The sequence below is a fragment of the Mesocricetus auratus genome, unplaced genomic scaffold (assembly GCF_017639785.1).
Source record: "Mesocricetus auratus isolate SY011 unplaced genomic scaffold, BCM_Maur_2.0 Super-Scaffold_100014, whole genome shotgun sequence".
NCBI lineage: Eukaryota > Metazoa > Chordata > Mammalia > Rodentia > Cricetidae > Mesocricetus > Mesocricetus auratus.
The window spans coordinates 35,674,656-35,728,491 of NW_024429197.1; the positions used below are offsets into that span (position 1 = coordinate 35,674,656).

General features: G+C 40.9%; 1 protein-coding gene across 2 annotated transcripts; it reads left to right on the top strand.

The window, feature by feature from the left end:
* Window positions 1–640: 640 nt before the first annotated feature.
* Window positions 641–51,704, top strand: CUNH1orf141 (chromosome unknown C1orf141 homolog). Of its 2 annotated transcripts, XM_040757434.1 has the most exons (10): window positions 641–1,262; window positions 8,311–8,402; window positions 17,493–17,650; window positions 18,255–18,346; window positions 30,505–30,569; window positions 44,854–44,965; window positions 46,823–46,892; window positions 48,116–48,290; window positions 49,635–49,721; window positions 50,658–51,704. In XM_040757434.1, exons 2-10 carry the CDS (start codon window positions 8,328–8,330, stop codon window positions 51,213–51,215), a joined length of 1,392 nt encoding a protein of 463 aa, XP_040613368.1. In that variant the 5' UTR covers window positions 641–1,262; window positions 8,311–8,327; the 3' UTR covers window positions 51,216–51,704. The 2 variants fall into 2 exon arrangements, with proteins under 2 accessions (XP_040613368.1, XP_040613369.1); XM_040757435.1 differs by lacking the exon at window positions 17,493–17,650 and having other exon boundaries at window positions 643–1,262.
* Window positions 51,705–53,836: the final 2,132 nt, after the last annotated feature.

The window sequence follows — 53,836 nt, forward strand, 5'->3', positions numbered from 1 at the left end:
ATGACTCTCTTCAGGGGGAAGCAGTGTGAAGTATGGTAAGAGCACACAAAAGAAAGAGATGTCACCAAGACAGAGGGGAGGTCAAGGGAAGGGTCACAAATGAGGCTGAGATTAGACAGGCAGGCTTATGATCAGACACAGGTAGAGGGAAGAGCTAAGGGCAAGGACATGGCCGGGAATGGGTGGGACCTGTCTGAGAAAACATGAGGAAGCCTTGTGGGGGATAAGCCAGAAAGTCAGAGCCACATCTTGCATTGCTTTTTCTTGGGTATCATCTAAAAACCTGGAGACCCATTCCTCAGATAAGGTGGAGCAAGCCATGGTTTGTGGGCTAAATCTGGACCTTATCATTGTTCTATTAAAGACAGACTTATCAGATGGCATGTTGAATGATCAGCATTCCAAGGATGAGGAACACTGTTAGAGGTAGGCAATTCAGTGGGTTACATATCCTGCAATCACCTGGGGAGGGAAAACAGAAACCCAAAAGGTTAGAGGAGCGCAGTGGAGTCAAAGCAAGGATGAGAAGGGCCTTTCCTGTGTGTAAAACCAGCTCTGCTGCTCGTGGAGCAGTGTGACAGCTTTGAGAAGGGTTCTAGTCACAAAGGTCTGGAAGGTTGGCATTGTGACATGTAAGAACCCTATGTTCCAGAGGAAGCCACTGACCCCAAAGTGTAAGGGCCTGTGAGAATGTTAGTCAGACCTGTGAAGATTTTAGAAGCAAGCACATCTCTCCCGCCCCCGCTTATATCAGCAGAAAGAAATGTGGTGATGAAAACTACTGACCACAATACTACCGTCGGCTGCTGAGACTCCAGAGTGGAGACACGGGGATGCTGAACACGGTTTTCTTCCTCAGAAGTTACAGAGCATTCAAGGCCTGTGGGTCTTGTAACACAGACCTTTAGTTTCAGCTCCCAGAACTAAAACAATAAACAAGACTTTGATCTAAAATTCAGCATAATTCTGTGAGTCAGACAGGGACGGAAAGGAAGCAGGATCATGGGAAGTCGTCCTACAGAAGTCACGGAGTTGCTAAATAAGAAAAAACACTAAGTGGCTGTGACAGTCTTGTCACTTGCTGAGTTCTGAGAGAGTTGGTGTGAGTATAGCCGAAGGAAACAAGCAGACGGACGGACAAATGCAGGTCTTCGATGATTACACTGTGGCAAGAATAACAGAAGATGAGATGGTCTGCAGCAAGAGAAGACACTTGGTGTAGAGATTATAAAAAGGAATCCCACACACCTGCCATCTAACTAGTAAGTCTAACCTTACTTTATATCAAACAATTATCGCCCACCCATATCTGCACAATGAAAGTGTATAACAGCTCCATGGTTTCCATACTTTTAGTGTTTCAGCTTTTTACAGGTTACAGTCCATCACTGAGGAAAGTCGGGGCAGGACGCGAAGGGTGGGCTTGAACTAGAAACCAGGGAGGAACGCTGTTTCATGGCTTGCTCGGCTAGCTTTCTTTGATTTTTAATTTTGTATTTTAAATTTTATTTATTCTTTCAGTTTTCTGTGCATTTGTGTTCTGAATTTCGTGCCTCATCCCCTGGAACTGGAGTTAGACAGTTGTGAACTGTCATGTGGGTGCAGGGAATTGAACCTGGGTCCTCCTGAAGAGCAGTCAGTGCCCTTAACCACTGGGCCATCTCTCCAGCTCCCTGTATTGGCTTTTTAAATGGGCCACACAGAGAGGTTAAGCAACAAGCCCACTGTCACACAGCTTTCATGTGATGGCACTAAGCATTTAAGCTCAGTCAATCTGACTCCAGAGTCCATGTTCTTAGGCAGGTCATTGACGCCGTGGTACATTTGAGGTGGAGAGAAAGAAGGGTCTGTTCAGTTGCTTGGTCAGTTTGTTAGGTTTTGCTTGTTTCAGATGCTTTTTCTTCTTGGGAAATTTTATGCATGACTACTGCATTTACATAATTTCTACCTCCTTTCCCCTCCAACTCCTCCCCTGCCCCTCAACTCTCCCTGATGCAACTCTCCCTTAACATAATTAACTATTTTATTAGTACTGTTGTGTGTGTGTGCATGTGTGTGTGTGTGTGTGAGAGAGAGAGAGAGAGAGAGGGAGGGAGGGAAGGAGAGAGAGACAGGGAGGGAGGGAAGGAGGGAGGGAGGGGGGGAGAGGGAAGGAAAGGGAGGGAGAGGGAGAGAGAGAGAGAGAGAGAGAGAGAGAGAGAGAGAGAGAGAGAGAGAGAGTGCGCCTACTGAGTCTGTTTACTGCTGCTCATGTGTTTAGTGTTTGTTAAAAGTGCACAGAATATGGGCCCTGTTGTTTTCACTCTCCCTTCAGTTTAATTTTCTATCGGGTTTTTCTTTTTTTCAACTTGATGGATTGATCCAGACGAACCTCAAGAGGGTGTTGTCAAAGGCAAGAGCCTTGCTGGAGGCCAAAGGCAATCACAGCATTCACGGCTATCCGTTTTCTCCCTGGCAGCTAACCACTTACATTATGAGGGTATTAGAGACTCAGAGATGAATTAGATGTGATTCCTGCCTTCAAGAAGTGCATAGTTCAGAGGGGATAGCTACAAGGCTTTATTTTGCATGAAGACAGTTGCTATCCAAACTATGGTGCACAGGGACTACTTCCTATAGAGGTGTTGCTTGATGAAGAGAAATTAGGAATGGAGGGAGTGGAAGACTGTCCCTATAAACAGAGAATATTAAGAAGTAACAAGTAAAGAAAGATGAATGCACATGGGAAACCACAGATGTTCCTCGTGGCTGGGCAATCGAGTATTTGTAATCACATGATACTGAATTCAGAGGCCACACTATGAGCCTTGTATAATAGAGCAAGGAGTTCTGGTGTTGTTTATTGTGTTTTGAAGAGACTGAAGCTTTAAGTAGGAAGACAAACCATAGTTTCTTGAAAAAAAACAATACAAATATATGAAAAATAGAATTAATTCATCAAATATATAAAGGAAAATTTAAACTATTGCAGTAATCCAAGCAACAACTTATAGACTCCTAAACTGAGGTTATATGAGGTAAAACAGGAAGAGCTAAGAAGATACTTGGATGGGTCCTATGCCAGATAAAGTGATTGTGAGTATTTACACAAGAGGTAAGGGGCTTCTGCATTAAAGTGGGAACCAAATCCAGATTTGGGAAGACCTGCATCAGAATAACACTTAAAAATAGATAACTAGAGTTCATGAGTCAATAATCTATGCAGCACATCCCACACACCCCAGTAGATTCCTAGACTGGAGCCCCAGCAGCCACGTGCTTGCCTACTTTAGTTCCCAGGAGGAGAGTGAGAGGGTTCCTAATCTTCACCCTCTGAATTTTTACTTTGGAGGCCTGAGGGGACACTAAGAAATCTGTATCCACATTTTCAGCTCATTCTGTAGCATGGCTAAGAAGGAGAATTACTATGATGTCCCAGTGTGTGAGCCAGAAGCCTGAGAGATGCTAGTGTGGTCACATGGGTTGGAATAGAGTTGTGGTTGCAGAAAAGGAATGATGGAGGAAGTTTGCACTACTGGTGGGAAATATAGTAAGTCGGGCTGTATACACAGACTTACAACTCAGGAGAATTTGTTTGGACAAATATGACAGTAGATTAAGCCATGGATTCATAAGAGGTTGTCTTTGGAGAAATGTGCAGCAATGGGAAATATGATGTAGCCCTGGGGATATAAGTGTTTGAGGAGAGGCCTGAAGACATTGGTAAGGAATCTTACAGAGAGCGAAGAAGACTGATGATATGGAAACTGAGAGGGACAAGAATTTCTATAGCAAAGCATAATCAGTATTTACAAATTTATACAAGTTCAAATAGTGTAAAAGCAAGAACAAAGTATTCATCAGTTCATAAGACAGCGACCCTGAAAACCTAGGCACTGATTTAATTAGAAGCCAGATGATGGTAGATGGGGTACAAAGGAGATGTAGAAAATTAGAGCCCTGAAGTAGACTGGAGTTTAAAGAAACTTTGCAGTTAAGGAAATAGGAGACAGAAAATAATAGGTGTCGTCATGATCATCTTTCCCTGCTACAGCAGCACATTTATAAAATGAGGAGGCATGTTACACCTTACCATGCTGATTGTGACATTGAAGGCAGAGGGAACTAAAAGTAGGAGACACAGGACACCTCATGCTAAAGCAGTGCTTGTCAACCTTCCTAATGCCACAATCCTTTAATACAGTTCCTCATGATGTGGTGACCACAACCATAAAATTATCTCATTGCTGTTTCATACCTGTAATTTTGTAATCATTTGAATCATAATGTAATTTCTGACATGTGACTCCCCAAAGGGGTCATGAACCACAGGTTGAGAACTGCTGCTCTAAAGAGACCTTTAATTCCAGCACTCGGGAGGCAGAGACAAGTGGATCTCTGTGAGTTTGAGACCAGCCTGGTCTACAAAAGCTAGTTCCAGAACAGCTTCCAAAGCCACAGAGAAACCCTGTCTCAAAAAACCAAAAAACACAGGGGAATGCCTGGACCCTGCCCTGAGTGAAATGACAGACTCTAGATATCCCCTATGTGGAAGGAAGTGGGGATAGGGTGGGAGGCTGGGGGGGGGGGGGATGGTGGGAGGGTGCAGGAGGAGGGGAGGGAGAGGTAACTGGGATTGACATGAAGCAAGCTATTTAAAATTAAAATAATAAAAAAACATAAATGGAAAAAACAAAAAACAAATAGAAGATAGATAGATAGATAGATAGATAGATAGATAGATAGATAGGTAGATAGATAGAGAAGCCTGCTTTACTCCTTAGCTTAAGTAAGCAGCATATCTTGTGTTCTTGTGTGATCTGTACCTTTCTCATGCTGGGAAAACCATTCTCTTCAACGTGCTAATTCACCTTCCTATTTCTCACTGAGAATAGTCTGTCTCCACTAGAAGACGTTTTGACCTATGCACTTCAGTGATGAAAGCAGGAACCCAAATTCCATCCTTGCTTCTCAAATACAAAATGACCTGTTCTGACTCTAAAAGGAAAATCTGTAGTGTCCAGATGAACTATTTATCTCTTCCAAAATCTTTCCCTGCCTTCCTGCAGGAGACTCTCAAAGCTTACAGCATCCACAGTGTGCTGACACCTGGATCCAGACCTCTCTCTCCCACTTGTAGGAGCCTAAGCCTGTGTGGACAGGCACATGGCCCATGAGACCACCCTTTCCTGCCTTAGTAGCCATGAGCTTATATGGGTAAGGCCTGTCTGTCTGTCTGTGTCCCCATGGCCCAGAGTTTTCCAAGCACAAGTTCTTTGACACATCGGTACTTTGGTTTGGACATAGTCTCCTCTCTAAGGGCATCCTCCCTAAAAGTTCATGTATTGAAAACTTGGTCCCCAGTGTAGTGATATGAGAGGCACCGAGGTCACTGGGACCCTGCCACAGAGGGAGTTTGTAGAGCTCTCTTGGGGCAAGCTCAGTCTTACAATGGAGCAGACGTAAAAGAATAAAACTGAATCCTGACTTCCCTCTGGCTTTATGTCTGACATCATGGTTCTTGTACCTCCTGTCATCATCCTCATACCATTTGCCATAAGGTTTCACTCAGAGATGAACAAATGAAACGTCCAAATCTTAGACTTTAGCTCCAAAACTATGACCTAAATAGGTAATCTCTCTTTTTCATAAAGTATTCATTCTAAGGTATGAATCTAATAATAATAAAGAATCTAATATCTATTGGGTGGCCTGGAGTCCACCAAGAATGGTAACTAAAGGAAGCATCAACAATGCATACTCGGAAAGTATCTTTGCTTTTCATTATTAAATTATCTATATTCTTTTTATTTTATTTAAATTAGAAACAATCCTATTTTACGGATCAATCCCAGTTACCTCTCCCTCTCATCTTTCCATGCCCCCCACCAGCTCCCCATCCCATTCCCCTTCTGCTCCCCAAGGAGGGTGAGGCCTTCCATGGGGGATCATCAAAGTCTGTCACATTATTTGGGGCAGGGCCAAGATCCTCCCCTGTGTGTCTAGACTGAGAGAAACTCTCTGTGGGGAATGGGCTCCCAAAGTCTTGGAAAGTATGTTAAGGCAAGGCAGTATTTTCCACAAAAAGAGAGAATGTAAAGAGAAGAAATGGGGGTGTGTGAAGTGTCCAAGAGGAAATGGGAAGAATTAATTGCCTACTTAAAATACTCCCTCTTGTGTGAAACAGAGGCTCAACATTTAAGCCTCTGTTTGGGAGCTGGAGAGATGGTTCAGTCAATGGCAAGAACACTTGCTGTGTAAGCATGAGAACCTGAGTCCAAATCTCCAGACACACAAAAAGTCAAGCATGGTTGTTTTCACACTGTAGCTCCAGCACTGGGGCATGGGGAGAGATAGAGGATGACCAGGGCCGTGAGAGTTTCTGTCTCAAGGGAATAGTGCAGGACATGACGCAGGAGGATACTTAACATCCTCCTCCTTCGGCACTCATGTACATATTGTGCATACATCACACATATCTCACACACACACACACACACACACACACACACACACACACACACCAGTTATGCAAACTTAGGCCACCAGCTCAGCCACATCTTCAACATTTTTAGATCTTATCCCAACAAGATGACAGACATCCTTCCCACCCTCCTGGCTGCACTCAAAGTGTCTCAGCTCCTGTCCACTGTGCAGCCAGGTAAGTATCAGAGTCCACCCACACAGATGTGAAATGGAATATCAAAAGATCTGCATTTATCCTACTTGGTTTGTATAGAGATTTTACACACACACAAAGACAGATACACACACAGACACACACACACACACAGATGTACACACAGACACATACAGAAATACACAGACACACACACACTCGGGTGGGTATTCATACTTGGTACAATATTTGGCGAGGGAAACGGGTAGAAGAAAGTACATGAAGTACCAAGCAATGTGAATTCAAATCTTTGCCTTTCCGGCATGGCTGTCCCTTGTAATACTGACTGGAAAATGTCCAGTATAATACAGGAGAGATAGGGAAGAACCTTTTGGACTAGAGGGAAATTCAGTCTTGACACTGACCGGTGTTCTTTAAAAACACAGGTGAGCTCAGTACTTCCAGTGAGCCATGGTAATTTTTATAATTATGTGCCACCAGATCCCATTCAATTCACTGTTCAAAAACATGCAATCATTGGTCCAATTTTTAAAAAAAACATAAAAGAGAGTACTGGATTACTAATTCTGCATCCATTTTTTCCAATTTACTTGTTAAAATGTGTGTGTGTGTGTGTGTGTGTGTGTGTTAGCATGTTCACCTGTGTGTGGATGCATGTTGGGGCAGCACACCCGTGTGGACATATGTGTGGAGGCTGGAGATGGATGCCAGGAGCCATCAGCCTATTTCCTGAGAAAATTATCTTCCAGTCAAGACCAGACCTCACCAACAAGGCTACTCTCATTGGCCAGTTTGCTCTGGGAATAACCTATTTCACCTTCATGATTTATAATGACAGGTGGTTAGCCATATTTACCCAGCATTCACCTGGGATCTGGGGATCTGAACTCAGGTCCTCATGCTTGCTGGCAAGTTCTTCACCCACTGGGTCATTTCTCTGGCCGCCAGTACCCCTGTGTTCTTGCCTTAATTCTACCAGTAAGCATTAGTACTAAACTAATAAAGTCCTGTGTGACCTTCAGTTTACTCATCCAAAAATAGAAATTAATTGGACCAGATTTTGATGTCCATCCAGCTCATGTGCATTATTTGAACCCCAATGAGGATTTTCAGATTAGCTGCTTCTAGGTGTCTGCTAAGTGTTGTGCACCAATGAGTCAATTTAAGTTTAGTTAATTGTATGAAGCTGAGGCCTTTGCATGCTTTTCATTTAAGTTATATCATGAGGACTGGAGAGATGGCTCAGAGGTTAAAGACACTGACTGCTCTTCCAGAGGACCTGGGTTCAATTCCCAGCACCCATATGGCAGTTCACAACTGTCTGTAACTACAGTTTCAGGGAATCTGATACCCTCACACAGATATATATATACAGGCAAAGCATGAATGCACAAAGAACAGAATAAATAAACTATTAAAAATGAAAATATATCATGACAAAAGAGAACAGATGTTCAATCACTCAGCCTCACTTTCAATAGGAGCACATCTGGCTCTCATGTGACAAGCTTGAAGTTCTGGTTTTTTTTTCCTATTGAAATTATAATTCTGTGACTGCTTCTGTGATCAACAAAGCTCTGAAATATACCCAGAACAATAATAGAAATGGACTCTCTCTTTATGGCTAAATAACCATCACGTGTTTCTGTCTAAATTGAATTGTATGTTTCTTATTCCTCCCTTTCAAACAGGAATTGCTTGACACAGGATGATGGAAAAAATCCTGAAGAAGTTAGATGCCTTGGATGAGAGTGCAAGGATACTTGCAGCCATCAGAGCAAAGGTGTATGAAGTGGAAGCTAAGAACACTGTCCTCGTTAAAGAGTTAACATTTCAGATAAGATTTGTACTTTATAATGAATGATGTATTTATGTGACAAATTCGTTTATATCTTCATTTAAATGACTTTCAACTTTATAAGATCAACTGAAAGTCATTTATCTAAGTAGATAATAAGAAGACTTATTAAGTAATCAAGGACATAACTCAGTGGTAGAGAGCTGGCCTAGTATATTGGAGGCCCCAGTACCACAAAAAAGAACAGCAAAGATAAAAAATGAACCATACATTATCACTTCTAAGTAGCTGTTATGTGCTAGGTCATATATGTATCCAAACTGCTTTAAAAAGTACTGCCTCCCAAACAGTAAATCTGGCTACCCACAGTTGTTACCAATATGCTAAGTATATACAAAGTTATTTGTAGATACATGAAAAGCACCAAGTCCCACATCTAACTGCAAGCTATTTGGGATTGACAGCTGCTGGAAGAGGGAAAAATACGTTTTCTTCACTAGAATGACACCAAATAGAATAGTCACACTCCAGGGCAAGCCTCATGCTCAGGAGTAGTTGATCAACACAAATTGAACTGTATATTTATTTGTTTGTGTGTTTTGTCTTGGTTTAGGGTTTTTTCTTTGTTTATTTTAAGAAAGAAATCACATGGGGTGGGGGTCAGATCTGAGAGGAGCTAGATAGGAGAAAAGAATATGATCGAAATGTAGTGTAGAAAATTCTCAAAAAATAGATAAAACTTTCTAAAGGAAAAGTAACATTTGGCATTGTTATTGAATTAAGAATAATTGGACAAGGCTGGGTGATGGTAGCACACACCTTTAATCCCAGCACTGGGGAGGCAGAGGCAGGTGGATTTCTGTGAGTTTGAGGCCAGCCTGGTCTACAGAGCAAGTGCCAGGACAGCCTCCAAAGCCACAGAGAAACCCTGTCTCAGAAAAAAGAAAAAAAGAATAATTGGACTATATAGAAACAAAGTAAACTAAAATAGGCAGGACTCAGAATTCAAGGCAAAACAGTTGACAAAGATAATACTTCACAAATACTAGAGTTTTAGCATATATATGAGCAAATTGATTTCTGTTCCAAAGAAACATGTATACTATAGGTTCACAGCTGCCTACATCTCCAACAGCCATCCAGTAGGGAGGAAACCTGCAGCCTAGTTAGTCTGTTTGATTTCTCCATATCCTGCAGCCAATGTGTGTGACATCTCCACTGATATGGTCTTACCTAGCTCAGTTCTAATACAGACAATAGCCTTTTGTTTTAGGAGTCTTGGGAACCTCCATGGGCAATCACTCATAGGGAGGCAACCCACCATTTACAATGGGGTCATCCCCACTAATAGCCCTGTTGCTCTAGGAAGTGCCTTTTCAACTCACACTTCTTTCAAAATCTTCAACTGACACTTCTACTGTTCTTCCACAATGTTTTTTTTCTTTTCTTTTTTATTTAACTTTTTACACATGTTACTCTGAGTTCCCTCTCCCTCCCTTCCTCCCCCTAACCCCCAGTCCTCCCAGCACCCCACCCCACTCCATCCCCCCTCCACTCCCCAGGGAGGGTAAGGGCTTCTATGAGGGATTTTCAGAGTTTGTCATATCATCCTGGGCAGGGTGTAGGTCCTCCCCCATGTGTCCAGACTGAGAAAGCATACCTTCATGTGGAATGGGCTCCCAGAGTCTGTTTGTATGCCAGAAATAAATACTGCTCTAATCTCCAAGGACCCACAGATTGCCAAGGCCTCTTCTCTGACACCCAGGTTCAGGGCACAAGGCGGGGGTGGGAGGGCGGAGAGTGTCTGAATCAGTCCCATGCTGGCCTCTCAGTCATCAGTCTGGGTCCATGCATTACCTCTTGTTTAGGTCAGCTGCCTCTATGGGTTTCACCAGCCTGATCTTGATTCCTTTGCTCATCACTCCTCTTTGCAACTGGGTTCCAGGAGTTCAATTCCGTTTTTAGCTGTGGGTGTCTGCCTCTGCTTCCATCTGCCGCTGGATGAGGATTCTAGGATGGCATTTAGATCTGTGAAGATCTCACTAGTGCCAGATCAATCTCCTTCAACTTATAATGGTTCCCTCTATTATGGTATCTCTCATCCTTCTCTCTTCTATTCTTACCCTGGCTCAACCTTCCTGATCTCCCATGTCCTCCTCTCCCCTCCTCTTTTCCCTCTCTCTCCCATCTCCTTTGTCACCCCCCCAATCCAATTAGGATATCTCGTCCCATAACCCTTCTCCGAGTTTCCATGCATATCTCTCTTAGGGTCCTCCCTGCTTCCCATACTCTCTGGTGGTGGGATTGTAGGATGACGATGCCCTGCTCCATGTCTAAAATCCATGTATAAGTGAGTACATACCATGCTTGTCTTTTTGTGACTGGGTTATCTTACTCAGGCTGGTTTCTTCTAGTGCCATCCATTCGCCTTCAGATTTCAAGATTCCATTGTTTTTTTTTCTGCTGAGTAGTACTCCATTGTGTAAATGTATCACATTTTCTCTACCCACTCTTGAAGGGCATCTAGGTTGCTTCCAGGTTCTGGCTATTACAAATAATGCTGCTATGAACACAGTTGAACAGATGTCCTTATTGTTTGAATGTACATCTTTTAGGTATATACCTAAGAGTGGAATTGCCGAATCTTGTGGTAGACTGATTCCCATTTTCCTGAGGAATATCCATGCTGATCTCCAAAGTGGCTGCACAAGTTTACATTCCCACCAGCAGTGGAGAAGTGTTCCCCTTTCTCCACATCCTCTCCAGAATAAACTGTCACTAGTGTTTTTGATTTCAGCCATTCCAACAGGAGTCAGATGGTATCACAGAGTTGTTTTGATTTGCATTTCCCTGATTGCTAGGGATGTTGAGCACTTTCTCAAGTGTCTCTCAGTCATTTTAGACTCCTCTATTGAGAATTCTCTATTTAGTTCTGTACCCCACTTTTTAAAATTTTTTTTACATTTATTTATTTTTTTCTATTTTAAATTTTTTTAAATTTATTTTTCAGTTTACATTTAGATAAGAAACAAGGTTGCTTCACAAGTCAGTTCCAGGTCCCTCTCCCTTTCCCTCCCCTCCTCCCGTGCCCTCCCCCCAGCCCCCCACCATTATCCCCTCATTTCCCCAGGGAGGGTGAGGCCCTCCATGGGGGTGTCCATAGTCTGTCATTTCATATAGGGCAGGGCCTAGACCCTTCCCCAAGAGTTCAGGGTGAGACTGCACCTCACATTGTTGGATGGGAGTCCAAAGTCCGTGTGTATACTCGGGATGGGTACTGATCTGCTGCCCAAGGCTCAATAGATTACCTAGGCCTCCTCACTGACACTCACATTTAGGGTGTCTTGATCAGTCCCATGCTGGATTCCCAGGCTGATGCCTGGGATTCAAGAGTTAACCTTTGTCAGGTCAGCTGTTTCTGGGGGTTAAACCAGCCCAGTCTTAATCCCTTTGGTCATCAGTCCTCCCTCTCTGTTCCTGGCTTTCTTGAGTTCAGCTCAGTACTTAACCGAGGGAGTCTGCCTCTTCTTCGATGTTTCCCAGACTCTCTAGCCATGGGATTGTAGGCTGGCACTCCCCAGATCTATGTCTAAAATCCATATATAAGAGAGTACATGCCATGTTTCTCTTTTTGTGACTGGGTTACCTCACTCAGGATGGTTTCTTCTAGTGTCATCCATTTGCCTGTGAATCTCAGGATTCCATTGTTTTTTTCTGCTGAATAGTACTCCATTGTGTAAATGTACCACATTTTCTCTATCCACTCTTCGGTTGAGGGACATCTAGGTTGCCTCCAAGTTCTGGCTATTACAAATAATGCTGCTATGAACATAGTGGAACAGACATCTTTGTTGTATGAATGGGCATCTCTTGGATATATGCCTAAGAGTGGAGTTGCTGGGTCTTGTGGTAGGTTTATTCCCATTTTTCTGAGGAATCTCCATACTGATTTCCAAAGTGGCTGAACCAGTTGGCACTCCCACCAGCAATGGAGGAGTGTCCCCCTTTCACCACATCCTCTCTAGCATAAACTGTCATTGGTGTTTTTGATTTTAGCCATTCTGACATGAGTGAGATGGTATCTCAGAGTTGTTTTGATTTGCATTTCCCGGATGGCTAAGGATGTTGAGCACTTTCTCAAGTGCCTCTCAGCCATTTTAGACTCCTCTATTGAAAATCTCTATTTAGTTCTGCAGCCCACTTTTTTTTTCTGCAGTCCACTTTTTAATTGGGTCCTTTGATGTTTTGGAGACTTGCTTCTTGAGTTCTTTGTAAATTTTGGAGATCAACCCTCTGTCAGATGTGGGGTTAGTGAATATTTTTTCCCATTCTGTGGGCTGCCTTTTTGTCTTGCTGACTGTGTCCTTTGCCTTACAGAAGCTTCTCAGTTTCAGGAGGTCCCATTTATTAATTGTTGATCTCACTGTCTGTGCTACTGGTGTTATGTTCAGGAAGCTGTCTCCTGTACCAATTCGTTCAAGGGTACCACCCACTTTCTCTTCTAAGAGGTTCAGTGTGGCTAGATTTATGTTGAAGTCTTTGATCCATTTGGACTTAAGCTTTGTGCATGACCATAAACATGGATCAATCTGCATTCTTCTACATGCCAGCCTCCAGTTATGCCAGCACCATTTGTTGAAGATGCTTTCTTTATTCCATTGTATATTTTTAGCTTCTTTGTCAAAGATCAGATGTTCATAAGTGTGTGGGTTAATATCTGGGTTTTCAATTCGATTCCATTGGTATACCTGTCTATTTTTGTGCCAATACCAAGCTGTTTTCAGGACTATAGCTCTATAATACAGCTTGAGGTCAAAGATGGTGATGCCTCCGGACGTTGCCTTATTGAACAAGGTTGTTTTGGCTATCCTGGGTCTTTTGTTTTTCCATACAAAATTGATTATTGTTCTTTCAAGGTCTGTGAAGAATTGTGCTGGGATTTTAATGGGGATTGCATTGAATCTGTAGATTGCTTTTGGCAGGATTGCCATTTTTACTACATTGATCCTACCTATCCAAGAGCATGGGAGGTCTTTCCATTTTCTGAGGCTTCTTTAATTTCTTTCTTTAAAGATTCAAAGTTCTTGTGATACAGGTCTTTCACTTGTTTGGTTAGCGTTACCCCAAGGTATTTTATGTTGTTTGTGGCAACTGTAAAGGGTGATGTTTCTCTGATTTCTTTTTTAGCCCTTTTATCATCTGTATATAGTAGGGCTACTGATTTTCTTGAGTTGATCTTGTAGCCTGCCACTTTGCTGAAGGTGTTAATCAGCTGTAAGAGTTCCCTGGTAGAGTTCTTTGGGTCATTGATGTAAACTATCATATCATCTGCAAACAGTGAAAGTTTGACCTCTTCCTTCCCAATTTGTATCCCCTTGATCCCCCTTTGTTGTAGTATGGCAATGTTTAGAACTTCAAGTACCATGTTGAAAAGGTATGGTGAGAGTGAACAGCCTTGTTTTGTTCCTGATTTTAGAGGAATTGCGTTGAGTTTCTGTCCATTTAGTTTGATGTTGGCTGTTGGTTTACTGTATATAGCTTTTATTATGTTTAAGTATGTCCCTGTTATCCCAGATCTCTCCAAGACCTTTATCATGAAGCTGTACCCCAATTTTTAATTGGATCCTTTGGTATTCTGGAGACTTGCTTCTTGAGTTCTTTGCAAATTTTGGATATCAGCCCTCTGTCAGATATGGGGTTTGTGAATATATTTTTCCATTTTGTGGGCTGTCATTTTGTCTTGTTGACTGTGTCCTTTGCCTTGCAGAAGCTTCTCAGTTTCAGGAGGTCCCATTTATTGTCAATCTCAGTGTTTGTGCTACTGGTGTTATGTTCAGGAAGTGGTGTCCTGTACTAATTCGTTCAAGGGTACCACCCACTTTCTCTTCTAAGAGTTTCAGTGTGGCTGGATTCCACGATGTTTTTACAAATCTGTAAAACACTCAATGTATAATATATGTTATATATAATATGTAAATGCATTGTATAGTTAGAAACCTTTTTACACTCATTCCAACCAATTGTTAGTTAATCTTGGGATTTAAAAACAAAGGGGATTTTCTTTAAGTTGGCAAAGTTCAATATGACAAGATCCCATCACTTAAACCAATTTTTTCATCAAAGTGGCAACACTGAATACAGCAGTGCGGATGGAAATGCTGTAGATGAGGAAATACCTCATCTAACTTTCCCTGATCCACTGTCATCTTCTATGAGGCATCTGGCCTCTTCATACTGGGGTACTGCCACTGCTGTAGGTCCACTGTACATCTCCCCGCCCCCAATGGTCCCAGTGAAGCCTGATCACACTGATTTCCATGGAACATGGCCAAAAGCATATATGCATGGACCTGGCATTCCCATCTCTTGAGCTGGCTCCCTGGGTGAGGATGAAAAGCTCCAAGAAGGAACTAAGGCCTCATATCTCCATCAGCAGTACCTAACTAGTTAAGGAGCTATGGATTGAGGACACCATCTCCACTCCAGTGTACTTGCTTGCAGGGAAAAAATACAAACAACATATTCTCCAGGGAAAATAATCCCCTACCCCCAGGACAAAGGTCATTATTTCTGTTCCTACTTACCTCTCTCCATATCCATCTATTGCTGGCCATTGCCTCTGGAACTTTGGGGAGCTGTCATTAATTAAAGTATACTTATCTCCAGCATTCACTGAAATACACATGTTTTGCACATTAGTCAGGAACTAACAAATCTATAGATCAATATGGAGCCTGCAATCACCATTTGCCTTTACCTTGGGAACATCATCAGAGATTTCTTTCCGCCCCACCAAGGAGTTGAAGCAGAAATACCTTGTTCTTACCTCCCTGTTTTTTGCTCCTTTCACACTGATGAATTGCCATCCAGCCTTTAAAGCCTTCCAAAGACTCATAAGCACAGTATTTGGCTTTCTAGCAATCCTATCTCCCAGAAGGAACTCTGCTTGACACGGATCTTGCCACTTTTGCTTTCAAGTAACCTGGAGAAGTCCAATTATCTTTTTTCATCTTCTGGGCGTTTAAAAAATCTTCTGATTCCAACTTATCTGCCAGTGTAAGCCATTCAGATCTGGAGAGCGCTCCTTCCTCATAAATATTGCATCCCACTGTGGAGCTCAGCAAGGCCACTGAAGACCCAGTTCAGTGTTTGGTGCCCATTCCTACACAACTTTGTGGAATGGGCATCAAACACTGGCTCTAAAAGCTACATTTCCCTCAGTCCCATCCTCTGCTGCCTTCCAGTCCCTGATACATGGGAAACTGAGCTGACAATAACTGGACTTGTAAGTACCAATCATCAGCAACCTGTTTCCCTCTGATTTCCTCAGATCCTTCAGCCTTGGTTTAAGGAGGAATGGAGGAATGAGTAGTTCTATTACTCAGTTCCTCTGCTTTTTCTGCATGCAGACTCATCTACCCTTTGTTCTTTGATGTCAATGTTCAAGTAGTGAGAAACACTTCTCCCTATCTAGAAGATAATGAATATCTCCTGCTTGTCACAGTTTTCTACACTGTGCCTGTTAGGGTCCTATTTGCATACTGAGCCATGGGTTTTCTTTGAGTTAACACTCAGACCTGAGGGCTTTTTTCTGTCACTTCTATGTCACTCTCTTCTCACTCTCTAACCTTCTTCTAGGTCCCAACTTTGGTTTCCAGGAAGGGCTATCTGACAAATCTAGCTTCTACCTTCCTCTCACAGAGTCCTCCACACTGTGAGACATACCAGGTTAACACCTACATATCATCCTTTTATTTTCCATCCTTTCTACCAAATCAGAGGCTGGTGTTGAGGCTTGCATCCACATACATGCCTTTTTCCCATGGGAATTCCTTCCTTACATGGGTAAATTCACTCTGGGTGAGCAGAACCTTGGTTATATGCAAAGGCCACACAAGTGATGCCATAGCCTGCTTACCATCATATCCATGCCATTTACAGGGATTGTGATAAATTATCTGGTTCATTAGCCGGTTGGAAAGCATGTCCTCACTCATGTCATAGATTTCACTCATCCAAGAGTAATGTCATCACATTCCACATACAGGAAGATGATCAGCCTATGTATGATATCTTGCAAGGATGCTAAAGTCTCTGATGGCTCAATCCTAGTTGCATGTCTTAACACTCATAACAAGAAGCATGCAACTGACACTACAGAAAGGAAACACAGTATCTCACACCACACAAGGAAAGAAAGCCATGTTAAGATTGCATACAAAGGATGGATCAATGTCAGTAGCATGTATTATTGCCCATCACAGGGGGCATGTCGCTGCATTTCTCCAAGTAATACTTGATTGTTGGTCCCTATACACATGTGAATTATAAGACTTTTTCTGGAGAGAGACAAGCAAACATCCACTCACCACAGATGGAGCATGGACAACAGATCAAAAACTGGTGAAACAATCCGTTTATTGGGGTTACTGTGAGAGCATGCATAACTCAGAGGCAGCTATATCACCAAACAGCCTACCCCAGCATCAATGATAATTCATAAATGCCACATCGTTGAGTTCCCTTCCCAACTTGTATGTGGCTCCATGGAAGAGGCTCCTCTTCCCCAGCAGCTGGTGCAACTTCTATAACTTTAGAGGGTCATTGAAAATCTTGAAATTTCTCAACTTCCTAATTCTTATAAGTTTCATGAACTTCCTGTCTTATGACCATCCTTCCTCCCTCCAGGCAGGAAGTTTCAGTTCAGAGGAAATGAGTCTACAGCAATTTATAAAGGTCTCTCCTTAAATTCTAAATAATATTTAGGGTTAGAAGGGCTCCCGAATGGTTATCAGTGTGTTACCTTTATTAAGTAGATGGGGAAAGAGTCATATAAGTCACACAGTAAAGGTAAAAGAATCTTTTCAAGTTTAAATGGATAATGTTTCCACTCTCTAATTTTAAATCTTAAATATTTTCCATTATTCTCTTACACATGAATTCTCTCTATCTTTTTCTGTCTGTCTTTCTCTTTCTGTGTGTATATGTGTATATGAAGAGATTAATTTTTGTCCTTAATATATGGACTTTTGCCTTCGAAAGAGCGCTTATTTTCTCATTTTGGCTTCACTGCAGAAAACCGACAGTCATTTTGAACAAACAAAAAAGGCTTTGACTACGCCCCTGCTATCTGATCTTCATGTGGAATTTGGAGGCACAATTGCTCCATCTGCATTTAAGAGAGTAACAGGGATCATAGAAGATAAATCATGTGACCTTAATAAGTCAAAAATGTAACTATCATAACTCATCTGAAAGTTTGAAAGTGTTGTATTTGTCTTTGACTATCTGATAACCTAAGAAACTAAAACTAGCCCAGCATGATGGCACATGCCTTTAATCCCAGCACTCAGGAGGCAGAGGCAGGGGGATCTCTGAGCAGAGATTTAAGAGGGATTTTATTAGGAGAATTGACTCATGGGATTATGGAGACTAGGGAGCCCAGATAGGCCCTCTGATGGCTAGGATCCTTGGGAAGCTAGGAAATTATGTATTATGGCATCACATGAGTGTTGTCATCCTATCTGATGTGTGAACTGTCCCTGAGTCCATATTTCACCATTTTCCATTCAAATCTGTCACCCAAATGTGTTGGAACCAAGTTCTGATGTGTGTTCTTGTCAGCTTGTGAGTATTGGCACCTCATGTGCCCTGGTTCCTGTCCTAGGAGCAGGTTTGTCCTGTCCTCTCCACTTCAGGTTCCTTATCCAGTCAGTCTCAGTCTTCTGCCCTCAATCTGTAAAATGGACGTGTTTATCTTTCTCAAAATTTGTATCTTAAATCTGTTTTGTAAACTTTCTGGTTATTTTCATTCATAATAACTTTCATTTCTTCCAGGCATGTATCTTTTGAATATAAACCTGAACTGAAAAGTGCCTTTGAAGAGTCAGATTTACCTGGTCTTGCAACAAACAAAAAATATAAAGAAAGTAAGTCACTGGGTAATTCTGTATGTAATATACTCACTTCTCCTTTCACTTATTAATGAGTCCTATTAAATAGAAGTTTATTAATTACTTTCTTCTCCTTATTCCACTGTATAAACACACACACACACACACACACACACACACACACACACATACACATACACACTTAAATGTAATCTCACTTTATCACCCAAACTGGACTTGTACTCCTGGACTCAAGCAATGCCTCTGGATCATCTTTTCAGGTAACTGAGACTTCAGGCATATACCATCATACCTGGTTCACAAATACATTTTTATGAATATATTTTGATGTTTATATGGTTGATTCATTTCTTTTCCTGGGTAGACATGAAGACATAGCAATTACCCCAGACAGACAAGATACCAACAGACCAAGAAAAATTATTCCATCCAAGTCAAGTCTGATAAGCCAAACATCCATTCAGATTATTTCTATGAGTATACATGGGTGAGGGGTTACTTACAGGAGCATGGGTGATTCTTGACAGGGTACCAACAGAAAGTCCTTCCTCTAGCACATGCTGAAGAACCCTAACCCTCAGCCAACCTTCCCACCTTCTAGATTTGCTGGTACCCCTTCTTCCCAGGCCAAGTACACAGGGGCAAAAATCATGTGCTCCTAGGGCCGGGGTGATGGGAATAGAGACTGGAATCGCATGTGAGAGCCTAGTGACCTTCACCTCTCCTAGGAAGGAATGTTAGTAGCTTTTGTCACAGATGCTCATACATTGTCCTTATTTCCTTACGTACAGAAGGTCAGGTCATTCTTGAGTCACCTCAGCACTTGCTGAGCCATGATGGCCAATGGTCAAGTCACTCCTAGAGGAAATTGGACTATTTCTCTTTTTCTAGGACCTACTAGCTTCTCTTTTAGCTCAACCCTAAGACTTTCTTTGCAGCTAAGAAATAAAAGTCAAGTATGAATCACTTGTTTAATAGAATCATCATTACAGGATTAGAAATTTTAGGAATCTGTGGTCCCAGACAGACCCAGTGTTTTATAGATTTTCAGAGGAGTTTTGTATTATCTGCTACGTTTGTTTTTCTTTTCTTTTTTGTTTTGTTTTGTTTTTGTTTGTTTGTTTGTTTGTTGAGACAGGGTTTCTGTGTATTGTTCTGGAGACTGTCCTAGAACTAGCTCTGTAGACCAGGCTGGCCTCGAACTCAGAGAGATCCGCCTGCCTCTGCCTCTCGAGTGCTGGGATTGAAGGTGTGCGCCACCAACACCGGCCCTACTTTTGTTTTTCTATGTCATTGTCAACTTGGTGATTACACTGTTATCACCTTCCCTGACTGAGGCTTCTTGTCTACACCCTGCCCCACAATGCTTAATGTCTTGTTGTGCAATGTAAATTCTGGAAAAATGCTTTGAATGGCCTTTATTCTCTCCATTCCTGTGTAAACATCAGCCCACTTCCATCAGGACCCCTCCCTCACTTTCTGTCTAAAGTACACTGATCTGGATTAGCAGCAGCCCCAGTGTTACTAAATGCAAACAACACTTTTCATTTCCATTTTCTTCTATTTCTCCAGACTCAGCTAGTTGCTCATTTCCCTCCTTCTTCAAATCTTCAACTTTAAGCTTTTGGGACTGTTGATAACCAAGCACAGGTCTCATCAAAAGAAATAAAAAATAGTTCATTTTTTACTCAGATATGAGCCTAAGAACAAGGGTTCCAATTGCCCCACATAATATGTTCTAATTGGGGAAATGTACTTTTGAAGTTATCATAGTTAAGGCACAAAAGAAAGTCATAAACCAAGGTGTTTTCCAACCGCATTGGTGGGAACATTGACGTTACAGCCAAGTGGTGAACTCTCAGCTAGAGGTTTCACATGTTTTCTGATGACTTTCTTTCCTTTGGGGATGGTGGAATCTCATGATTGACTAAGTTAGCACATTTGGAAAAGATTTACCTGAGAGTCACAAGGATGTTTGGTCATACACAGACATGGGCAATGAATGGCTATTGAAAAATCTCACCAGAATACCAGGGACTGTGTGACTGTCAGTATAGCAATCAAAAAGCAGAATCTTGAAAGCTCGTTTTATGTAGAGAGCAAGCAATCTCGGAAACCACAGGAAATCTGCCTCAGGCTAGCTCCCACTAGTGTGTTGTCTAGGGAGCTGGTACAGAGTCAATTAATCATTTCAAAGTTTTGTCTTGAACTTCGGATTGGAAAGCCTGCCTAGTCCAAGAGATGCATGATGTCTGTACTTCTCTTCTTATCGCTCCCTGCACATTCCCATGATTATCAGCTCTCTCTGTGTAGTGAGGCGCTCCTGTACACCCAAAGCTCCCAGGCCTGCATTTTTCCTGAGTCACCATCCAGACTATCTCTACGTTAAAGGTTAACTCAGGGCAAACAGATGATATGAAGTACAAATGTGCTCTCATACTGCCAATTATGAAGTTTCCCTATCTGCCTCCTATTCTTTCCTACTGTTTTAATAACTCATGGCATCTGCAGCTGGGAATATCGTTGTTAGTTCAGCATCTTACCAGCAAGGGAGGCTGTATAAGTCATAGCACATTTACAACAGCAGGCAGATATGCAGAGGAATATGAGCAATGGGAAAAGCAGGAACGCTGCCCTGGAACCAAGAAGGCTCAGAAGCCAAAGGCACAAGATGTTAACACTAAGAATCCTCCTCTATTCTTTATGTCAAAGACAGTGTCATCAACTGCTTTAGCTTTTTGTTCAACCAACTAAGCCTTGCCTATCAGATTAAAACAGCATCCTTTAATATTCTTTATGGTTATCTCCAGTACTAAATGATCTACTGTAGTCCATTTTCTAAGGCTGCTTCCTTAACTTGACCTGATTTCTGTCCAATAGCCACAATAGGCTTTTACCATAGATCCAGCCAGATGCTCAACTTCTCTGTAAGAGTCCTGAAGTGGCTTCACAGATTGTTTATAGAGCTACACATCATCAAGAATGAGTGACCTATCAGTGTGCTTTATGCTCAAAAGTCAGTGTGTGGGAAATAGCAATCTTTTGCCTATTGAGTTAGTTACCTTTGCTGCTGCTGTGATAAAATATTCTGACAAAAACAACTTAAAAAGAAGGGTTTGTTTTGCCCCACAGTTCCAGGGTTCCAGTCAATCATGATGGAGAAGCTTAAGGCACTGAGTCATGTGTAGATGGGAACAGAGAGAGATGGACGCAAGCTCAGCTCCCTTTTCTCCACGTATGCAGTTCAGGATTTCTGTCCAGGGAAATGCCCATTCTTGGGTGGGTCTTCCCACCTCAGTTAAGCTCCTCTAGATAATTCCGTACAAATATGTCCATAGGCTTTTCTCCCATGGGAGTCTAGATCCTGTCAAATTGACAAGAGGTGTCAACCATCATACCTCTAAGTCTGGCAGGCCTTCTGGGACAGCTAGCCCATGAGTATTCCTAACTCCTGGTGCTCTTCATGGGCACAGAATAGTAGGCCATTTTTACAGGCTAGCAGGAGTCACTCCTCTAGTACCTTGGTTCATTGTGTATGTCTGGTGAAGGTGTTATTACACATCACAGTCTTTCCCCTCTGCCAGATTTCTAATAATCTATGAAGTCAATACACATTTTAACAAGAGAGACATGCTAATCTCAGGAAAACAGTCATGATAGGTCCATAGGTACAATTATTAGAACAGGTTTTAATATTTCTAATTATAATTTGATAGATTCTGGTATGTAAACACCCATGAAGCATGAAGAATCTGTCTTCTCAAAAGATATTTTTGTCAAGTATACTCATGTGCTTTCATCTCTGCTGTCCCCAGATTATGGAAAGGCTAGCCAATAGTGAGAATGCAAATGGTATTACTCTCTTAGAGTCCATTTCAGATCTCCTGTTCTTTTGGATGTCTGTTGGTCTTTGATGGCTTCTTCACCTTGTGTTGTAGATTGGAGGCTTAACTCCAGCAAGTTCCATGGCTATCAGTGTCACCAAGTCCACATCTCATTCAATATTCCAGAGAGCCTGTGTTTTCAACAGAACCTTGTCACCAAGGGCAGAATCTCTAACACATAAATCCATTCTAGATTAAAAACATGATTCTTGATTTCCCATTCCCAGTATCTTGCCTAGTCACCCATTTAAGCATGGTCTGGCATGGCCACTCATAAGCAATGCCATGAAGGCTCAAGTCAAGGGAAACTTAGGGAAGGAAGCTACTCTTACTCTCTTAGAGCAAGAGGTAGGACTTGGTCCCAGTGCAGCTGCATCATAGCACAATTCAAGATTGTCCTTTCTAAGACATGACTCATCCTTTCTACTTTATCTGAAGTTTGGGGCCACCAGGATATAAATCATCTCCATTTGGTTCATGTTTATTTGCCTTTTTGTTATCTCAAAAACAAAGGTAGGACAGTTGTAATTATTATGCATGCTCCTAAACCGTCCAAAATGATGGATAACCTCTCTCAGCAGGGCTTTGATAACTTCTGTTGCTTTATTGGTCTATTTGGGAGACACTTTAACATTGCTTTAAAAAGTATAAGCACAGGTCAGCATGTATTTCAACTCTCTTGGTTTTGGCTTTTGAAGAAAGTTGACTTGCCAGTCCTGGCATAGGTCTTGACCTTGGCTGTGTAAAATCTTTGTTTTGTCGAGGTCAGTCTGAGTTATTCTTAAGATAAATTATATATCCAGATAATGTTATGTTCTTCATATGACTTCAGATAACCCCACCCCTGCAACAGTTTATTGTAGTTCATCAGAGCATCTTTCCATAAATTGACTCATGTAATCACTTAACCATTGGTCCCACCAACTAGGCCAGAAGGAATATTGTTTCTTTCTCATTTCTTATCCAGTTGTCTTTCCCAGATTCAGTAAATCTCCAGTGTTCTTGTTAGCCTGACACAGTCTTATGAGAGAAGCTTCAGGTGAGAAATTGCTTAGATCAGATTGGTTTTTTGTGAGTATGTTGTATTGGCTTGATTACTCACTGATGCAGGAGGGTCTGGTCCACTGTAGGCAACATCACTCCTTAGGCGGATATCTGGTCCTCAGTAAAAGTCTATGAGCCAGTCATAGAGCAAGCCAATAAGATGAATTCTCCCGTGTTTTACTTGAGTTACTTCCCTGACTTTTTCAGTGATGGATGGCAACCTGGAAGTACAAGCCAAATAAATCGTTTCCCCCTCAAGTTGCATTTGGTCAGAGTAGTTTATCCTAGCAACAGAAATCAAACAGCCAATAGCCTTTTCTATGCCAGAAGCAGGCTACTGAGGCTCAGATTCAGACTCGTCAATCATGAGAATGTGTGTCATCAGGTGATGAGTTTTAACAGCTTCATAACTTCCATTGTCTGCCAGACAATGTCCTCTAGTGCAGTGGTTCTTAATCTGTGAGTCATGACCCCTTTGGGTTTGAATGACCCTTTCACAGAGGTTGCCCAAGACCATCAGAAAACACAGATATTTATTTACATTACGGTTCTTAATAGTAGCAAAATTACAATTGTGAAGTAGCAACGAAAATAATCTTGTGTTTGGGGGTCACCACAGCATGAGACATTAGACATGCTCCAGAGGAGCCTGTAGGTGGAACTGTTGGCCTTCTAGGAGAAAAAAAATTACCCATGCCTGCCTGCAGCTTAGTTAGAGATACCTCCTCCAAAGAGGAATTTGTAAGTCAAAACTCTGTCTCCAGCGATGCATGCTTATAATTCCAGTGCTTGAGAGGAAGAGACTGTAGGATTGAGAATGCAAAGCCAGCCTTAGCTGCAAGGCAAGTTTGAGGCTAGATTGGACTACATAAGACCCCATTTAAGAGAACACACACACACACACACACACACACACACACACACACACACACTGCCACCACCAGAACCCAGCCCTGTCTCCTATTGTACATTCCAGAGATTTTGGAACCACAGATGCTCAGGATAGCTTGCTGTCCTATGTCTGTGGGAGCTTTTGTGATTGGATGATTTATTACGGAATAACCAACCCTAACATCCACCAGCAAAGTCGAAGGCTGTCCCTGTCCCTTCTCTGTTAGTTTTACCTGAGACTCTGGGGGTAACTGTATTTGGCTGGCTGAGCCTTGAATCTCAGGCCTCCTCCATCTTCGTGAAACAAACAAATTTCCAGTGACCTATCTTCACATCAGGCATACTAATTTTCCTTTCATGGCCTTGCCTCCTTGACTTTGTATCCTGAGGCTTTGTGCTAAGAGGATGGTGACTGTCTACATCTTTAGCTGTACACAATTATCATATACTCTATGCGCAATGTCTGCCAGCTAATAGAATTTCATGTCAATACTCCTGTGTTTTGTAAATTCTTCTATCAAGCCCTCTGTGAAATATATGTTATAGTTACCATATTGCATCTCCAATGTGCTTGACTGCTCTGTTCTGAAAATGCATATGATTCTCATCAACCCTTTGCTATACCACTGAGCCAGGTTTAGATGCTTTTGTTTTGGTACCACTCTTCCTAAGGCTGCCTAGGATACATCTCTACTATCTCTCTATGTTAGAAAAATGAAATAGAGAAGCAGAAAGTCTCCAGAAACAGGCTGAGGATGCTTTATTCAAACAGCAAGGGACCACCAACCTTTCAACATGAGGAAGGCTGCATGTGCTTAGAGGGGCTGGGGGATGGGTGTATATATATACACACATACTTAGGTAGCTACCAGGAAGCTACCAGCTGGATTTTGTGGTTAGACTGGCAACTTGGACATATTGTTTCTGAGGTGAAGCTGAACAGTCAGGCAGGCAGGGGCTAAGGCGTTTTTTATGACTAGGGGCTATTATCCCATGTAGCCTGATTAAATTCCTCATGACCTTAGGTTATTAACCAAAACTCTAGATCTACTACTCTATCCTCAATAATATTGCAGTTATGCTCTGCCATGAGACCGTCGCATCAAAGTTAAGAGTTTCAGCTGGATGGTTCTAGTGTGTTTTCCCTACTTCTTCCCTACCCTTATGCAGTATAAGCCATCAGAAGGACAGTCATGAACAGAGCCCAAAGACTGCCAACCTAGAGACTAAATCAATCACTCTGACAGGGTCATGCCGACAGGATGGCCCCGTGTGATTCCAATTTAGAATATCTAGTGTGAAAAAGGAGGGCATGTGCCTAGTAGTCTTCAAGTCATTTTTTCCCATTATTCTCCATGTCAAGGTGGCAGGGGTGGGGTGGGGGTGTTGTTCCTCTTAGTAGGGATGAGTTGCATCCAATGAGAGTACCCTGCTGGGTTCAAGAAGAGGACACCACTCCAGACATACCCTAATTTTCTTTTCGGTGTTCCTTAGTTTCCTCTAGGTGTGGGCAAGCAGGTTCTGTGGCTACCACACTTGAGCTGAGGGTCTTATCCCAGCCAGTCTCACATCCCCTGCCTGCCCATTAGTGGCTGCTGCTGCTTCATCCTCCTGCTGGCTGTAGTTTTCTGTAACAACTTTGGCATTTCTATTTTTATCGATGACTTTTCTTCAGTCAAGATCAAATCCTGAGTGTGCATTACCACAAAATCCTGAACCCGAGAATCTCTCTCAACCTTCCCAATCCCTTGCAAAACACTTCTGAAATGGGTGTAAAATGCTTACATAATTTAGAGATCCATTCAATGAACATATTTACACGGAATCAAATGTGTAGAGTGGCCCAAATTATATTATGTTATATTAACTTATGCCACTTTTTTCTTTTCTATATAATCATAAGCAAAGTTGGAGTCATTTGCTAGAACAGACCTCCTCTCCTCTCCTCTTCTCTCCTCTCCTTTCCTCTCCTCCCCTCTCCTCTCTCCTCCCCTCTCCTCCCCTCCCCTCTCCTGTCCTCTCCTCTCCTCTCCTCTCCTCTCCTCTCCTCTCCTCCCCTCTCCTCTCCTCTCTCCTCTCTCCTCTTCTCTCTCTTCCCCTCTCCTCCCCTCCCCTCTCCAGTCTCCTCCCCTCTCTCCTCCCTCTCTCCTCCCTCTCCTCTCTCCTCCCTCTCCTCTTCTCCTCCCCTCTCCTCCCCTCTCTCCTCCCCTCTCCTGTCCTCTCCTCTCCCCCCCTCCTCTCTCCTCCCCTCTCCTGTCCTCTCCTCTCCTATCCTTGCCTCTTCCTCCTCCTCTCTCTCCTCTCTTCTTCCCCCTTACTTTTGGATAAGGATGTAAGTAAGCCTCCAGCCACTGCTCCAGTGCCACGCCTTCTGTCACATTCCCCATCATGATGGTCATGGACTCTAACTCTCTGAAACTGTAAGCCCCGAATGAACACTTTCTTTTATAGATTATTTTGGTCATGGTGTCTTATCACAGCAATTAAAAAAATCAACCAAGATGGCTATTTGCAATATGTTCATGCAGAATCCTTTATAAAATATGAAGTGCAAATGCTCTCTTAAATACTTCCACGTACCTCTAGCTGTCTCTCCTCAAAGGAATTAAAGTTAGCCCAAGATACTTCTGGCTCTGAATTCGCAATATTCCATCCCCCACACTTGAATTTCTAATGAGTCAGAGAGTTTAAAACTCTTTCACACAGGTGTAGCACTCTATTTCTGGGAGGTTTTGTTCATAGGCTCCATATCTCCTGTTTTCTTATTATCTAAGTGGTTCTCTGTCTCTTAAATGTCTGTTCTCACCCTTAAAATGTATTTGCTCAGATCTAATCCTGAGCCCGCTTCTTCTGCACCCTCTCCTTTGTAAAGCTTATGGTTTCAAATATCATAAAAGCAGTGCTGGTGAGAGCAGCTTGATGGGTAAGGGTACTTCCCACACAAACTTGGCAAGTTAAGCTTGATCTCTGGAATCTACATAAAGGTAAAAACAGAAAAATAACTCCATAAAGTTGTTTGCTGACCTCAATATGCATATAATGCCCCCCTCTCCCTGCTTTCCTTCTCCCTCTCCCCCTCCTCTCTCTCTTCAAATGTACCATAGAAATGCTATTACACTCTTTCCTTCCAACTTTAATACATAACAGAGTCTGAATATCACATACCTCTCTGATATCTCAGACAGACCTCACACAGGCATCTTGAATCCAATGCCTAGAGCAAGACGTATGACTAATTGCCTGCCCCCACCACACATGCTAACCATTCTTTCCCACCGTCTTCCTCCAGCATCCCCAACACAGCACACTGGACTGAAAAAGCAATGCAAATGTGAAAAATAAGAGTCACCCCTGGTTTTCTTTTCCCCCCATTCTCAAAACCCAGCGAGTCAGTATTTTCACCATTTCTGCTGCCATCTGGATCCTATCGCCTTTTACGTCTGCAAGTGCTAGCTTGCTTCCTGGCATGACTTCTTTGGTCCTCTCCACCTTCCCCATGACATGGAACAAAGATGCAAATAGCACTGAAGTCTTGCACAAGAGCTACCCTTTCTGATTTTAGCTGCTTCCCGTTGCTGTGCTAAAACACCACGACTGAAAGCAATTTGGGGACATGTGATGATTTGAACAGGAATACCCCCATAGCTCATGGCATTTACACTTGGACCCTAGCTGGGGCAGTGTTTGGGGGACGTTTAGGAGGTGCTGTCCTGTTGGAGGATGTATGTCACTAGAGGTGGGCTTTGAGAGTTTAAAGATGCACGCCATTCCCAATTTGTTCTTCCTGCTTCATGCTTGTGGTTCAAGATGTGAGCTTGGCTTCCTGATCTCGACACTGTGCCTATTGCTTATGGCCATACTTTGCTCAGCACCAGACATTCTTATTACTCTGGAACCGTAGCCCAAATAAACTTTTTCTCCTATGAGTTGCCTTGGTCTTGGTGTTTCATCACAGCAACACAAAAGTAACTAACGCATGAAGGAGCATGTCCATTTAGCTTGCCCTTCCATGTCTGTCACTGAGGAAAGTCAGGTCAGGAACTCAAGCAAGGGCCTGTGGCAGGGACTAAGGCAGCGGTCGTGGAAGAATGCTGCTTACTGGCTTATGTCTCACGCTCACAAAATTGTCAAAAGAATAAAATTTCTTAATAAAATACCTTGCATTTTTTTAGTCAGGAAAAATTACTTCATCCTAATATTTTAGTTATCTTCTAAAAGAGAGCTATTACTCTCTGCCTGGACTTCCGTTACAGCAGCAGAGGTTTCTTTGAGGGTCTTTGACAAGGTGGTTAGCCTCCCATTCGGAAGCCTCCTCACTGGTTTCTCACCACTATACTATGAAATGTGCTATCTCTGCGAAGACACTGGATGCTCTGAACTCTACCAGCTGATAGACATCATTCACTGTATCTTAAACAACTACCTCTTCACCGGCTTCCTTTCGACACAACTGGATTTCCTCTCTGCCTAAACATATTCACTTTTCATTCACTCTTTGGGGTTTTCTGTTTGTTTTCTGTTACCCATTAAAATATATGTGTCATTATTGAGTGATCCCAATTCAGGGCCTAGCATCAGGGCCTATTATACATCAATTGAATACATAACCAGACTCCATATTGTTTGATATATCTTATTATATTATTCAGTCCTCAAAGCATCTGCATATGATAATTACTAACTTTTGAAACTAACAGATGAGGCAGAAGAAAAGTCAAAGAGGTTAACTTTTCAAATACAATTTACAAAACTGGGTCTTGTTTGAATGCAGAGTTATCTAAAACCAAAGTTGGGATATTTGTCCATATACTTTGCTTGTATTAAGAAAATCCATTAAACAATAATGTAAATGAATAACATTCATAATTAGGAAAATGGAGATGCAGGCTGAAGAGAGTACTTCCCTTTTCCAAGGATTTATTAAAGACTATTTTACAGCTTAAAGATTATTTTGGTTGTGAGCCTAGCCTTTAACAGCTGAGCCATCTCTCCAGCCCTAAAGATTATTTTGAATGATATGTATGCTTCTATTTTATTTAGAAAGTCTTTTTCCAAGAAAATAAAATTGTACCATATAATAAATATTTGAAAATTATATTATATCATTTAAAACATCACTTTTAAAGGGAATGATTTCAGAGGTTGGCAGCATGGCTCAGTTGGTAAAGGTCAAGCCTGATGACCTGAGTGCAATTCCTGGGATCCACGTAGTGGAAGAAGACCACAGACTCCCACAGGTTGTCCTCTGATGTTCATGCATGCTCTGTGTCATGCATGTACCCATGCACATGCCTACATACAAAAATAAATAAATGTGATGAAACATTTAAGAGCAATTTTAGATCTTCTTGAGATCTAAATCTATTTTGGAATAGATTTCCCTCTACAAATGTAAAGTTGTTGCATAGGTAAGCAAATAGGATTATTAAAGCATATGTCTAATAATGTACTAGTAGGACAGGCAGTGGAAGGTGAACAGATATGTGAGAGAGATGGGTCAGGTCGAAAAATAGAGTGGTATGGACTCTGTGGAGAGAGGCAGAACGGGAGACTCCACAACGATGAGGACAAAACTGATGTGGGTGGCCTATATTGCAACCTGAGACCATAGTGATGTCCATGTCTATGCTGCTGCCCAGGACATGTCTGGGTCCTGCTGAACTGGGGTCTGTGTTGATTGATGTCCATTGCCCATATCACCACCCAAAGCCAGCAGATGTCCCCGGTCTTTACTGCTGCCTGAAGCCATGTAGAAGTCCTTGGCCCAGCCTGCCTCCAAGGACCTTGCTATGGCCATGTTCATAGTCTGTGCTGTCACCAGAAACCATGTGAAAGCCCATTGTTCATGCTCCCATTGTCTATAAACAGGAGGCTACTTTTGCAGTGAGATCTATGGTTGCAGACAAACAGTTGAGAAAGAGGGACATGCAGATCTTCTGTGACAAGTCCTACCTCCCCAATCCCCCCAAAGTAACAGCCTAAATAAGAAGCCATCAAAAAGACCTCTTAAAATGTGTGATAAGGATGCTGAGGTTAGCACTCCGCAGCTGATGACTTCTGGTGGGTGTGTGGGAGAGAAACAACTCAGTTCTATTTAAGGGCCAGGCCACTGAGAGTTTGACCATGCTCCAGATAACACAAATTGAAGTTGGACTTTTTTCTATTTTTTAAAGATTTTTATTCTTACTTTTTATTTTGGGGGGTGAGAGGACATGGAAGACTGGGAACTGAGTGTGATGGGATACATGATGAAATTCCCAAAGAATCAACAAAATGTTTTGCCAAAATATTTAGTAGAAGTAGAGAAATTAAAGTCGTTTTTAAATCATTTTTTGTGTGTTTGGATTTCCTTAGAGCCAAAAAGAGAAAATCTAAAATTGAGTCCTAGAGCTCTTCGTTATCTTAAGGATCAAACTGAGGTAAGTGTAATTTGCATATTGGTAACTACTTAAACAGTTATTTAAGCTAGTTCAAATAATTTTGTTTGTACGTATCACAACTTAAGTGAAGTTTAGAATTCAAAAGTAAAAAAATGTAAAGCAATTTCATCTGATGCCATATAAAGTCACATAAAGTCATGTGTATGAAGACAACACAAAAATTATGTGTAAGCAGGCAGACCTCTGTAAGTTCAAGGCCAGCCTGGTCTACAGAGCAAGTTCTAGGACAGGCTCTAAAGCTACACAGAGAAACCCTGTCTAGAAAAATAAAAAACAAACAAAAAATTATGCATAAGCTAAAGCTATACACATCTAGTTTGAACATTTACTTAAACTTATAAACCCATAAACCTGTTGATCTGTTCACATGTATCTCAGACAAGTTTTTGAGCTATTGTTAGATGATAGAGTTACAATAACTTGAGGGACTTCACCTGCATTCTGAAAACTTGCCCTGTTCAGACAATGAGCATGCACCCCACCGCTCTCAGCAGGTCATACCTAGGGGACTAGAGAGATAAGTTAACCCAGAGAATCAGCGAGGGTAAACTACTTTAGAGTCTTTTAAGTCTGCATTGGTTTGCTTTTAACTATTACTGACACAGAGAGAGAAACATGAAATTATGCCTGCTTACTGATGATCATTAGTAACTATTATTTTTGATCCTTTAGGGGGCAGTACTGGTGTTGTATTGAGCTTAGAGCTTCATATGTTCTAGGAAAGTCTTCAACCACTACTGAGCTATGCCCCCAGCCATATGCCTGTTATTTTTGTTTCACACTCTTAAATTTTAAAATTAAAAAAACATTAATAGTATCCATGCCCCAGGTTACAGGTGTATTCTTATCCATATGTTTAAATTCCCGCTTAATAAAAATCTCCCAAGAAATGTATAGCATCATAGTTTGCTCATCATAATAATTTGCTAGCCATGTTAGTTGAGATATGCAAAATTTTAATGGTTAAAATTAACCAGGACCTTCTCTTTATCAGTATTATTCTGCATGAACTTGAGGATGCACCTAGTGTTTTAGTTTCTTTTCCTAATGCCATCATAAAACAACAGGACAAAACTGACTTAAGGAAAGGGGGTTTATGCTGGTTCCCAGTTCCAGAGAAATCAGGAGTGTCACAGAAGAGGAGGCAAGGCAGGGAAGGCACGATGGCAGCTCAGGAGACTGGCTGCTCTCATCAAATCTACTCTCAGGAAGCAGAGCATGAACACGAAGCCTCCGCTTCCTCCAGTGAAGCCCAAACTCCCGGAGGTCCACAGACCACCCAAACAACACCAGCAGCTGGGCTCTTAGAGTGAGCCCGTGCGAATACTTCCTAGTCAAACCACAGCAGCGTGGCATGGCTATTTTACTTCAAACGGTTCTGTTTTGTGCTCAGTGGACTATGACTTAAACTCAAATATACAAGCATGGGTCCCCACAGAGTCCAGAAGAGGCTGCCCCCTGGAGATGGATTACATACAGGCAGTTGTGACCTACCAAATGTGGGTTCTGGGAGCTGAGGTCCCCCGCAAAAACAGTAAGCATTCTTAATCACTGAGCCATCTCTTTGGTCCCCTGAGGGCCTTTAAAGTGGTTCAGTGTGGTGCTTAGAGTGATAATTCATTTGGGTTTATTGTTTAGATAAATAATGGCGATGCTGAATAAAATTAGGTTAATTTTGATTATTGTATTTTCACTCATTTTGAAAAGACTGTTTTATTTTATCCTAAGATTTCTTCATTGAGGTGTATTGTAGAATTTCCACATATTTAAATTTTTCCATATTAAAATTTTTCCAGATATATAGCAATGTTTGATAGCTAATTTAATTCTATTTTTAATCAGGGAACATATTCTGTGGCATTTTAGACTTAAACTTCCATTAAGACTTGTTGAGATTGTCTATTTAAGAATACTTAAATATTTGTAAAATACAACTTTATATAAATATCTTGGGCTTTTCACATGTACATGATGCTTTCAATGTCAGACTATATATTAAGACTTTCAACAGCTTTCTGCCCAGTTTGAATTTCTGCCCTGACTTCCCTCAGTGACAGCTGAACAGCTGTGGAACTGTAAGTTGAAACACACCCTTTCCTCCCCAGGAGACTTTTGGCAATGTGTTTTAGGAGAGAAATAAAAACCCCAACTGAGACAGAATTGCTTTTATTTACCTAATGGTTTCTTTTAATTAGAATGATTCATTTACGAACATTTAATGTAATTATTATAACTGGTAGTGGTTTAGCCTACTGTTTTACTTTTTGTTGGTCTCCTGACTAGTTACATTTCTTGTTTCTGAAAGAAGCAAATTAAGGAAGAAAAGATTGATTGGGGTTTATGGTTTAAGGGGATATAGACCACCACCATGGGGAAGGCATGGCAGCACAGACTTGCTCAGATCTGGGCAAACCAGAAATCAGAGCCAGAGCTGGAAGAAGGATCAGCCTAGGGGCCTTACCCCACAGTGACTCAGTTCTTTCAGCTAAGCCTCACGTCTTAAAGCTACGGTTCTCAACCTGTGGGTTATGACCCTTTGGGAGGGGTCACATATCAGATATGCTGCATATCAGATATTTACATTATGATTCATAACAGTAGCAAAATTACAGTTATGAAGTAGCAATGAAATAATTAATGTTTGAGGGTCACTACAACATGAGGAACTGTATTAAAGGGTCACAGAATTAAGGTTAAGAACTGTCTTGAGGGTTCCACAACCTACCGAAAAAGCATCACCAGCTGGGGGCCAAATTTTGAAGCAAATGAGCATGTAGAGAACATTTTAAATCTAAACCATAACATTCCACTGTATTCGATCCAGCCTCAAATATCCCCAGAGTCTTACAGTTCTAACACTGTCCGAAAGTCTAAAGTTTCTTCTGAGACTGGAAGTAATCCTTTAGCTGTGTACCCTTCCCAACATACAATGGCATAAAGTAAAAATTCCCATCCCAACAGGAGGATGGCAAGAAATAATTGGATCAAAGTAAGACTGGCATTTACTCAGTAAAGTAAATGCCAAACCCTGTAGCTCCACATCTACTATCTGGAGCTCTCTTAGTCTCCAGCATGCTATGGGTAGCCTTGTCTTCAACTCTATTGCCTGTGACACATATGACCTCTCTCTTGGGTTACTCAGTACCTCCAGGTTTCCTCAGAAAACAGATTATGTGTCTGGTATCTCCATTATCCCAGGGATATGACCAATCCACTTAGGAGCTCCATGAAGGGAATCCAACTTTGCTATATATTACCTAGTCTCAATGAGTCTTTGGAACCTTCGAGCAAGCTTCCATGATCACCCCACCCTGCCAGTCTTGCACCCTTCCTGACTGGAAAAGCAGCGCCACATAGATGATACCATGTTCTGCTGCTCACTAAAGATGATTTATTGCCTCCTTTTAAGGTTGCAGTAGTCTTTGTTTGAGCTTATGCTTGACTGAACTTGGGAAAATATTTTCCTAATAGTCATTGCTGGAGTAGCATTCCTAGCAATCTCTCTTGGTTTAGGCACTCTGTTTTCAAATGAAATCACTTCAAATGTGTCTGTGTTGCTACATACTCGAAGTTTTGATGAGTTGAGTCTTATCCTTAAGGCATTTTGTCCATTGTCTCTGTGCAAAGTGGGAATTTTATTCATAATTGTGCTAATCTTTAAAATTACATTTATCTGAGCGATGGTGGCACATGCTTTTAATCCCAGCACTGGGGAGGCAGAGGTAGGCAGATTTCTGCAAGTCCAGGCAACCTGGTCTACAGATTGAGCTCCAGGACAGCCAGGGCTACATGGTGAAACCTTGTCTTGAAAATGTCCCAAAAAATTACAAACATTTGTTTTGGACACACCTTGACCACAATTTTCATAATGCCTGTGTCCAATTCCTCATCAAATTGAACACTGTTCATATATATATATATATATATATCTGCTACAGTTTTTATTTTATGTTAATTTTATTCATATATGATATCTTCAACTCTTACCAATTACCCTCAACATCTCCCCTCCCAACTTCATGTTCTCTTCTATTTTTTTTAACTACTGATTCCAATTAGTTCTGCCCAGTTGTGCATGGTACAGGGCCATCCATAGAAGCATGTAAAGCCTACTAGTAACCACAACCCTACAAAAGAATAATTTCCCCTCCTGCCCCATACACACAACTATAAACTGCCAATAGCTCCCTGGTTCGCGATAGAACCATTTGAAGTCTTCTACCCACACTAGAATTCTGGTTGGCTTGATCTTGTACAGGTCTTGTGCAGATAACCAAAGATGCTGTGAATTCATGAGTGCAATAGCCATGTCGTGTCCAGAAGACAGCATTTCGTAGCTCTCATCTACATCCTACAGCTCTTACATTCTTTCAACTCCCTTTCCATAATGTTCACTGAGCTTTGGTTGAAGAACAGAAAGCATAACGATACTGAAAGTAGAGCCAGGCCATGTAAATAAACCTCAAGACTCATCTGCCAGGAACCTACATTCTCCACCTATATCCCATTTCCACGACAACCATACATACAAACACATGAGCCCGTGAAGAACATGTCACAGTCAAATCTAATTTTCCTTCTGTTTATTGTTCCTCTGTTCCCTTTGTCCTGCCACCTTTGAGATTATTTAAATTTATATTGTCTTAGTTGCTTTTCTATTGCTGTGAAGAGACACCATGACCAAGGCAATGTACAAGATAGATATTTAATTGGGACTTGCTTACAGTTTCAGAGGGTTTGTCCATGACCACAGTGTGGGATCAGTAGCTGAGTTTACATCTGATCCACAAGCAAGGGGGCAGGACAGAAAGGATAGAAAGAGAGAGAGGGCAGAGGGAGCTAGTCAGTAATGGCATAGGCTTTTTTTTTACCTCAAAACCTGCCCCATTGACACAGCTTCTTAAACAAGGCCATACCCCCTAATCCTTCCCAAAACTGTCCACCAGTTAGGGGTCAAACATTCAAATATATAACCCTATGGGGGCAGGCATCTTCATCCAAACCACCACATATATTAAAATTTTACTTTAATTTTCTATTTTACTTACACATAATACTTGTTTGGGGTTTTGGTATCCTCTATGCATGTTAAATCACACATCACTGAGCAGAGTGTGGTGGTGCATGTGTTTAATCCCAGCACTCAGGAGGCAGAGGCAGGCAGATCTCCATGAGTTCAAGGCCAGCCTGGTCTACAGAGTGAGTTCTAGGACAGCCAGGAGAAAACTCATGCCTTAAAAAAAACCAAAAACAAAACCAACAACAACATCACAAAGCCCACATCACCATTTCATACTTTGAGTAAAATCATATTACAATATAGAAAGCTTTGAATGATACAAGTCTTATTATTACCTTGCCATTTGTACTGTTATATATAGCCATATATTCCTCATAGGAAAAATGGTAGGGATTTGCTTATAGGAAAATATTATAGTTTCTGCATTTGACATTCTTTATGTTACAAAGAAGCAATCTTATATGTACAAAGTAACTGAATATTTACCAGATCTGATTTTTGTTCTGTCATCCCTGAAACTAAATTTCTGATATTTAAGTAATTGAATATTTACCAGATCTGATTTTTGTTCTGTCATCCCTGAAACTAAATTCTTTTGGTTGACAGATTTCTCTCAGAATACTTTGGAGTAAGGGCTTGAAGGCACCAAGTCCTTAGTTTTCTTTTAAAGATTTTTCTGTAGGAAGTTTTTACTTGACATAAAACTCTGGCTTAGTAGTATGTACGTGGCTGGTTTCCCTTTTCCCATGTTAAAGTGCCAGCATCCTTTGGCTCACAGTTTCTGACTCCCATGTTCTCTGCTGAGTTGTTGGTCCTGTATCGCATTTGTCAGGCTGCTTTCAAGATCTTACCTTGTTGCCTGCCTGACTCTGTACCTACCCATGGTCTTCTTTTTTTATTTTTATTTTATTTTCCAGTTTAAATTTAGATAAGAAACAAGGTTGCTTCACAAGTCAGTTCCAGGTCCCTCTCCCATTCCCTCCCTTCCTCCCGTGCCCTCCCCCCCGTTATCCCCTCATTTCTCCAGGGAGGGTGAGGCCCTCCATGGGGGTGTGCATAGTGTGTCATTTCATATAGGGCAGGGCCTAGATCCTTCCCCAAGAGTTCAGGGTGAGAGTGCACCTCACATTGTTCTATGGGAGTCCAAAGTCCGTGTGTATACTTGGGATGGGTACTGATCTGCTGCCCAAGGCTCAGTAGATTCCCTAGGCCTCTTCACTGACACCCAGATTCAGGGGGGTCTTGATCAGTCCCATGCTGGCTTCCCAGGCTAATGCCTGGGATTCAAGAGTTAACCTTTGTCTGGTCAGCTGTTTCTGGGGGTTAAACCAGCCCAGTCTTGATCCCTTTGATCATCAGTCCTCCCTCTCTGTTACTGGCTTTCTTGAGTTCAGCTCAGTACTTAACCAAGGGAGTCTGCCTCTTCTTCGATCAGCCACTAAATAAAGTTTCTGTTTCCCAGACTCTCTGGCCATAGGATTGTAGGCTGACACTCCCCAGATCTATGTCTAAAATCCATATATGAGAGAGTACATGCCATGTTTCTCTTTTTGTGACTGGGTTACCTCACTCAGGATGGTTTCTTCTAGTGTCATCCATCTGCCTGGGAATCTCATGATTCCATTATTTTTTTCTGCTGAATAGTACTCCATTGTGTAGATGTACCACATTTTCTCTATCCACTCTTCAGGTGAGGGACATCTAGGTTGCTTCCACGTTCTGGCAATTACAAATAAAGCTGCTATGAACATAGTGGAACAGACATCTTTGTTGTATGAATGGGCATCTTTTGGATATATGCCTAAGAGTGGAGTTGCTGGGTCTTGTGGTAGGTTTATTCCCATTTTTCTGAGGAATCTCCACACTGATTTCCAAAGTGGCTGAACCAGTTGGCACTCCCACCAGCAATGGAGGAGTGTCCCCCTTTCACCACATCCTCTCCAGCATAAATTGTCATTGGTGTTTTTGATTTTAGCCATTCTGACAGGGGTGAGATGGTATCTGAGAGTTGTTTTGATTTGCATTTCCCGGATGGCTAAGGATGTTGAGCACTTTCTCAAGTGCCTCTCAGCCATTTTAGACTCCTCTATTGAAAACTCTCTATTTAGTTCTGCAGCCCACTTTTTAATAGGGTCCTTTGGTGTTCTTCACTTGGATTCTTCATAGCATTGACCAAGGTTCTACAACTCACTAATTATGTGTTTTACCAAATTAAAGAAATATCTCAGCCTCATTTCTTAAAATATTTTCCTAGTCAATTCTCTCTCTCCTCTCCTTCTGTTATTCAGTTATATGTGTAGTTATTATTCCATGGGTTTCTGACTCTTATTTTTTGTTTATAGACACAAAAGCTTCAGGTTTTTTTTAAATCTGTAAGTTCCTGGCCTTTTCCTTCAATGTCTCTGTTTAAGTTAGCCAGAGATGTTTTTAAATTCAAGTATTAGATTTTTTTTTAGCTCCATAAGGTCCAGTTTTTAAATATTTGGACAAAGAGGCTCAATGAAAGGGGAGGAGTAGGGACAAGGCAAGATACCAGAGGAACAAACAGATCAAAATACAATGTTATATAACAGATCAAAATACAATGCCATATATATATATATATATGCAAATGTTGACATGAAACCCATTATTTTACACACAAGAAAATTAGTGCTGTACTCACTTGGTTTTTTTTCTATTGAGACTTCATTTTCCTGGCCCTCTGCACACCAACTTAGATTTATTTTGGATGCCATGACTGTTGTATTCATGACACTCAATTCTTACCCTTCAAAATGCATTGTCTTAGCAGTCCACTTAATGTACAAAATTTCTCTTGGAGAGCAGCTCATGTTTTATTTTAGTAGTGTCCATCTTAGCTGGACACTTACAGTCTTCCCTAAATTGCAAAGATCTGGGGTCACCCAGAGACTTGACCAAAAAGCCTCCTGTTGGCACCTTTCTTCCTAGCCCTTCCTCCCTCAGCTGCCGGCAGCTCTGAACTTTGCCCTCTGTCTTGTTCTGGCCAGTGGCTCTTCTCTCAGATTTTTTATGTCCCGCAATGCCAGTTACAGCCTACAGTCAAGTTAAACCTCATATACATAGCAACTTCACCCCCTGCAAATCAGTTATTCCAAACTTCCGTGGTTTCTCTTTCTCACTACTTTCTTTCACTGCCCTGGCCCTTTAAGTGTGTGTGTGTGTGTGTGTGTGTGTGTGTGTGTGTGTGTGTGTGTGTGTTCATCTGAGGCATGGTAGTTCTGATAAGAGACTGCTTACTCATGGTGAATCAGGACTGTCAAAAGCATTTTTGGTTTGCTTTAGAGTGTGTGTGTGTGTTTACAGGTTTCATCATTATTCCTAGTTCATTACTCTGTGCTTCTTAAAAATTCATAAATAATGGTGGTTTTTCTTTTTTATTTCTTTTCGTTATCTTTCCCTGGAGGTTAGGGATTGAATTTATGAATTACTAGACAGTGCTTTAACACTGGTATACATGCCCCCAGGCCTTTTTTGCTTTCTGTTTTGAGGCAAAGAAAATAAATAAAATGCTGCCCTAAGGCAGCTTCAAAGTTGTGATCCTCCAGCCTCAGTCTCTCAAGGAGCTGGTCTTACAGGTCTGTGCCATCAGCCCCGGCAGAGCGTCAATCACTCTCAGTTCATAGACTGGTGGACTGATTACCTTAGTTATGATATTAGTTGTTGGTTTTACAGTTGCAAACTTAAAAATTATGCTAAAATACCTATTTTGTATGGCTTTATTATGATTTTATTCATGATAGCTGCTGCGTTTATCAATCTATTTATGGTATTGTTGTTATTAAGGCAATCGCATTGGACCTGGCATGATGGTACATGCCTGTCATCTCCAAAAACACAGAGGCAAGAAGACTGCAACAACAAGGCCAGCATGGGTCTCATAGGAAGACCCTTTCTCAAACATGCAAGCCAGACAACACTGAGACAGTTACAAAAAAAATTGCATTGCTTTCTGTCCATTTTAGCTCACTGGGAAATAAATTATAACAACATATCTCTTAAGAAGTCTTGCATTCCTAATACTTCATTTGAAGTATTAATTTGCTTAGTGTTAATTAGCATCTTAATTAGCATTTTATTATAAAATAATATATTTATAAAAAACTTAACATCCCGAGATTTACATGTAGGTTCTTTTTGGGCTGTGATGTTAAGACTATGCCAGATGATTTAAACGACTGAAAAGTTGTTTTTGTTTTTGTTTTTTTAAGTTAACTGACATGAGTTCTTTGGGGGTTATGCTTTGTTTTTACTGCATGTAAGTTTGAAAAAAACTTGTCCATCTATATATCTGGACCTGGTTCTTTGAAAAGGTCTTAACTGGAACATAATAACTACATCCAGTTATGCATGTATATTTTGATGCACATATATAATACATAATTATCAAATCAGGATAATTAGTATATCCATCACCTCAAACATTTACTTCTCTATGTTGAGAAATCTTCCAAATTCTCTGGGCTAGTTATTTGGAAATGTATAACTATAGTCATCTCACTGTGTTGTAGAACAGAGCTTAAGCCTTCCCTTTGTGTATACTGGGGTCATGGGCCTGGCTCCTGCTAGGTAGGCCTTATGTGTGGAGTTGCACTGCAGCTCTCATTTTCTTTAAAGACAAAAGCTCTTTGGGCAGCCCAGTCTAGGCTCAAGGCACTCCTATGTCAACTCCAAAGGTTGTGGCATTTCATGTATGCTGCCATGTCATGCTTGGTGATATGTTTTGGAATTAGGTGTTTTACTTTATTCAGATTTTTTTCTCTTCCTTTACCATTCCCTTGGCCATTTCAGGCTTTGGTGATTTCCATAAAATTTTGGGTTTTTATATATAGCTATGGAGGACTTGACTGGAAGCTAAATAAAGTGAGTCTATAGATGTTTGTGGACAAGTTGTACAGTTTAACATTAGTAATTCTTCCAAACCATGTACACAGGATGTTTTTGCTTTCAGGGATGTATATGTGCCTTCTTTCCTTTTTTATTTCATTGATTAAAGTGCTAGGAGATAGATAGATACATAGATATCATAAATACAATGACTTTCTTGATTTCTCCCTCAGCTTTGTATGGCTAGATTTTTGTATGCAGATTTTGTATCATCCATTTTATTGAATTTGTTAATCAGATATATGTTTTTTTAATTTTACATTTTTTCTATAAATAAGGTATTGTTCTATGTATACAGAAAAAAATCTGACTATCTCCCTTCCAGTTTGGATACTCTCTATTTCTTTCCATTGCCTGATAGCTCTGGCCTGGGACTTCTAGTCCTGTGTTGACTCAAACTGGTGAAAGTGGAGATTGATGGTCTTCTTAATAATCATGAGAGAAAATCTTCAAATATTCCCTACTGAGTAGAGTACAATGTCAATTATAAGCTTATCACAACCTGTGTATTCCATCACTCTCTGTAATTTTAGATTTTGTTTTTCTTATAGCCTTCTGGGCTAGCTATTCTTATATTGACCCGATACAAGCTAGAGTTATCTGAAATGAGGGACACTTAGTTGAGGAAATGCCTCCATAAGAGCATTTTTGTAATTAGTGATTGATGAAGGAGGGCCCAGCCCATGGTGGGTGGTTTCATCCATGGGCTGGTGGTCCTAGATTCTATAAGGAAGCAGACTGAGCAAGCCATGGGGAGCAAGCTAGTAAGCAGCACCATTGTATGGCTTTTGTCTCAGCTCCTGCCTCCAGGTTCCCGCTCTGTTTGAGTTTCGGTCTTGGCTTCTTTCGATGATGAACAGATATATGGAAGTACAAGTCGAATAAAACTTTTCCTCCCCAACTTGCTTTTTGGTTTTGGTGTTCCATCATAGCAATAGTAACCCTAACTAAGACACCTTCCCACTTAAGATCTCTTCCTTTCTTCTCATGGTCCTCTCAACTTTTATGATCTATGTATGTGTGTGCGTACACACACACTTAAACCTAGAGTCTGAATATGAGAGAAACCATTGGTATTTTTGTGAGTCTGGCTTAGTTTGCTTAACATAAAGATTTTTTATCGCATTCATTTCCTGCAAATATCATGGCTCCTTTTTCTTCGTTGATGAACAAAATTCCATTGTGCTTATATAACACATTTTCTTTCTTCTTTAATTTGTTGATGAGCATCTTGAATGATTCTGTTTCTTAGCTATTGTGAGTAGTGTAGCAATAAGTATGGATATTCTTGTACCTCTGTGTGCCATGCTTAACATCATTTGAGTATATACCAAGGAGTGGAAGAGCTCAGTCACACAGTCACTCTATTTTTAGTTTTTGGAGGAACCTCCACATTAATGTCCATCATGCCTATAATAATTTACAACACCACCTATAGTGTATAAGTGTTCCACTTTCCCCACGTCATCTTCAGCAGTAGCATTTGTTAAAATAAGTTTTATTAGTATTTGATATTCTGACTAGGGCAAGATGGAATCTCCCCCACTCCTAGAAACCATAATATACAAGCAAAAGATCAGAGAGATTTTTTAAAGGCTCAGACAAAGCATTATCAGACAAAGAAATTCTCCCCAAATACTATTGAGTTCATTTCGAATTGGCTGTCTACTGCTGGACATGGGGCATGCTCTTGTGTGGTTTGGATACCCAGTGGGACTCCATTGGAGACAATTACTTTTTTCTTTATGAGCAGTTGTCACTTGGACAGCCTCTTGGTCAGGAATGGGAGCTCATGTTCACTTCTCCCCCCTCTCAGCACTGGGACCCCATCTGGCCTTTCTCCCTGTTGGCACTGGGACCCCATCATCTGGCTTGTACCGGTGCAGGCCCTGTGTGTGTAGGCTGCTGTAGTCTCTATGGGTTCATGTGTGTGTCAGTCCTGTTGTGTCTGGAAGACATGGTTTCCATGGAGTTCTCCATCCCACTGGCTCTTACACTCTTTCTACATTCTCTACGGCAAAGTTTGTTGAACCCCGAGGGGAGGGATTTGATGGAAATATCCCATTTATGATTGTGTGTTCTAACATCTCTGTGCAGTGCCCAGTTGTGGGTCTCTGTATTTGTTCTCATCTATTGCAGGAGGAAGCTTCTTTGATGATGGCTGAACAAGGTGCTGACCTATGACTATAGCAGTACACCATTGGGAGTCATTTTATTGCTACTTTTCTTTAGCAGAAAAGTAGTATTTGACTTTCCCCTGGCCCTTTGGGCTATGTAATCCCAGGTTCTTGGCCACCCAAGTGGCATTGGGTATGGGTTCCACCTCATGGAGCAGGCCTAAAATCCAATCAGATGTTGGTGGGCTACTCCCACAACTTTCATGTCACTATTACACTAGCATATCATGTAGGCAGATCACTATTGGGAATGGAAGGATTTGTAGCCAGGTAGTGTTTTCCTTTATCCTCTGGAAGCATGCAGAATACCTTCCAGTATGATGAACACTATTCAGTGGGGGTGAAGGCTCTGGTTAGGTACCAGCTCAACCTCGATGTTCAATGAGATAAGTATGTTAAGTGTTGTCTTTAGCAATAGGGTCTTACCAGCAAGATGGAATATTAAAGAGATTTTAATTTTATTTAATTGATGGCTAAGGATATTGTACATCTTTTCAAATATTTACTGGCCATTTGTATTTCTTCACCTATTTACTATTTGGGTGGTTTATTAACATTTATTACAGTTATTTATGAATTTTATACATCAATTCCCTGTCTGACATATGATTAGAAAATATTTCTTCTCATTCTGAAGACCACCTCTTCACTCTGAACAGCTTGCTGTGCAGAAGAATTTTAATTTAAGTAAGCTCAAACATCACTCTTTTGAGAGTATCTTCTGTGTGCTGGGTTCCTTTCTAGAAAGTCCTTTCCTAGCCCTTTAACTTGAAGTATGTTTCACCATTGTTTTATGGTGTGTATGTTGCTATTGTTTTATGGTGTTCACACATGTGGTGTGCATGTGTGTGATACATTCACATGTTTGGAGGGCTCTAAGCATCCATGTCCAAGTGGGCAGAGAACAGAGAAGGATGTATACTGCCTGTCTCTATCATTCCACATTCTGTCCTCTACTCCAAACTGTTCTGTTCTTCCCATTCTATGTGGATATTTCTGTTTAAAAAGAGCTAGATGCTTTCCTACTTCTGAACTTCACTTAACTTTAGAAAAAATGTTTATTATAAATATAAAGTCCAAGTTTCATTGACAAGGGAAATAGTCATTAGTAAACACAAACCTGGGCAAATCTTTTAAGTTCCCTGGTTTGTTTTTTCCTTGTTCATAAAGTGCAATGATAACATCTATCTCATTACATTAAATACCATATTTGAAAGTACTCAGCACTGAAGTGTAAGCTCAATGGTAAAATACCTGCCTACCATCCATGAGGCCCTAGGTTCAATCCCAGCACTGAATAACAGGTAACATTTTAAGAACAAAATAGTCAGTAATTATCATAGTTAGATATTCAAAATGTAACGAGTGAAGGATGGAGCTGTAGCTGGCATGCACAATGCCCTAGGTTTGATTCTTACCAGACTATAAACTGGGTGTACTGGCACATCCCTACAGTCTGAGCACTCAAGAGCTGGAGTCAGAAGAATCAAAATAGTTCAAACTCAGCCTGGACTCAATATGACTCTGTTTCCAAAAGCAAAACAGACAACCTGAACAACAAAGCACAAATTAACACACAGATAGAAAGACTGTGGTGATGCATTATTTATGATTTATTAATGCTTGCCTGAGGATTCAGAAAAGCAAGGTAGCGTGCCACTAGCTCTTACCACTACCTCAGGCTGAGTGGGCTGATCGTGCTGCCTCTCCTCAGTGTGGCTGGAGAATCCTGTGACTGAATGTCTTCCTATCCTCAATGTGGCTGGAGAATGAATGCCCGATACTGAGACCTTTCTCCTGTCTTATATACCTCCCTAATGATGGGATTAAAGGCCTGTGATCCCAGGTGCCAAGATCATCTTTGTGTGAGCTGTTTCTCTTTAGGACTGGATCAATCTTGTGTAGATCTGGGTGGCCTTAGACTCACAGAGATTCATCTACATCTTAATCCTGAGTCCTAGGATTAAAGGTGTGAATCACTACCCCCTAGCATCTGACTGCTGGGTTTAAAGGTGTGTTTCAGCACTGCCTGATCTCTATAGCTTGAGTCTGACTTTGCTTTGCTGAATCCTCAAGCAAGCTTTAATAAGTCATAAATAAATATATCATCACAAAAAGGTACAATCTCTAAGAGGTCTCCATTTTTCCTGCTGTTTAGGAAGTATATGCAAAGCCCTTGCATTTTCTACAGTCTTGGCCTAGAAACCTGTATAAAAGATCACCAGAGTCGTCAGTCCTGTGCACTACACTCGTCAGTCAATCCAATGCCGGTAAGGAGGAGAAAGTCTCTACTCCATTTACTGGTACACAATTACATGTTTATATCAAAAGAGTTAAAAAAGTAACAGCGTGTAATCTGCATTATAAACATTAAGAAAATATAAGACCAAGGAATAGCACTATTTAGTTGTACAGACATAATATGTCACTACTTTGTAACATCAATTACTACTAGAAAAATGCTAAAGTCTGGATTCCTTAGTCATCTGTTTACTTCAAGTGCATTTACAAGTTATTTTATTTAGCCCCAGTCTGGTGCTACTGGCGTCTAGCCAGGATAGAACTAAAGACTTCCTTCTGCTTCTGGCCAATGACAAGAATTAAAACTGTTTGCTTTCAGGGTCCTTGCTCCCAATATGCCTAAACTGTTTCTATCTCCTGTCTTCATCACTGCTTAGAAATCAAAGTTTACAAAATACTGGTCAGACAAAATTCTCCCTAGGGAGCACAAAATAGTAAAAACTTAATTTAACATTTTAATTACTTATATTTTATGTTGGGTATATGCATTTATGAATGTCCATGCCTCCTGCTTTGCATGTGTAGAAGTCAGAAGACAACAATTTGATTCTGGGTTCTGGGTGTCAAACTTACGTCACCAAACTTGGCAGCAAGTGTTTTTACCTTTGGAGCCATCTCACATACCCAAAACTTATTATTTGTCATTACACAGACCACAATAGAGACCTTGTTTCTTTGTCTTAAATGACTTGGTAGAACCCCAATGGCACAGCACAGCTTCGAAACACTTTCAAACTGACAAAGCCTGTCATATAAAGGACATATAGCCCAAATAGGCGAACAGAATCAAAATAACAGGGAAAAACCAAACCATCACCAAAGTGGCTCAGAGAGAACTTAAACAGCTCAAGGGAGCACTACAACTAAGTGAAGTTTCAAAAGCCTATACCAGTGCAGTGTCTCTGCTGGATGCCTGCCAATCAGGATGTAAAGTTCTCAGCTACAGCTCCAACACTATGCCCATTTTCTGCCTTCACTATGGACTAACCCTCTGTAAGCAAGACCCTCACTTACATACTTTCTTTTATGAGTTGTCTTGGTCATGGTGTGTCTTTACAGCAATAGAACAGTTACTAAGACAGTACGTATCTGGGATCATTTAGAAAGGTAATAAAATTCTGGAGTGGCCACGAGATATACCTAGAAAAATTCAGTCTTGAAGACTTCCTCATGTCAGGTGGTAAGATCTATTTGCTATCTGCTAAGTGACTTCTCTCCATTTGACTATCCCAGGCCTCCTACTGGTTATGTGACTGTACTGCATAAACCAGGTATGTTAGTACATGTCTGTGATTCTAGCATTTGGGAAGTAGAGGCAAAACAATCAGAAGTTCAAGGCCATCCTCAACTACATAGTGAATTTAGGACCAGCCTTGGTCACATGAGACACTGTATCAAAAACATTAAAACAACAACAACAACAACAAAACTTTTCTTCATGAAAACTCTCTAAGACTACTTTTATGTTTGCACTATCTAAGCTGAACACTGAAGTCTTGATCTATCTTTTATTCTATCTTGTTCACTCAAGATTTATGGATGGCAAAATGGTTCAGTGGTAAGAACACTTACTGATTTTATTTTGGCAGCACCCACATCAGGCAACTCACAACTACTTGTAACTTCAGCTGCAAGAGAATCTGACATCTCTGGCCTCCATGGTCACTAACATAACACAGACACTCACAGAAGCACACATAAAAAAAGAAGTGTCAACAAGCTACTACAGATTTGCCACTAGACCAGATTTTTCTGTGTTATCTGTTTCAGATATTTTCTAGGTAGTATAACACTTACACATCCTTTACAAAAATCTGTAATTTCAGATCAAAATGAAAGGAGAGCTAAGAAGTCCATATATTCTACAGACCATTCAGCAGATTCTATTGAAAAACGGTAATTTATTTTTAAATGTTAATATTTTACACTGTTCAATAATGATTCTAGTAGAACAAGTTCTGCCTTGTGTAATACAGAAGAATGATTATTTTTTTCCTGACTTATTATTGACATTTACTCTCATAGTACCATCAACAGAAGAGTCCCAGGCTGGTCAGCTAATGGGCATCCCATCTGGACCTGGGCACAGTCAAGTTAAGACAGAATATAACTACTTTTTACAGTGGGCACAAATTTAGTTATGCTTGCACATGGAGGTGAAAAAGTGGTTTCTTTAATTTTTTGTATGACATCTACAGTCTTACCATCATCTGCATAATGAAGGAGAAGCCCTACTTGCAACTTTGGAGCAATGATGGATGGGCTCTTTGGGCTTAACGCGCCCTTCTGTTTCTTTCCAAGACAGTATCTGTGGAGTATGCATGAGTGAGCCCCTTGATAAACTTTGGGAGAAGGAAATCAAGGTACTAGACCAGGGTCAGAGGCAAATCACTCTTGCTGCTGATTATCTGTGGCTCTTGAGCTCATGACCAGTTCTCCATGAAGTTGGTCAGGGTCCACTCTGAGGACTCACAGATAGGACAGGCTCTCTGAGGCTCTGCAATCTCCTCCATTCTTGCCCTCTGAGAATAAGGCTGTCTACCTCATCTTTGCCAGATTTGTGCTACGGGTTGCCTTAAAAGCCTACAATGACAAGTCTACTTCCCATGTAAATCAAGGGAGATCGGAGATGAAAACTTTTTCTCTTTGTGCCTGGGCACCCTGTTGCATTCTCTTAACTAACCTGTTAAAAACCCCAACTATGCCAGGACGGTGGTGCACATGCCTTTAATTCCAGCACTTTGGAGGCAAAGGCAGGCAGATCTCTATGAGTTTGAGGCCAGCCTGGTCTACAAAGGTACACAGAGAAACACTGTCTTGAAAAAACAACAAAACAAACAAACAAAAAACTTAACCCAACCAAAGACTGTGTCAGATGCTTCTCTTCCCATAGTGGTCTACTCAGCATACACAGCAGGCTCCCCATTCAAAATCAACAGACACCCAGGCAACTGTTGGCTTCCTCTGCTCCTGCTGTTTCTCCCACAAACCGGGCAGGGAGGGATGCCCATATGTCTACTGGATCAGTGGTTGTTGGCAGTAACTTCTAGAGGGAAAGAAGAACTGATTAGCTGAAATTACCTCCTATAAACTGATCCCTAAACTATATTCATTTTCAGGAGGAAGTATCATCTATTGGTAAAAGAAAAGGAGTCAGCCAGAGATAACCAAGCAAGAACACCTTGTCCAGTAAAACAGAACGTCTTAATTCCCTTAAACTTGGAGGCTGTAATGAAAAATCCCACAGTCAAGATAATTGACCTTGGTCCAACAGAGAGAGTGCTTTATTTTATGGTAATATCTACTAGCAGTCAGTAAAAATGAATTTCACAAGCCTCTGAGAAGACTAGAGAAGATAGGATTCAAAGTATGTCTTGTAGGAATCATACAAATACAGCCCACTCTGCTTTGTTGAGTCTTTGCTATAGTCGCAGGTTATAACTACCAACTTTGGTGCTGGAGAGAAGGAACACTTTCTAAGACCTCCATGGCTTCTGTAATCATAAACAGACTAGTTTCTCCTCAAAACCCCTCCCTAGCTTTTCATGGTAACTCCTTCTAAACTGTATAGGTGATCTGATTCGCAGAGCCTAAGTTACATACTGTAATTTCAGGAAGGCTGAAGAAAATAGTTTGTAGCTGACAATGCACGGACTTACAACAGTGGTTCTCAACCTGTAGGTCATGACTCCTTTGGGATCACACACAGATATCCTGCATAACAGATATTTACATTATCTTTCACAACAATAGCAAAATTACAGTTATGAAGTAGCACATGAGTTAAGGGATTAAAGCATTTGGAAGGTTGAGAACCACTGACTTACAGGGTGGGAATTACCTACAGTGTTGGATAAATCAAAACGAATGCAAAGGCCACTATTGTGGCTAAGTTGGCATTATATTTTAATCATCAAAGGATAGTAAAACTGTTTCTCTGGTTATCTTTTTGTGCGACCATTGGGATACATTTCATGCTAAGAACATTTATATACCATCAGTCTACTTTCAGATTTTGTTCTGGGAAAGATCTCCCCTGGCTTACTGTCCAGGGCTCATTCAGCCTTACTGCCCTTGGTTCCTACTCTGCTCCTGTCTTAATTTATTCTACATAGAGACCTCCCAGCTGTAGTTAGTACAAGACAACTGACCCGCTCAATGTCTTGGGGACCTCAAGCTGAGGAAGCAGCTGTGGCTCCACTCATTCAGCTGAATGGACTTCAAGGCCCAAGACAGCAAATGTCAGAGTTTACTGTGGAAGAGAGAAGCTCTGCCTCAACTGAGAGGTCCCCTTCCAGTCCATCTCCTAGTCCAGATATCCTGTAATGGTACCTAACCAAGCCTTCGTGCCATCTTCACCACTACCATCTATCTCTGGCCCCTCCCTGACTTCTTCTTGTCCTAAGTCTTCCTCATCTAAGAAATCAGGAAGCACAGCCCCCATTCCCTGCGGCCAGGTAGAGAGGCAGAATGCTCCATCCCAGGTATGACTGCTGGGGTTTAAGACCTGGTGGAATAGTCACAGCAAGAGAGGCTTTTATGAGGTGATTACAGCAGCTCTCAGGATCAGGTTCATATGCTTACAAAGGACTCCAGGGAACTGACTGGGCTGTATTTGCCTTTATATTTCCTGTACAGGACATGGAGACAGTGCCAACTACAACAGGCCGACCAGACACCAAACCCATCCCATCTTCGAGTCTGGACTTTCCGGCCCTCAAAGCTGTGAGAAATAAATCTCTACTATTTATTTTTTAATGTAGAAATTATCAACTTAAGATTTGCAAAGCCAATACTGGCAATATGCATATTTTACTAGTTTCCACGGAATTGACTTTTTTTACCTAGTGAAAGAATTAGGGACTGTAAAAATTAATTATGCCAATGTGGGGGTAGTAACTAAAATTTTTTATGGATTTTTCTATTACTATAATAAAGCAATTTCTATTTTATATCTATATCTATCACTTTGGCTACTGTTTTCAAATATATATTAAACACTTTTACCAAGTATTGTAGTAAGTCCTAAAGTACAACTCTAGACACAATTCAAATTTTTAAAGTTGGAAAAGCCACACATGGTCATTTGGGCTTATATTCATTATATCTCTTAGGATCTTTGACTCAACCTATTTTAGGGGTATGTTCCTTTTATTTCTAGAGCATGGACATTTTAAAAATGCCTACAGTGTTCCTTCTTACTTATCCTCTTCTCTCGATGCCCAATGCCCCAAGAAATTAAGTGTTTACTTCTGTATACTTCACCTTATTTCAGAAAGGATATAAGAAAGCTAAGGCTTCAAATTTTGAAAAGGAAGAGTGTCACAGAAAAGCACCTGTTTTTTTTTTTAACCAGACAAGGTTTCTCTGTATTGTTTTGGAGGCTGTCGGTCCAGCCCGGCCTCGAACTCACAGAGATCCGCCTGCCTCTGCCTCCCAAGTGCTGGGATTAAAGGCGTGCACCACCACCGCCCGGATAGAAAAGCACCTGTTTTTAATGTATTTAAATGTTATTCTTGTTGATATCATGAACCTCTATATAGTCATTTAAGATATTTTACAAATTTATTTTCATGCTTAAAATACATATATAGTTTTGCCTCAAGAGCCTTATGACTCAGTGTTCTTTGTTTTTTGTTTTTTTTGTTTTTAACCATACAGGAAGAAAGTCATACAAATCCGATAATTTTCCATGACACAGCATATGTAGAAATGTTGTTCCTGGCAAAAAGGTTCACTCCCTATGTTATGACATATACAAGAAAGAATGTTGTTCTAGAAAAGAACTGTGAAATGACGAAAGCTTTATTTAATGATCAACCCTATGCTGTTTCTAACCCTCAAAGACCTAAGCCTGTATTGCAGCACAAGGAGTTGTTCTTGCTCTTTGCTCAACTGGTACAACAGCGTCTGCAGGAGAAAAGAAAGAAGAAACTCGACCGTCTAGCTTCCGAAAACAGACTCCCAAACACACTTTATAACTTATCCCGCACTTTTTCCAGCATAACCAAAAAATTTGTGGGTTACTTTGATAAAGATGCTATTCAAGAAAAGAATGCTACGACAGATGAATTTGGAAGAATATTTTCCAAAACAAAACCACCACCCACATGCAAATTCACTGCCTTACCCCTCAAGTATGACTCAAAGCCTCTGAAAAACATAACTGAAATACGTAAACTAAACAACATAACCCCACTAGATAGCCTGCTAAGCTAAAAAGTCAATGACTCATAAAGAATTGTATATGCAGCAATATTTAAAAGCAAGAGGAACCGAGTTCCAAGATCATGGAAGAAATTCTCAAGTGATTATTAATGTTCTGACGGATGAAGTACACCATTCCTAGCTAGTATGAAGATGGAATTAGGGAATTATCAACAAGAGAGATTCACTGATTACTTAGTTTTTGTTGTGAGCCTAACTTTTAATGGTTGAGCCATCTTTCTAGCCCATTCATGTCTTATCTCACTTATCAGACATCCCTGTTGGCTATAAGACATTCTCATTCAGAACCAACTATCATGTACATTGATTAAAAAGTTGATGTCGGGAGCCAGAAAACATCAACAAACATGATTGAATGTCAAGAAAGATATACCATTGATTTATTAGAATGGAGTCAATAATAGATCAGCATTTAGAGACTCTTGGGAAAACAGTGCCACACAAGAAATGTATGTGATTAAAAAGGCTTTGTAAAACCTACTAGAACTGTGTGGAACTTTATTACTGTACTGTATTTTCCAGGCATCACTGTAGCTTTCTTTCTAGGTTGTGAAATAACTTAAATAGTAAGGTCTGTAAGTGAGAGGCTATCAACTGTGGAGTATTCTAAAATACATTGTTTCACATTATTTTTACCCTTTCTTGTTGACTCAAACAGTATAAAGGCAGAACTCTTCTTGAACTCTGGAAGTTTAAGTCCCATGTTCATTTAGAATACATTTCTTTGGGGGTTCCACATATTTTTCACTTAAAAGTAGTATTTGAAGGCAAGTGACTAGGCTTTCAGCCTACAACACATTTTTAGAATGCACAAAACCCTTGTTGCAATTCTCAGCATGCAAAAATAAATACATAAATAAAAACTGGTAGGGACAAATTCCAAGACTAACCCACAAACCCAGAAAAGACTGTTTAACTTATAATTTAATTACATAGAATTTTATGTGAAAATAAGTAATGATTTATTATTTCCAGTAGTTAGAAGGAAGCACTAGATAAGAGAAGGGTCTCCCAATGTTGACTAGGACTTGAGAACAACCAGACTGGATTAGAAGTATCCAATTAAGAGAATTTCTCCAGCTGCAACCAGGCAGGGCAGGAACCTATGGAGGTAGCCGTGCTTCAGCAGCTAAGACACTCAAGTGACTTTTCTCACACCTCAAATGCCCAGTCTTTCTCACTATCTCCATTATACCCATTTTCTTTGTTTTCCAGTTTGCTATAAGGCAGAATACCTCCCCCCAACTCCCATGCTAGGTCAAAAGAGAAAACATAGACTCTTTCTAAGCACCAACAAGAAAATCAAAAAACAGAACATACCTAATAAGAGCACAAGGGGCAGGGATACGATTTCCATACTCAGTATAAAATTTTTTTTGTCAAACACTTTTTCAGCATCTAGTGAGATTATCATGTGGTTTTCTTTTTCAGTTTGTTTATATGGTGGATTACACTGATGGATTTTTGTATGTTGAACCATCCCTGCATCCCTGCATCCCTGTATCCCTGCATCCCTGGGATGAAGCCTACTTGATCATGGTGGATGATTTATCTGATGTGTTCTTGGATTAGATTTGTCAGTATTTTGTTGAGTATTTTTGCATCAATGTTCATGAGGGATATTGGTCTGAAGTTCTCTTTCTTAGTTGTGTCTTTGTGTGGTTTGGGTACCAAAGTAATTGTAGTCTTGTAAAAAAAAAAGTTTGACAAAGTCCCTTCTGCTTCTATTGTGTGAAACAGTTTGGGGAGTACTGGTATTAGCTCTTCTTTGAATTTCTGGTAGAATTCTGCACTGAAACATCTGGCCCTGAGTTTTTGGGGGGGGATTTTGATGACTGCTTCCATTTCATTAAGGGCTATTTAAATTGCTTATCTGTTCTTGGTAAATGATATATATCCAGGAAATTGTCCATTTCCTTTAAATTTTCGAATTTTGTGGAGTACAGGTTTTCAAAGTATGACCTGATGATTCTCTGGATTTCCCCAGTGTCCGTTGTTAGTTCCCCTTTTTCAATTCTGATTTTGTTACTTAGCCTGTGCTCTCTGCCTTTTGGTTAGTTTGGCTAAAGGTTTATCTATCTTGTTGATTTTCTCAAAGAACCAACTCTTTGTTTCATTGATTCTTTGTATTGTTTTCTTTGTTTCTACTTTATTGATTTCAGCCCTCAATTTGATTATTTCCTGGGTCTACTCCTCCGGGGTGAGTTTGCTTCTTTTTGTTCTAGAGTTTTCAGTTGTGCTGTTAATTCTCTTGAGTGACTGTTCTCCAGTTTCTTCACGTGGGCACTTAGTGCTATAAACTTTCCTCTTAGCCCTGCTTTTAAATTGTCCCATAAATTTGGGCATGCCGTGTCTTCATTCTTATTGAATTCTAGGAAGTCTTTAATTTCTTTTTTTTTATTTCTTTCTTGACTAGGAATGGTGCAATTGCACATTGTTCAATTTCCATGAGTTTGTGGGGTTTCTGCAATTTGTGTTGTTGTTGGCAGCCCACAGAATGGGAAAAGATCTTCACCAACCCCACATCTGACAGAGGGCTGATTTCCAAAATACACAATGAACTCAAGAAGCTAGCCACCAAAACACCAAACAATCCAATTAAAAAGTGGGAT

Excerpts from the sequence above, each read along its gene's own strand:
- CUNH1orf141 (XM_040757434.1), top strand. The coding sequence starts at position 8,328 with ATGATGGAAAAAATCCTGAAGAAGTTAGATGCCTTGGATGAGAGTGCA. Across the intron at positions 30,570-44,853 it reads ATCTTAAGGATCAAACTGAG|GAAGTATATGCAAAGCCCTT; the intron begins GTAAGTGTAATT and ends CCTGCTGTTTAG. Across the intron at positions 49,722-50,657 it reads ACTTTCCGGCCCTCAAAGCT|GAAGAAAGTCATACAAATCC; the intron begins GTGAGAAATAAA and ends TTAACCATACAG.